Genomic DNA, 71,112 nt, shown 5'->3' on the forward strand with positions numbered 1-71,112 from the left:
GAAACTACTACTATTTATTGTGAATTAGTCACCCCTTTCTAAATATGACAGAATAACTGGGAGGAGGCTGGAGTCTCTTTCTGCTCTATTTTCAGCCAGTGCTGAAAGAAAACATGCCAGAAATCTCTGCAAAGTCTGTTCTGAGGAGATTTCCCACCATTTTCATGAATCAGGTATGTTTGGATTAACTGTGAATAAGCCCTTGGGCAGAACTAGTGTATCATGGGTTCATTGATCACAAAAACTTCTGTGCATGATGTCTGACCCAACATTCAGTAAAGGTGATGAGAAACCTATGGGGGCAGCTTATCCTGTAGCTGAGGAGCCTATTAGCAGTTCTCTCTACAGCAGCTGGAATCAGCTCTTCCCAGACAATGGCAGCAGGACTGCAGTGAATCTTGCTTATGTTCGTGGGCCCAACTTACAGGGTTTTGAATCAAGACTGGGGGCATTGTACATTGCTGATTTAAAAACAAAACAAAAACTGGTATAGCAAACGTATTGAGGGACATGATTTAGTGAGAAGTATTGGTGATCGGTGGATGATTGGACTTGGTGATCCTGTGAGTCTTCCAATGTTACTGATTCTATGATTCTATAAATGAGACTTGGTAAAAATAGGCTAATCTCTTCCTCCTGCTGCTCAGATGCCTTTTTTCCCAGCAGCAGTTAACAAGGATGAATGCCTACTTCTTCCAGGATTGTTTGACTGTGGGGACAGTTTCAGGGCTGTCCCTAGATGCTGCCTACACAGTGATATTTTCAAAGTTATGCCCCTCTATCTGTTGATCCCTCTCTGAACAGTTTCTAGTGGTGCTTATTGAGAACTCAGAAGTGTCTATAATCAACTCTGCAATTATATTAAATGAGAGAATAATTTTTAAAGGCTTCCCCTCCTGAAGTGTGCTGTGCACTTCAGAGCTGACGGCAATGGTGCAAGGACCCAAAACAGAGACATTTGAGAGATCTTTTAGTCCTTGAGCCTGAGCTGGGACATACATTGACTTTGGTTTGGGATCTGATGCCCTCTGATTTAACCACACCTTTCTCACTTCGCATCCAAGCCAAGAGCAGACCGTGTTTCCTTTCCAATCCAGAGGAAGTTGGAGGCCTTAAGAAAAACACAACAAAACTCAATAATTTCTATCAGAAATTTTGCCTCAAAATGACCTCCTCTGTAATGTCAGAATGACTCATGGGATTTCTGTTGAGGACAATGGTAGAACTCCTGTGAGGCTGTTGCTGCCTTGCTTTCAAATGCCCCTCTTTGCATGGGATCCTCCTGTGCATCCCAGTCCCAGCAGAAAGTTGTTGCAGCCACTGCTCCAAGGCATGGATAAAACTTTCCATACCTCTTTGAATTTTAGGGACATTAAAAAAGTGAAATATCTTTAAGAGCAACAGAAACAGCTGTGGAAACAACTCAGTATGAGGTAGATAAGGAAGAGTGTGAGTTAATGAAGTGTGAGTACATGCTTATGATCACAACCACACCATGTATGATTTGTGTCAGAAAGGGGAAGAATATGTGTTTACAGATTTCCCACTGTACTGCAGCCTGATAACCTCATAGTCCTTCTGAGGAAGGAAAGAGTTAATGCATTCTCCAGCATTTTTATCGTTCCCGTAGAATAATCACCGTTTTAAAGATGCCTGCCTTGAAATTACAACATAATCCTCTGCCTGACTTAACTCTAAAAATCTGGTGGCTGGTAGATAAAAATCATTGAGAACGATCATTTCATTTGAGGCTTCAGTAACTTTGGCAGAGCTGTTAGGTCAACAGCTCAGCTGCTCTGAAAATGGCGAACAAAAATTTCTGTGTCGAGTAGCTCAGTCCTTGGCCTTGTAACCTCCACCAGCGCTGCTGGCTGGGGCTCTTGGAGAACCATGATTTCTGGAAGTGGAAATCCTCTATTGAGGGGACGTTGGGGAGACCAAGGCTGCTTGCGAGGTTGTGTAAAATGGCAGTTTGTGTGTTGAGGAGTAAAAGCACTGGATAATCATTCGGGAGTTCTGGTCCCAGGCCTTGTCTCTGTGGCTTGTTTTCTGCATGACCTTGTAGTGGTTGTGTTCTTTCCTTGTCCTTACCTCGACTTAATCCCTGAATCAGTTTTGTGATAGCTGAGGGACAGCAGGATTGCTCAGACCTTCCATCTGCTCCCTCAGGCAGACTGCACAGCCCCACACCTAGCAGGATTTCTGCCTGAAACAACCAAGAACCAAGAAAGCAGGACACTATGACCTGTCTCTGCATGAACTGTCGGTGCACAGCAGGGCAGCTCTAGCACCAAACTGTGCTCATGGAGATAAAGGCTGATGGGAATTGCAGGAGACACCCTCAAGGTATGAGTTTTTCTTTACAGTTTTCTTTTAGAGGGTGTATGATCTTAGCCACCCTTATCCTGTTGGCTAAGACACTTAGGCTGATAGCCTTCAGGTTGGAGGCTGATGGAGGAAGACAGCTTAGAATGAGTCTCTCTTTGAAGGAATCTGTGCTGATTAGGGTCACTGCTGTTACCTTAGGGGCAGTTAATTGAGTGGGTATCAATAGACAGCAGGCTGTTTATCTCCATAATTTTCCTTTCCTGTTTGCTATTGAATAAAACAACTGAGAGGGAAGTTGTATTAACTTTACTTTTATCTTTGATTCTCTAAATGCAGTAAAAGCCAGTGTTTGAGAAGTCGCTGAATACAGGATAGAATTGGTCCTGTAATAATAATAATAACTTGTTTTCTGTCTTTGAAAATAAATCTAGTCTTTAGTTGAAAGCTTTAACTGTTGCTGGCAGTCATTCAGCTAGCACAATTTGGGCTCTGAGTACTTGATTAGAATAACTTTTAGGAAAATTGCCTTCCTGAGTCTAGTAAGGATCCATTAACCTGATGAAACAGGGTTTGCTTGTCTGTGAGGTTAAGACTCAAAACACAGCCTGGGCTACATTAGATGAGACCTCTCTTAGAGTGGCATAAAGACAGAAAGTAATAAAAGCACCATCTGTCATGACTAGTCAATCAGATCTAGTATAAGAGCAGAATTATTCCTCTGGCTTCACCGTTATTAGATCATCTGTTTGTTAACAATGGGAAGTGTCAGTAATGCTGAAAATTGCTTTTATTGCCTCAAATTACTTCTAGATGTCTTTATCTTGGAGAGAATGAATATTAATCTGAGTTTATGCGACAAAGAAATATTTCTAGTTTCTATGCCAAGGCATTCTGTGTTGAGGCATTTTGTGATTGATTGTTGGAGGTAAAACTGCATGAGAGATGGAGAAAAAGTGCCGTGTGCACTTTGCTTCTGAGAACGACCATTTTTATAAACAAAGCTCCTCTTGTGGGTTGCTGAGCACTCTGAGGTTCTTTGAAGTCAATTGACTACAAACCTCCTGAGTGGCCCTCTGCATCTCATAGGACTGGCACTGCCAGATCTTCTCTTGTATCCTAGACATAGCCAAAGACCACATAAAAGGTGACTGCTTTTTTCATCATGGCTTTATTAAAGCTAATAAATGTTGGCACTAATGGATTTCTGTCACTGAATACCAGTGTGGTCTCCTCTGTTTACTGAAGACTGTGCAAAAGCTCTTGGATAGATCTAAAACTGAATACTGAACAGCTATGAGCACAGGTGTGAGAGGTGGTGGAAACCCATGTTGTCAGGTGGGGCTGTCAGGTGTGGGCATTTTGCTCCACTCTGATGCAGGTGCGAATGGCTGCTGATGAGTTATAAATGTAAAGAAGGACCCAATCAGTATCTAACAAGTACACCACAGGAAGATAAAGGAAATCTGTGGGGGGTTTGTATCCTTACAGTGCATGAGGAACTGCTGAGAAACAGGTTGGGAAAGCAGAGGGGTCTGGAGGTGACCATGGTAGCCTGATGAGTGAAAGTGTCCTTAAATAGATTCATCAGACCTCCTGCTGCTGAAGCAGGACTCGTGCTGAGCCTGCAGTTGCATAGCTCCAGTGGCTTGCAGCATCTAGGTTGTGGGTGCAGCAGAAATACCATGCACCATTGCCCGCTGGTGAGATGTGTATGTGGCTGCTTCCCTGCAGCTCCAGCTCTGCAGTTCCCTGTGCCCATGAGAAAAGCGTGCCTTTGTTCAGGAGTGCTGTTTGTGTAAGAAAGAGGAACTTATGAACTCCTCCTTTTACGTGAGTATAACCTTTCTCCCCTGCAATCAGAGGGGTTTTGCCCCAAGTGCCAGTGGAGAGCAGACTTTCCTGGGCACAGCATAGTCCAGGACAAAATAAGTTGTGCTACAGACTGTATGTTTAGACCAATTTTATTATTTTTTTTTTTTTTAAAGGTAGGAAAAGTCTCTAATTTTATGCCTTTCCCTCTGGGATTTGATACAGGGAAAACCCACGCAGCTACTCTTCCTGCTGGAGCTGCTGGCTCTCCCCATCCGACAAAGTGATCCCTGCGGGGGGAGGCAGAAAAGAACGGGTGTCACCACAAGCTCATTATGAAAGTGTAGGGGACCAGAGTTAATAGATCTTGGATGAGCCCCTGATCTGCCTGGCCCTGGGTGTGGCAACAGTGGGAGCTGGTCCAGGAGGGTCTGATTAAAATCTTGCAGTAATGACAGTCCCAGGAATGCAGAAGGTTGTAACGTGTCTATCTGTGCTCCCCTCTGGGAGGGGCCACTGATGTAGAGCTGGGATCTCTCTGGATTAGGATTTCTATCAGGACAGAGATATTTTAGGGATTTACATGTTCCCTGACCTGGCAGCTTGCCCTAATGAAACACTGATTATGCAACAGCAATCTAACTTAAGCACTAGTAAAAAAAAAAAAATCTGCTGTGCTGAGAAATGGTTAGAGTAACCTCTCTGTGATGGCGAAGATTTGAAATTGTGCAGTGCATTATGTTCTCCTGACACAAAGAAGCTTGCAAGGAATGGAAATAATCAGGCTGTTTATTGTTGGTGCGTGAAAAACAAAGCTGGAAAAACTATCATTAGTGCCTGCCCTGAGATTCTCCTAGTTGTATGGCCAGATTAATGATTGAAAGTGTTCCCTCCATACGTATGGGAGATTAGTTCTGCTTGTTTCTCATTTTATGGCCAGTGGAGTTAAGGCTAGCTCAAGGTGGCTGATGCATAGCAGAATCAGAACTGAATCCCAGCGTCCTGCTGCCTCCATCCAGGAGCTGTGAACCCTCCTTTGCTGTCCAGCAGACCCCCAGAGCTGGGCATCTCTGAGCTGGCTGTGAGGGATGGAGGAGTTGCAGGATTCCTGCATTTCTTGCTGCTGGCTGCTTCTTGCTGAAGGAGAAACAAGGGTAAAAGCAGCTGTTTGCACGGAATGGGATAGAAGATGGTATGAGACCACCAGGTCAGTGTGAAAAGGACCATTCCCAAGGCACTATCTGTCCCAGAGGCTGGAACAGACTACAGATGGCTGAGATGCTGCATGCAATTGTTTTTTCAGTCTTTGCTGTGATAATACTAAAGGCAGGGCAGCTTGATGGATAGACTGCTGAGCTGACATGCGTGAATTTTCAGCAGAGTCTACCTTCATCAGGACGTTTTTTTCCCTCTTTTGCTCATCTCTGAAGAGGAAATAGTGACATCTGCTCAGTGAAATGCCTTGAGACCTATGGCACTAAGAACCTGCCACCACTACCACCTGGGAGAAAATGTTCACCAAACAGCCACCAAGTGCTTTAACAAAGTTCTGCCACACCACATCCATCTTTCTTCCCGCTGCAGTGACCTCCCACCTTCTCACTCCATGAAGGAGATGGATGATCCAGCCTCAGGCAAGTGGACTGGGTAAACCTATGGATTCTTCTAGTGCCAGGTTTTAATCAAAGAGCTGGAGTTATGCCAGAGCTAGTCAGCTGTGCTGGTGGGTGTGTGAGAGCCTAGCATTAGGGGCATTATTAAGGGCATTAAGAAAGCCATTCAGAATTTAGCATTCTCACAAGTCAAACAGCACTGAGTAGGATGTTAGAAGGTGAGCTCATGTTCCCTTTAATGCCTATCTTGGTGCTCCTTTTCTTGATTTCTTTTTTCCTAGACTATACATACCTATGTGAACAATAAAACTAGGTATTGTTTTAATAAGGGACTGCCTCTAAGACACGAACTGCATTCTTAAAATGCTTTAAATAGCTAAAGAGGGAGATGAAGGCCAAGCAGGAAGGACAGAGAATACAAATGTCCCAGGGATTGGACGTGTGCCTGTGGGTCCACGTTGCCTGGGGCACCTCAGTGTCCATTTCCTCTGCCTTGAACCTATAGAAATCAATGCTGCTGGCCAGCTGGGAGTCAGGGCATGGTGCCTTACCTCACAGTGTCAAATACAACTTGGAACTGCAAGGGGGAAATGGTTGGAAAGGAATTCAAGAGGTCACTTAGGCTCTCCCTGTACTGACAGCTTGAATACTTAAATTATTCCTGGTTTTCTATGTAAAGTATATCCTTCCTTGGCACTTAGTATTAATCGGTGCTCTGTTCCAAAAGACCACAAGTCTTGTTCTGGAGCCAGCTTCCAATTTTTGCAGCAATTTTGTGATGTTTCCATCCTGAGAGCCTAGAAATGAATTTACATTTATGGTTGTACTTTGCCCTGGGTTTTCTTCATTTCTGTGTTTTGCTTGAATATTCCCTGTAAGTGAAGAGAAATATTCTAATTTTTATGTGCTATAACGGTCTCTTTAAAAGTCCTTTTAAAGGGAAAACCCTTTCCTGATGTGTTTTCCCTCCCACCAATCTTGTAACAGAAGCCACAAGCATTTCCAAGTAAAGCTTTTTATTATTCTCTTTCTATCTTTTCATCTCTATTTCATTATGTGGCCTATAGTGCTCATTCCTCCTTTCTGCTTGCTTTTCTCAATGCTTGCCCAGAGTCTAATGCTGCTGTCTTTGCCATGCTGTACTTTGTACATCTACTCATAATTTGACTAATGCTCCCTAGATTTTGGCCACACATCTCACACTCTGGATTTAAATCCTTCTTACCATCTACATTTACTTTTACATATCTTGTGTGAAAAACCTGCTCTTTGGTAGCTATAAAGTTTTGCTTCAGTCTTCCTTTCACTTACAACTTAACATCATTTTTTTTCATGAGCTGACTGTGCTGTCTTCATTTTGGAATTTGGTATGAGGTCAGCTTAGGCCACTCACTGCTGTACATACTAGCAGCTACTGCTGCACGTGTAATGTTCAGTTATGTCTCAGTGTTTCATTGTGCATCTTTCTAGTCCTCTTGCCCAGTTCCCCTGGTCGGCCTTAGTTCAGCTGATAGCAGAGTTTGTTAGGAACTGTATATCTGTTTGTAGCCTTCACTGTATTTTGTATATTGAACAGATGGTGAGGGATGAGGGGCCATGGGTGGACGAGGATTTCAGTTCAGTGAAATGAGGAAGAAGACTGCAGTGGCTTCGGGACCATGCCGTGTGGCTATGGAAACTCTTCTTTATTGTTGAACTTAGAGCAGTGGCTCACAGTGACATTTACCTGTAGAATATATCCAGGGCTTTTCCTGATAGGAAAGTGCTTTAGAGCCTCTCTGAAAGGACATTGCAGCAGTTCAGGGGATGTTATAGGGGGAACGCAGAAAGGGGTAAACAACAGACACAAGCCAGAAAAAAAACTGCGTCCTCCAGTCATCTCATGGCTCTAAGGTGAAGAAGAAGATGGGAAAGCAGCACATCCACGTTATGTCTGCATTCTCATACGGCACGTGAGGAACCAGTAATTGAAGCCAGTATCTCATGTCTTCTCACAGTCTTAACTGCTAACAGATGTGCAGAGTTCAGGCCAGCTCTGTAGCTGGTGTACAGACTCGCAAGCCTGTCTGGTTTTATTGCCAGCTATAGGTCCTGTCTCATCACAGGCCCAGTCCCTGTTCTTGTCTATTAGAAGTTCTTTTATTGAAATATACGTAGCTGCAGCACAACGTGATTTCCTGTGGATATCCACAAAGGATGCCATGCAGCCTCAGTTAGAGGCTGTGCTCAAGTACAAAGGTGGATTCCTTGTGACGTTTTGGAGATGAGCAGAAATGACTTCTCTTTGGCTTCAGGATTGAAAATAATTGAAAGTTTAACTATGTTATTGGTAACCAAAGGACTGCTGCTGTGAAGTGAAACATTAACAGGGTGAGAGAGAACCAGGACTACTCAACAAGGTTCACCTTCAAGCACAGCATAGCTGTGTTCATCTGATGCACCCAAAGCAGAAGAAATGGCAGAGGACAATGAGCTGCAAACTGTGAAGGAAGCCCAAGCTGGTGAGAGAATTTCTTAAAATTCCTTTTGCTAAACTGAAGGCAAAAAGGCAGCGGGAGGGATGAGAAGTTTCCCTGACATGTGCAGGCTGACTAGTGACCTGATAAAAGGCACTTAAAGACAGGCTGGGTACCTGATATTGTTAGTGTTGTTGGTTGACATACCTTTACAGGTTTGAGTCTGTAAGGGCTAGTGAGTAGAACAGAGAGGCAGGACTAAAGACCTCTGGCATCTTTTCTTGGTTGATCAACTGATACGTTTGTATTTTTTTTTTTTAATACTTTAGGATGAGTCTGGGGGGACTGGGAGCCACTCTTGGTCTATCTAAATAAGTTAATCTTTTCTATAATGGAAGAATTGGAGAAAGGAAGCCAGAAGTGGTCTGGAGAGGTTATCTTGTCCATTTGAAGATAGACAAGGGCCTGAAGTGTTCCTGGCATGCTTATAACTTTTTTTTTTAGGAAAAGAAAGAGGAGAGAAACAAAGATATGGTGAAAATACTATAAAGTATAACCAGGGTAGGATGTGAATAGGGTTAATAAATAAGACTTGTTAGAAAGAGACCAGTGTGGCTAAGCTGAAAATCAAGAAGGAATTGAACACGAAGATGAATGCAGATATAAATGAATGGATCATTTGAGTATAAACAGATCAATGTGTACAGCACTGCAGCATAAAGCAGTGAGAATCTAAAAAACTGTAAATGCAAAAGAAAAATGCAGATTATCCTCCTGTGGATTTAGGGATCTGAAAAATTTAAATGATGAACTGAAAGTTGTAAAATAATGTATTTATGGAAACTTACGACATCTGGTAGCTGAGTATTACATTTAAGCATGGATCATCTTACAGGTTGTCCACTTGCAAGAATGACAACAGAGAAAAAAGGAAATCTTACAGAAAGCAGTCCTTGCTTTTATGCTTACCAGCTGAAATTGTATAAAACAGGTTTTTCATGGAAATTCAGAAGAGCAATCTTCAGAGTCCTTCAGATCTATCTGCCTGCTCTGGGACAGGACCCAACATATTGAGCGAGTCCCTAATATGTTCTTAAATATCAGACATCAAGGATTGCCTGAACTCTGCAGCCTCAGCTGCACCACCTTTCTGCCTTGCAGAAGGGTAACTTGGCCAAAAGAGGCCCCAAATCTTCTTTATTGAAGTCAGTTATTTTTCCCATGTTATTGATGATGAAAGTGGAGAATAGTTGATGTCTGTGCCTTTTTTCCTGGGGGTAGCATTTGGCAGTCTTTCCTGAATTTCGTCGTATTAATTCCAGAGCCACAAGATAGCTTCTCCCACATGGAAACTTTGAATTCATGCCCTATTCTCCATTCCAGTTTTGGGCATAAGTGCAAGCAGCCTGCTGGCTGTGCTGATGTTCTCTTTGCTCATGGAGAAGTTGGGAACCCACTTCTACCTTCCCAGTTTGTTGGGGAAGTATTGTGAGCTACCCTGAGAGGAATTTCCCCGTTGTCCACTGGATGGATATTTTATATGAAGCCTCACCTGCCTTTTTAAAGACAATGGCGAAGCTTGTCCTACTTCTGTTCCTTACAGGGAAGTTGGTTCAAAAACCACATCCACTTCTTGAAAGTGAATTCAATCAGTCTGTAATGATTTGAGCACAACTGAAGCATCCAAATATTGTATATTATGGCTTTTTTTCTTTTAGTGAAGACATACAAAAAGAACACAACTTCTGTCTTCTCTCGATCAGCCTTTGTTTGCTCGTTTTCTAGTTTCAATAAGACTTTCATTTTCCTTCCTCTTTCTCCAATATTTACAGCATTTCTAACACCTTTTCTTATTGCCTTTTGTGTCCCCTGCTAGCTATAATTCATTTTGTGCCTTAGCTTTTCAGCCTCTATTGCTCCATACTCGATCTGTTTGTTTGTACTCATCTTCAGAAGTGTCACCTTATTTCCATTTGTGGTACAATTCCTTCCCAATTCTCATCCCAGCCACACAGGTCTCCTATCAAGTTTTATTCAACTTGTATCTGAGTTGCTTGCAGATATATTCTCCTTAGCTCGTTCTCACTGTTTTCTGTGACTTGCCATTTATTACCAGGCATTTTTATTCTTTTTTCTCCCTTTCTGAGAAAACCTTCCAAAACATAATGGCCTAAACATCTCTGCGCTGTATTTGACAAGCAGCATGTTAATTCCACTGACTGATACGTTTTTTCATGCTAGTATTAGAAAAATCATTTAGCCAGTGTAAAGCACAGGGCTATGTACACGCAAGGGAAGCATAACTGCAGGATGCTAAAGGTAATATTAAGGCATCACATTGCATCAGCATGGGAGCCCTGCACAAGGGATGCTGAAACCTTTCCTGTCTTGCTTTTGTGTAATCCTGATAAACTTTGCTGTGTTTGCCCTGCTCACACAGCAGCTCCTACTGGGGCTTGGCTGGAGTTGCTTTGGCAAGTAAGAGAGACCAACATTTGGCCTGGAAATACTTCTGCTGCCTTCAACATGGGAACAGATTGACAGGACTCAAGTATATGCTGGCTTGGTGTGCAGGAGGCAGGACCAACTTGCACGTGGTCTGTTCTTTGTGTTACTCTTAGCCTTGAATATACTTTAAAGTCAGTCTTGTCTGTGAAATGGGCTTAACAAAGATGTTCTCCATGTCTTGTTAGTAAGAACTGAAGACAAATTAAGGATCTTGGTGTGAGCAGATGCCTCTTTCCTGGTTTGTCAACTGCATATCTGGCTCCATTATAACAAGCACTAGCAGCAACTTGGTGCTGGAGCTAGGGATGAGTTTATGGAGACAAATGGAAGGGAAAGAAAAACCCTGCACTACACCCAAAATACCACAGAGCTGCAGCCACTCAGGATGGTTAATGGGAAGGCTGTGAATTTTACTCTAATTGCAACCATCACCAGGGAATACTGATAAGGAGCTCTCTGGATTCCCATGGGAAGGGCAGATAAGGAGGGACATCAGGGTGCCTGCTGGGAACCAGGGGCTCCGTACCTAACATAGAAAGCATTTGCATCATAGGGATCCCAGAGGTGGCCTTTTGGACATAAGGAGACATTACAGGGGATTTGAAGCTGCTTCTGGGTGCTGTTTGTGCCCTCAGGATTAAACTGCCCCGTAGGGAAAGTCAAGGATGTTCCAGGGAATTGGTGTGGAAATGTACTCTGGTCTTGGGACAGCAAAGAAATAACTTAATACCATGACACCCAGTGTCCAAGGGATTTGTGTGATGAGTGTTTCAGTAGTTATGACTTGGGATAACACATGTTTTTTCAGTCGAGTGGGACCCCTGCAGAATAAACCTGACACTAGCACAGTGGAGGAGAGATTGATGCTATGATGTTTTGGTCCTAAATCAGCAGGCTCTAGAGGTCTCTGGGACCCTGGATTTTTATTCAGCTCACATCTGTGCAGCATACAGGGCTGTGCTAGGCTGATACATGTACGATAGCTGGGAGCATGCCAAGCAAACAGGAGGTCCGTGCCACAAAGTGCTCACAGCCCCAACCTGCAGAAGGCTTAGGCTGCGCTCCCCAGCTCTTACTGAGTTCTGCTGTTGTCTTTCTTCATGGCACCTCCCTCCCCTTTCTGCTCTGGCTGCAGAAATGTGCTCAATTAGGGTTAACTCAAACTGAATCAAACTTCATGCCTGAGGTTGGAAATCTTCCCAGTCAACTCACCACGGCCACAGAGCATGGTGGGAGACGAGGCGAGAGGGGAGATGAACACTTTTCAGAGAAACGAATCCAAGGAAAGTTTGTTCACTTTTATTTCTGCAGGAGATGATCCCCCCAAAGATTTCACTGTTCAGAAAAAATCTCCGGTGAGTGTTACAGCTGATTTTGTTTTCTTTGCTTTCTGCTCAGCTTGCTCTAAACATTGCAAGATCTCTCTGTTCTTTCCTCTTTTGTGCTATGGCTAGAGACAAATACCCTTTCTTGCAGAGGGTTGAAATAAGTGTTAACAACTCCATGCAAAAATCCCTCCACTAACCTGATTAAGAAAGGGCAGCTTAAAGTGAAAAAATGAACTGTTTGCATCCTTGGGGAAAAATAAAAGAGTAAGGGTTTTCATTGCTGCCTTTTTCTTGAATGCTCCTTTCCTTCTGAGAAAGGACTTCCTTCTGTGAAGTGCAAGGGGCTGTCATGCATGGGTAGGAGGGAGCTGGGTTGTGCATTTGCTTCCTTTGATGAGACCATTGAGACAGGTCTCCAGGTGCTGCTAAGCAGGAGGGATGGGGACTTTGGACAGGCCACTGACATGTGTGCCAGAGCCTCAGCTTTACATCAGTGGCTGTGAGTTAAGCCAGATTCAATGTTTTCTTACCTTACAGCTCTCATGTTTGTGTAGATTTTCAGACTAGTTTCAGCTGAGGGCTTGACACTAAGATACTGTACACTACATTGGCTTTGGTGAGAAAGAGGCTTGTTTTGCACCTGCTTTGATTCGCAGGACAATACAGTAATAACTGCTCTTGCAGCCAGTAATGTCATTAGCAAGCCAGATATTAAGCTAACTGTTTTAAATACTGTGCAGGCTTTAACTATTGGATATTCAGAGCTCCTCTGAAATACTAATCTTAGTCCTATTTTGCAACTAATCAGCAAGAGGGAGAAATGCAAGTAAACATCTCTGCCACTGGCACTTTAAATGACCTCTTTTTTTTCTTTCTTTTCTTCTTGAAGACAGGCTATCAACTTCCACAGTATTTCTAAGAGCTCCATAATCCTGCACATCCCAGGCTTACAGTGGTTAGCTAAGCACAGCAGCGTAGCTGTGTGCTCGTGAATCCAGGCTTAGCCTCTTTGCTTTAGCTGGGGCTTTCTGCTGAGCAAGGTCCTCCTCTGCAAAAGTGAGCATACTGCAGCTGGCTCTTCCCATGGATGAAGGCTGCCCACTTTTGGATGTCCAGGCAGGGCCCATGCAGGTCAGTGATAAAGCAGAGAGAGCACCTGAGTGTTTCTGTGTGCGCTGATGCCGTCTCACAGCGTACAGGCCAGATGAAAGAGTCCCTGCTTGTAAGTCCCTTGCTCAGCTTTTGTAAGCAGTTACTTAAGGTGCTGGCTCAGGCACTGGGGCAGGTTTAGCTGTCAAGTCCCTCCTCCTGCTCTCCTTTTCCTGCTTGTAGGCACTCATCTGTTGGAGGTGCCCATCCCAGAGCAGGAATAGCTGAGATGGGCCACTGCCAGAGTTTCTGTCACTCCAGGTCACAGCGTGGCATGTAGTACCTCCCACTGATGCAGATAGATCCTGCAGGGATTGTGCACTGAGCAGTGAGTTCAGGCATCAGTGGTCTCAACACTGGCTGCCTTGGCTTTGTGGAGTCCCATTCTGTATCTGCATCAAATGCTATTAAATATCAGAGTATTGATAGTGAGGTCTGGGAAAGAGCAGAAGAAAAATATCCCTGTTATGTCATTTTATTTCCAAGTTCAAAAAATGTCACAAAGGAGCCAGAGGAAGCATTATTTCCTCCTTATGTCTTTTCCTCTATGTTATTAAGAGCATGTTAGAGGAGAGTATTGTGCATTTGTGCATTTGCAGCTTATATATACTTCCATTTTTCAGGCTAGTCTGAAAGCAGGAGCTCTCAGTGCAGTTTCCAAGGGAGCCCACTCTGTCTTGGTAGCCATCTGCTGAGCCCAACAGCTTCAGCACAAACTATAAATGTAGTGGATAATTACATATTTATCCAAGTAAACCCAAGGGTCCAAGGCTTTCTTAATAACAAGGCATTCCATAAATAGTAAGAGGAAAATATTTCAAAAATCACAAAAATATCACAGATGCTGGGTTAGGTAGTGGAAATGGATTTAGTCATGGTGTTGTTGTTATTGTTTTTGTTTTTATTTTATTTAGCAAACTGTTCCTTCCTTCTCTTCTGTGGTCCTTGTACAATCTTGAGCGAGGCAGCATGATTAGCTAGTCGTCTAACCTAGGAGGCATTGCTCTGGGAATCCGAATAAGCCTCAAGTCTCGTGGTGGAATAAACCTCAATAAACACATCTATCTTCTTATCTGTATTTGCATTTGAGACTCTGAGAAGTAATAGAGGAATTCATTATTTCTGACACGAGGTACAGAAATGCATACGAAGAGTTCATCTCACTCCACTGGTCCATGCCATGGCTGTTTAAAACCTCGGACGTGAATGCAGATGACAGTCTTACGCCCCCGCCCCTCACCCCATGCACGCCCAGCCCGTCTCTCCCACTAATTGGCAGAGCCGTGAAATCTTGCTGTCCCTGGTGGGAGGCAGTGGAGATAAGCAGCTTCCAGCAGCTCCCAGCTGTTTAGCTGGGACTGCTGTGGGCAGCAGAGGGACTGTGGCCCGCACAAGGTCATGCTAAGACCTGGCTGTTCGGATTCCTTGCACTTCACTTGGAAACTGCAGATTTTAGCTGGAGTGAAGTTGATGTCAATAAAAAAAAGTAGCCAGGCTCAGATAGGTTTGAGAAGCGCATAGCTCTTTTGTTTGATTTTTGTTTAATAAATTGAATTATCCATAGCTCTGCCAGCATTCTTGGAATATGAAATAGCTGCTGTGGCTGATGCTCTGCTGCAGTGAATGCAGTGGTGCGGATGGTGTAACTAAGGTGCAGGGATTGAGAGCAGTTGACACTGAGGAAGGAGCAACTTTCTAGCTGCTAGGGAAGGCAGCAGTTTCAGGGCAGAGCAGTAGCTCTGTGTGAAGTACAGATAAAAATGCATCTGAAGGTGTTTTTTGCATCTCAGTGGGATGTTATGTTGCAGCAGAGAGGCAGTGGGATCTTTCTGAAGGGGTTTCTAGACCTGTGGGCAGGGCAGATGTTGGCTGCTGGCAGTGCTGGAGTCCCTGTACTGTTCCTTACTGGGTCCATGCCTGCCAGGTGGATTCATAGGGAACCCTAACCAAAATAAGATGGATGTGGGGTCTGCTCACTTCCTTGAGTTCAATCTGCAGGCTAGCCAGGCAGTAATGAGCACCTGGGTTTCAGACTGGATTCCTCTCTGCTGTCCAGGTGCTGTGTGGATGTGTTGCAGGGGTGAAAGCTATCACTAAGCTGGTATGTTCTGCTTTGTTTCCTTTAGAAACTCTGTGGTTCCAACTACCCCCTGAGCATCGCCTTCATTGTGGTGAACGAGTTCTGCGAGCGCTTCTCCTATTATGGCATGAGAGGTATGCGGCCCATGGAAAGAGAATTCCCCATCCCTGTGTTTCTGTATATGATGACCTGGTGTTCCAGAGTTCTGCTGTATGCAGTCTCAATTGTCTTTCAAAGTAAATTGGTATTTTGGGATATTAGGCATGAACAACACGCCCTGATGTTGAAGCTAGACCTGTTTTAAACAGAAATTGGGACAAGAGACCTCCAACATCACTTCCAATCTAAATTTTTGTATCATTCTGTCTCAAACCTTGTTTTCCAGTGTGTGGTGTCTTTCAGTTGTGTGCATTCTCTGTGTCTGAGAATTGAATCATACAGGCACCTAATCTGCAAATAGAAATTATGCATAAACAGAACTACAGGCTCAGGTGTGATAAGCTAGAAAATATATTTTCCAGCTAAACATAAATGTTTATGAACAAGGGAAGCCTGATACTCACATACCTCATTTGAGCTTTTCCTGTGTCAGGGATTATGAGGAATAGATCTGTAAGCACAGATCTTTCCACAGCAGTGCTCATAGTTGGTACGCAAATCTCTGTTTTCCTTGTCACTGTGATGTAGCTTCCTGCTTACTCACAGAGATGCACATCAATTATCTGATGTGTTTTGCTTGCTTTCTTTTAGCTGTCCTGACACTGTATTTCATAAGCTTCTTCCACTGGGATGAGAATTTGTCCACTGCTGTGTACCATGCCTTTTCTGCTCTCTGTTATTTCACACCTGTCATTGGAGCTATCATGGCAGACTCGTGGTTGGGGAAATACAAGTAAGTAGACATTTCTCTAATTCAGCCAGGATCTGTCCACATTGCACAGCCTGCACAAGGTTCAGTGTTGCCTGTGCTACTGATTTTGAGCTAGTTCAAAAGAAACAGCAGCAAAGAAACACTTGTGAAGGTCAGCTTCTCTCTGTTAATGGATGAACAACTAATGTGTTTGCTCATGCTGTTGTGTGCTCCTCTTTCACCCAATGACCAATAGGCAATGCAATGCAAATCAATAAATTAAATCACAGAGCACAATGCTCCTCTACCCTCCTTCCCCATACATCTTGAGGAAACTAAGACATAGGGTGGTTAACCCTTAGCTTGCCAAGTTCAGTCACTGAGATGGATTCAAAGATGGTAAGGAAGCAGTATCATCCTCTGAATCTAGTAGTTTCAGATGAAATGTCACTAACTGTACCTTCATATGCTTTCTCAGCATATGGAATGCATGAACACACCTATTTTTATCCCAGAGTAACCTGGGTTCAGTCAGATCATCTCCCTTAGTATAAAACCATCTAAACTCTCCCTGAGAAAATTAGGGAGTCATCCCTTAGGCTGATAATTTGCAGGGCAGGGCCACCATCTGTCCCAGAGTGCTGGTGAGCAGCTGTACACAGGACATTCTTTCCTTGGCACTGTCTGCACACTGCCTGAGGAGTCTTGCTGTTAGTGATGAAGTGCAGCTGAACCCTTCCCTATAGGTCTAAACACATCTGGCAGTGTGAGTCTCTACATGGAAAAAAACTGCTGCAACATGCCTTTGTAGCAGAAAGCTCTTAAAGAGATATCAGTATTCCTTTTTTTCTTTCTGCTTTAACTTAGTCATTTTCTTGTCCTATTGAATGAAAAAACCTACACACACAAATTTGGTTTGTTTTCTAACTTCGTTATTTGAAGTTGCCTGGGAATGCTCAATGCTATTTGAGATATCTATCTTGCAGTGCAATGTTGTGAAAAAATAAACCATTATGCAAACTTTTGTGCATTAGGCAAGAGATTTTTCCTGGAATAATCCCCTAGTCTTTATAAATGGTGGCTTTTACTGCAATAGCTAAACCAATATTAAGGACTGGATAACAGATTAGAAGAGCTCACAGGGCTTCTTCTTTCCTAACAAGTCCTTCCATTTTTACTGTGAGTGTTTTGTCTGCATATAAATACATAAATGTATGTTAATCTTTAAGACGATGAAGCGATGTAATGCACTCAAAAGCCTGACCCTCCTGGTCAGATTTCCTGCTCACACTCACCAAGATGTGGGAAGCAGATAGATGAGCTCAGTCCTCCAGAGGTGCTTGAGATTCAATTCAGTCTTGTAACAGGAAAACCACACTCCTAATTTGGATGTAATAATCAGGTGGGTTGAAAGCGAGCAGCAGTCCCTACAGATTCCTTCCAGCACAGTTAAGTGCATGCTACAAACTGCCAGTTATTAGTAGTCTGGAAACTGAATTGGAGCTGAAGAGTACTCATCTATTTGTGGAACATTTAGCTTATTCTGCTCAGCAATCTCCCCAAAGAAAGTAGTGTCTATGCTTCCCTAATCTCAATCCATTTGCCTATCTCCTTTTTCCAGTGTGCTAAATGTTGACGTAAAAGTTATAGCTGTCTGCAGTACTGGGGATATGGACTAAACTATTCCTTGTGCACCTGCCAAATAGACCTTTCATATCAGGAAGCACAGACACACTCTGTTTTCAGATTGTACATCACCCAGCACCTTCAGTCACTGCTGTTTGCTTTGCTCATAGGACAATCATCTACCTCTCCATTGTGTATGTGGTCGGCCATCTGATAAAGTCAGTCGGTGCCATTCCATCCCTAGGCAACCAGGCAGTTCATGTGTAAGTAGCTGCTGAAGCTGAATGTTTTTGTAGGTTGCAATGGTAGGTGGCTTACCCAGGATTGTCACTTGTTTCACCCCCATCAGGCCAGCAGTTTGGAGGGGAAGTCTAGAGTGTGAATTCACCAGGAAAAGCTCGGAACTGTCACCAGGAGGCCTTTGACACAGAGACCATGATTCTCTGCTACATTATGCTACTGGAGTTTGGTCTCTTCTGTCCAATTGCTCACATCGGCTCATTTTTCCCTCATTTTCTCATTGCTGTAGCTATGCAGCTCAGCAAGGTCCCCTCATGTACTTGGGAACACTAAATTTTCTGATGTGTGACAGAGGAATGATGTGTTACTTGCAGGGTAATGCCCTTCTTGCCCTCTAGATTTCGAACTGATAGGAATATCAGAGTAGTTTTCCAGCTAGCATCTCTGAAGCCACCATGCTGTTTTTACTGAGGTGATCCTGGCACTAAAAATACATGCATGCAGGTAGGAGTACATCTGGTTTATACAGCAGCTTTCTTTTGCCCTAGATTTGACCTGTCCTGACACTCCCGTTCCACCCAGAAATAATCAATAATCTTTTGGACTAACTGTGGGATTTTGAGGAGTGCTGGGAGGTGGAAAGCACTCGAGAGCCTAATTCAAACAGAATTTCTTCACTTACCTAGACTGGAAGTCTTATATGCAAAGGATTTTTTTTGTTTTAATTTTCCTTTTCTCAATTGATTTCTGCAGCCTTTTGTTCTCAGATGAATGAAAAATAGTCCCTTGGATCTTTGATGTCTGGTAATTTAGTGGGCCTCCAAACAGCAAGAAACTGACAAACACTGTTTGTTTAATTGGCTTATGCTGAATGCAGAAATGAGGATAAATAAATAAGTAAATATTTGCAGTTAGCTGGCTCATCATCACTGCCAATGTACAAGAGACAGTGATAATAGAGGAATTATGGTTGGGTGACAATAAAATGTTCCCCTAAGCAGTGGAAGGGTTCTGCAATGGTGTTATTTTTTTCTTGCATGAAGGGTCCTGTCTATGGTTGGTCTGTTTTTGATCGCCCTTGGAACGGGAGGTATCAAGCCCTGTGTCTCTGCATTTGGTGGGGACCAGTTTGAAGAGGAACACGTAAGATTTCTTTTCTTTTCTGAACTCTTCAGTGTTTGGGTATTTTATGAGGGTGTTCATGTTTTTAGATTTTGTTGTAGTAGAGCCTGTTTGCTAGGAAATTATATAGGAATGATTTGCTAGGAAAAGATGTGAGATGGTTTGTGTGAGACCTGAAAGAATCAAGATGCTTCAGGAAAGGGAAATAACAACAGAACACTATTGATATCAGCTTATGATTGCATCAAATAATCCAAATATTAATTGGGCACTGGAGGAGTTGGAAGATCCTGTATGGTATTGCATAGAAAAACTGCCATTTCTGAATCAGCTTAAGAAGTGTGATTATAGCACACTGCAACACAGTACAGCAAACAAAAAGGAGAACTGTATTGCAAGCCTCTCTGCTTAGGGACTTCCCCTTCCCCCCCCCCCAAAAAAAAAAAACGATTGTTGTTGAGAAAGAACTGTAGAAAATTCTTGCCTTTTGAAGGTAGTTCTAGTACCCAGTGTGGTCAGAATGTTTTCTAGATATGCCAGAATAGAAAGTTCTGAAGAGTTGGGAAAATGTTTCTTTTTAGTATTGCATCCTGTGAATCGTAATCCAGTTTCTTCATGTCCTTGTTCTCCATCACAAGGACTTAGCACTGGCCTTCATGTTGTGTAATGAATCAATCTCAAATTCCCGTTATGTAAACCAGTGGCTAAACCAGGAATAAGGTAGCACCTGAAGAAGTGAAATAGGTCAAAATGTACTACTTTCAGCTATTACTGTGCATATCATAAGTCATAGAAGGCTACTGCTACAAGGAAGAAAATAAGTGGATTTGTGATGAGCAGGCTAAATCCACTGAGAATTATTTAGTATTGTATGTTAGAAAAAAATATCCAGAAATATACCTATTGAAAAAGATTGGGACCTTTAAAAGATGGAAATCCCCATCAATAGGAGTGTTGAATAAGGACATTCCAGTAGTGGCTCATCAGAATAGTCACTGATGGAGTTGGTTCAGGGATGGCCACTTGGCCTTGATGAAGCAAGCTCTGTAAAGCAGTTTGGTGTTTGCCTTTTGCAATGTCCCACCATGTAGTTAGCATTTAATGGGTAAATAAAACCGACTAAAATACTTATTTTAAAACATAGAGAAGGCTTGGTCTTTCTTCACATCAGCTATATGATACTAAAGTGGTGAATCTTACAAGCAGATCCTTCTTGAGGTGTGTGCATCCTGTGCTGTGCTGCCAGTCAGACCTGGTGCTTTAGAGGATGCTGCAGAAGGGGAAGCAGCAATCAGGAGGCGGTCACCACAACTCTGGCTGGCAGTGCAGCACACTGCTCTGGGGATGCACTGTGTGTGTACCAGCATGCGGGCATCTCAGGTTGCAGTGCGAATAGTTCCCCCACAAGGACTGTAACAGGTGCTACCGCAGCGTTTTCAGAAGTGCTACTTCTATGAATATTAATGATTAATAATATTTATCCAGCATCTTTCAATTATCATCCTGTAATTAGGTGGTAATATGTACCACTTATCTTCAGAGTGTTTTATAGACTTCAGCTAATGAATCTCAGCATCCCAGTCAGGCACATATTATTATTATCCCAAGCTTACCATTACGACTCAGTTACAGAGAAAAACCCAAACTGCTCATTGTTGGTGTGGGCCTGTGCCTATTCTCCAGCAGTCAGACTACACCTCTCCAACAAATTTATCAAATGCTAAGGCTCAGACATTCCCTTGTGTTGCCTTCAAGGGAAACTAATTTAGAAAAAGAAACTGTAAAAAGCCTTCTGATAAGGACAATATGTTCTGTTCTATTCATTCTTTTCAGAATAGAAAGTTTGTATTTTACCATTTTGAAATGACTTTTCCCTTCAGAAGAAGAAAAAGGAAGGTTTTACGAATGTGATAGGAAATGTAAGTCTTCAAAACCAGAACGAGAAGTTTTGATTTTGTAAGGGTTGAAAGATTTAGAGCCAACCAGAACTTTTTTTTCTCTCTGGAGTGTTGTTTGGGAAGGCTCCCTGTGTTTTTCGTCTTCCACTCCAGCTAGAGTGAAGTAAGTTTTAAAAATTCCAAATTAGATGAAGAACTTGATTTCTCCCTCAATTTTCAAGACACCAATAAACTTCAGCTGAACCCTTAAGTACACGGGTTTAGTTGTTCCATCTGGAAATGAGGGATGTGGTAGTCTGCATATAAAGTAAATAAGTAGATTGCTCCTGTGGTTTCCATGAGGAGATAAAGCTAACTTTTGAGGCATAGGCATGCTGTTGGCCTGGTTTTCTTAGGAGTACTTTGTAAATTCTAGGCTCTGCCACTTTCAGAACAGTAGTACTACAAACAGTGATGGAGACTTATTCATCAGGGGTTCAGATAGAGAAAGTAGATTTATCTGCAAGTTTCCAAGTACCCTTGTCTATGGGATTAGCAGTCCAGACTAAAAATGCCTGAATAAAACGATGCCTACAATATGTTACATGAATGCACAGGCTGCTGTGCATATTAATTAAGGACCAAAGCTTCTTTCAAACAGTGTGGTGTGGTTTTTAAGGTACTAAATAGCTTTCTCTTTGTTTCTTTGTTTTGCTGTTGCCAAGGAAATCAGGATTATCATGTACAGTACCTTTTCTCTAATTAGTTAATCCAAATCATGTTATTAATGCACGTCTGCTCCAAAGATTAAGAAAGGAAGAGGGAAGTTTTTTTTTTTTTTCCTAATCGGTGTAAATTGCAAGCTGTTGGCCATTATTTTTGTACTCACTTCTGCAACTCTGACCATCTTTTTCCATCACTTGAATCTATAAATGTGTATGATAAGGAAGTTTTAGTGCACCTTGAGATCTCAGTCTCGGTTCCTTAAAAGTTGTCTTTTACTCATCTGCAGTTCTTTACTTTTTAATCCTGTTTTTCAACCTTGTGAATATTGTTGTCTCAGGGAGCAGAAGGGAACAAGACCACACCTATGGGGGGCTTCCTCACAGACGAGTTAAAGCTTCATATTCAAAATGCTCAGGTCACAGAGATGTGGCTCAAGGTGCCCTAAGGAGTTTGCTGCCATGCACTGAGCCGTGTCTGGTTTGTCCACTGCCATTGCAGAACCTGGTGACAGCCGGGAGTGAAGCCCTAGATACTGATGAAATACATTGGCTGCCTAGGCTTGGGCTGTCTTTAAATGCCAGCTTCACCAACTGAGATGTCCCACAGCTGGTGGTACAGATGAACATGGTGTAGGCCAGGTAGCCTTCTTTCTCTGCTCTGCCAGCCCAGGCACAGGGAGGAAGTTTAGCACTGTTAGTGCATGTGTCTCTGAATATCTCCAGTGCACGCAAGGAGGGACTGCGTTTGACTGAATGCCTTCACGTATTACTTTGGTGACCAAGTTTTTGGCACCAAAACCTGTGTCAAATTCTTGATTCCTTCCAAACTGGAAATTATGCAGGAGGAAGGAAGGTCAGCAAGAATCCTTTAACTGTGTGAACTCTAATGTGTTGCACCATCTGTTGAATTCTGAGCTCTTGAATATGCTCCCATAGATTTAATTTCCCCTAATTTCCCCTATTAGTCTGATGTTGACAAGCCTAAGCTTGATAATCTCCTTTCTTATGGATTCTTTTCATTTGCTGCTCTCATCTTTGCTCGTATAAACTAAAAAATATGCAGGTTTCTTTTTCTTTGTTTTTTTTTTTTTTTTTTTTTTTTTTTTTTTTTTTAATTTTAATGGGAGGAGAGAAGGGGAGAAAGGAGCTCGGGCATGGGAACACATGATGATCTTGTTGAGCTGTGCCAAGCTGTATGGAATTAGGTGACAAAGGACCTGAATAAGTAGATGCTTTCCCCCTTCCAATCTCGCACACTCTCAAAGCAGTGGCTTTTCCTCTGAAATGCCAAAAAGCCCCACAGTGCATCTCAAGGAAGATGATTTGTGTGAGCCTTTACCATCACCTGAAGGCAAGTTTGTTTGCCTAACATTTTATGCACTTTGTGTCAACATTTACCCAGTCTTCCTAACAAGAGAATTGATAGCACTGAATTTGCAAGCCTGATGCTGTGTGTTAGCTGTGACACTGATACTGTCTTCTCTTGTTTTAGACCTCAGAGAGAAGCAAATTTTTTTCCGTCTTCTATTTATCCATTAATGCTGGAAGTTTGATCTCTACGTTTGTAACGCCTGTATTAAGAGGTCAGTGTTGATTTAGAGTAAAACAATAAATTAGCTGCCCTCTGGCTACTCCGCTGTGCATTGTTAGGCTCTTATGACAACTGAATGGCAGAAATTATATTATCTCTGGATTGGTCAGTGTATTGCATTTATGCCTTGTTAATCCTGCCATCACAGCGTAACAGATTTATGGTGCTAGCAGCAGGCAAGTCACAAAAAACATATTTCCCAGTTGTATTTCAACGCCAGCCCAAACTGCAGAGTTAAAATATGGGAGGTGGAAAGATCTGAATTGTCATCTAATTCTTTTTGTATCCAGTGAAGTATTGATCCCTGCCTTGCTTGCAGGTAACCTGTGGATGGGAATTGATCTCTGTTGTCCTGGACAGGCATCAGGACTGAGTGGTTTAGCAGACATGGATTTGGAGTCCTACACTGCCCTGCCACTGCTGACTGTGGGAGGACTCAGTCCTGGCACCCAAGCATGTCTGCATGGGTCTGCTTGGAAGATTGCAGCTCTGAGCAATTACCCTTGAAAACAAAGCACAGGCCTCTGCCCCACTTAGGACCTACTTTACATTCTGTCCTTGCTGCACTTCTTTCGTTGTATCGTAGCGCCTGGAAACCAAGGGACTGGCATGCTATAAATACAGGCACAAATGCAGAGGGAGGGCAGCAGACCACAGGCAAAGGGACTGGGGGCAGGACTAGGTAATGTTCACACTGGTAATTTTTCATTCTGTCCTGCGGCCTTCAGGAAGCTTTCTTTATTTGCAGTATTCGTTTCACCAGGCCGTTCATTTCACAAACCTGTGGGCAGTTGTGCTTGTCTTATATCTCACCAAAGTGTTGAGGCGAACACTCTCCTTACCCAGGTCAACTTTATGTTGGGAGGGGGTTTTGCTCAGTGCCATCACTGCACAGATGAAAATCTGATTTCCTTGGAACGTAAAAACCTGTGCCAAGGCAACATAACAGTGAACTAGTTGCAACATGGAAATGAGGTGGAGAGGATGGGGAAAGAGTAAAATTTCTGCTAAGTGTGAAAGGTTTCCTTGGAAAAAACAAGAAATATAATCCAAAGACATTTGGCAGAAACATGGAATAGATGTTTTTAGGTGGAGTCCAGCTCACTTTGTATGTTAACAGTTCAGTGTGTCCATAATATCTTGCTGCCAGCTTTGTTGGATTTCAGCTAATTTACGAAAATAGGCAAATAAATGTTATGCACCACACACAGTTATGCAATTGATCATGATTGCCAGAGACAGCAAATGGGGACAACAGAAGGCTTCATGAGCTGGTTTCCTGTTAATTCTGATGTTTATTTTAGCCAAACTTATTTGTTGTTGTTTTCTATGCAAGAGTGCAGTAATTTGTGGCCACTGGCATGCAGATGCAGACTTCACTGCTAGTTTGCAACTGGCCTTCTGAACTCCTGTGCTGTGAGCTAAACTGAAAGGCACGGAGTTTCAGTGAATCATACCTTGGATCAGTGAAAGCCATGCTCTAACAAACCTGGATTCCTGGTGGGCAAGACCTGGCTACCTCTGGTGAAATTGGGAAGTTGGAGAGAAAAGGTATTGGAAATGCAACTAGTGTGTTAAGTCTAATCCTGTACACCCACTTATTTAGGAGTAGGGGTATTTGCTACCACCTTGTCCACTATAGTTGTACACTGTAAATCACAATGAAATATAATATAACTCATGCAGCTGGCACAGATACTGTGGAAACACAGTACTGATGTGTTTAGACCTATATGAACATATAATGATTTGAGGTTGTTTTAAATGTTTTGGTTTTTTTTTTTCTTTCCAAATTACAGTTCTTATCACTGCTTTCTACCTATTTGTCTCCCTTCTACTATTCTCATCAATATCCCATTATCAGCTTCTATTGCTGGCAGACACTTGTGCAGCTTCCAAATTGTCCTCGTCAAGTGAGTACAACTGTTTCAATTCATAGTGTCAAGCAGCAACAGCAAAGAAGATTTAGAGCCAAACCAAGTGACTGATCTAAGAGAAGCAAATCGAAAACCCAGGTAACATAAGGCTGATAATAATGAGATGCTTTTCTTTCTGAATTCTTTTTAGGGGATGTGAAATGTTTCGGAGAGGATTGTTATGCACTGGCTTTTGGTGTTCCAGCAGCACTGATGGTGCTGGCGCTTGGTGAGTGAAAACCACCATGATTCTAGCAGTAGTTATAATTTTTAAGTCTGCGTGTGGATGAGAAAATGCATGAGTTCACCAGCACTGGATGGATACTGTGATGGAAAGCTCAAGAGTTCAAACTCATCCAACTGTTCCACGGTTCAGATCAGCAAGAAAAAACACTTGGTTCACTTAGAGATGAGGCAGACTGTGGTCATCCTGCAATCTTAAATCATAATACTGGTGAGAAGACGGTTGTTCTGTATAACAAATGAAGGCATTAAAGTAATTCTGATGTGCTACAGCCCTGTCTGTGAGCAGGTTAGGCTCTGAGCTGCCATCTGAGCACTACTTAAAGTAGTACTCAAAGTACTCCAACTTACAGAAGAGAAGCTTAGTATGCCACTTCTAACCTTTCCACAGGTTTTTTGTAGCTTGATGCCATCCACTTTTGCTTCAGAATGCTTGCCACACAGAAATCTCAGAGAGGGAAGCTGAATGAGATGCCACTTTATTCATATCTCACTTTGCTTGGCTGAAGTGATTCCCACAATTACAGTGGCAGCCTATTATTATGTTGCAATAATAAGCCCTCATTGCCCTAGAATCAGGAGTGAGCTGCAATCATCCTGCTTCCTAAAGCCTGCGTCTTAGGCCTGTTAATGCACTGTCAAGATGACTTCTTCAACCCCTATCAAATACCCAGCAATTTCTGCATTCTTACAGTTACTCATCACTAGCCAATATAAAGGACATCCCATTAGCTTTAGTTTTCACTGCTGCAGGGGAGCAGTCCCCTTATTATACTGCATTTGAGAGCTTTTAACACAGCATGGATTGACTTCTCATTCAACATGTTAGCTTAATTGAGAGACCATGCAATTGTATGAATTGCATCTGTGATTTGGAAAGTTCATCCCCCTGAGAATGTTTAAGTTGTTTTTCCCTGTCAAACTTCCATCCCAGAGAAGGATCAGAGCGTTGGGAAAACGTTATCAGGTCACAGCCTATGTTACAGCAATTATTTTTCAAAAAAAGTGCATGGTCACAGGCCCGAGTAGCTTCTTTTTTCCCACGTGGTCCATTGTTAGCGGTTTAGTGAGGCATAAGCTCCTCTGTGCAGCACCGTGTGATGAATGTTTCCAACAAGATAGTAGTAGTTGCCCAGGGAAAAATGGACATGTAAATATTACAGTTCCAGTGAGGCCATCAGTTGTAATGTGTTTTTAGCTAGTGTCCTGCTGCCAGATTCCACAGCCTGCCCAGCAAATCAGTTCTGTGTACTTTTGTAAAATATTGGAGTTTTCTTGGATGTGATGGATAAGCAGCATGCAGAACTGGAGAACATACCCTTCCAGCCCTGACCAATCCCCTTCCCATGATGCTGGAAAGCAAAGACAAGTTTAGAGGCAGAATGGGCATCTTACATGACAAGATTTTCTGAGCTGCCTTAGTGTCTGAAATACAGGAGAGGACTGACATCATTTATTTTAATGCAGGAACCTCAGTTCCCAGAGGGGTCAATGGAATTGCCAGGAGGCGTTTTCAGCAAACTTAATGAATCACCTTTAGGAAGGCACCAATAACTCCACATAGAGATGCTAAAAATGAAATAGCGCTGTTACCCGTTCTATGACTTTGGACAAGTCTCTTTGGTTGGGATTCACCTAAACTGATTTCAGATACTTCTCTGGCAGTTCTGAAGGTCAAAACTGGATGTTCATAGTCCTAACAAAAGAAATGGTGAACATCCAGGTGAGAAAAATACCTACTTTTTTCCACTGGTTGCTTTGTTATATGGATTTCATGCTTAGCTTTTATTGTACTTCTCCTTGCTAACACTTTTGGAATTGCAATGTCAAAAGGCTCTCAAGGAACAGGACAAATGATCTACAATTGGATAGCTCCAACTCTGACAATATTTTGAAGCCTTGCTAATCTATTTTGTGTTTTGAGGGAGAAAGCAATACCTTAAATTGCACATCCCTTCATGGAAATCATGAGTGAAGGTAATTTCTCTTAACGTTATTTAAATGTGCATGAGGTGCAAGTACACAAAGCTCATGTTGGATTTGGATTCATCCTCACATGGTTGCAATGATTTGGGGCTAGTTTCACTCACAGGTATCATCATCATCAACATCGGCAATTAAAAGTGGATTGTTTTTTAAGTCACTTTGTAGGAATCACCTTGACTCTTGTAGATGTTGCATCTTTTTCAGTTTGAAGTCATTAACAGGGCCCTATACGTTTGTTTGGTTTGATGAAAGTTCTGCCATATAAGCCTCAAAGGGAGAGAATTTCTGCTGAATATGAGGGTGAGGGATCCTCCCCAGAAAACAGAGCAGGATTAAGCTTCAGTCACGTAAATTCTCATCTGGATTATAATCTTTTTCAGTTGTGTTCATAGCTGGAAGCGGACTGTACAGAAAAACACCACCACAAGGAAACGTCTTACTTGAAGTGTGCAAATGCATTGGAGTAAGTGTGTGCCATTCTCTCTTCTTCATGCGTAATTCTGAGGCTGCAGGTCAGAAGAGTGCAAAAGGAATGAGGAAGTGACATCTAGAATCCTTCTGGATGCTGCTCCTGGCTAGATATCTTGCTGTTGACCTGTAAGGAATAAGGGACACATTTATGTCTCAGTTTATTCTTCAGCATTTCAATTGTTTTTCCATAGCTCCACATCTTCAGCTAACGTCAGTAGAAACACTGGGTAAGGTGTGCTGGTAAGGACTGAAAGAAAAATTTAGAAACATAATTTCTTTCAGCTGAACAATTTTACCTGAAGTTTATCAGTTCAGCAGACTGTAATATTTCATGTTCATGTTATGCACATTAAGTTACTCTACAGTTTCAGTATAGCCTATCAGCTATTCTTCATAGTGTGTGAGCTGGCTATAGTGTATGAGAAATCCTGTCTTGTTTTTGGATGGATATTGATGTGTCTTGTTCAGGACCTGTTGCAAACAGCAGATGTTTTCTTTTTCTCTAGGTTAATGCTAGTGACAGATTTACCTTGGGGAAACAGACCAGATCTTAAGGACAGGATTTCTAAGGGAGGTTTTTGCCAGTCTGTTCAGTGGCTAGAGCAAGAAGCATGAACAAACAAGTTAAGAATTTGGTCTCACTAATTTCTCCTGCAGTGAGAAAACAACTTAAAAGCTGCTCTAGGACTGAATGAGACATGGGCTGCACCAGAAATATGCAAAGAAAGACCTACAGAACAAGAAAGGAATGAGAGTTCTGATTTTGATATTGCTGTGGATAAGGAGGTGTTTTCTCCCCAGCACTGTGCTCAGTCCAACAAGTGCCCTTCAGAAAAGAACAGAAGAAGAAAAAATGATGTTCAAAGCTTTATTACATATCAGGTTTTAAATCAAGAGAAAAACAGTCATTGGAGGCTAATACTGGGTTTGCTTGTGGAGGACAAGCTCTGGAGGTAGTTCATTCACATATCACACCTTTCATCAATCAGTGTCACAGAAACTTTCTTGCAAAGAATTGGTTCTAAAGCATCTGGTTGTGCATGTGCAAATTTTGGAAGTGTCCATCAGAACCCCATGATATGTACCTTCGGAGTGGAAAGGGCAGTTTTGAACTGGGAATGTGACAAGGGCAGACAAGTAAGACCTCTGAAATGGAAAATTTAAATTAGGGGGTAGGCATGAGGGAATTATTCACCTGTTTTTCTCCTTAGTTTGCTATTAAAAACAGGCTGAAAAATCGCTCCCGTCAGATTCCAAGGAGAGATCACTGGCTTGACTGGGCATCAGAACAGTACTCGGTAAGTGATGTTTTACAAGAGAGGATTGGAAGGGAAAAGGGAGTCAGGCAGGCTTAGGACTGGCCTGGCCACCCAGCTCATCATATGCATCTCCTCACTTGCCCTGTCCCTTCCCATGTCTGTACTCTCCTGACCCTTAATGGACAGTCGAAGTGCTGCAATGAAATGCAGAAATGCAATTGTGGGCATGAATAAATGCAGTGAATAGTTGTCGTGTAGAAAAACATAGGAGATCTCTTGCTTTGTAGTTTGTAGCTTGAAGCCCCTGTCGGTTTGTCACTCACATCTTAATTTTCTGTGTGTTTCCTTTATAGAAACAGCTGATTGGGGAGGTTAAAATGGTGACACGCGTTCTCTTTCTCTTCTTACCATTGCCGATGTTCTGGGCCCTGTTTGATCAGCAGGTACAGTACAGCACGTTGCAGGCCTGAATTTGCACCCCTGTGCTACCAGAATGATACCAAAGCATTCTGGAGACACCGTGCACTGCCTTCCTACCAGGTGTCTAGAGGCTGGTTGTGCTACAGCGGCGCAAAACTGTTTTTTGCAAGACCTCCAGCACTGTGGTCTTCTCTGTCCCCATGCTCTCTGTTCCATGGAACATCATGCAAACTACATTGCTGTCTGCTTTCTCCTTAGGGATCCAGGTGGACTTTGCAAGCTACAAAGATGAACGCTGACTTTGTAAGTATTTAATGTTACTGGGGATAAGACTAGCAGTGCTCTTGCTTTTTAATCAAAGTCTCTCGCTAGTAAGGGCTTCTGCTTAATGAGTCTGGATGAGTTGCAATTTCAGTGATTAGAAGAGAGAGGCCCTATGTGGCCGTGTGCAGTTCATCACGGCACATCTTGGCAAGGAGCAAGGGCTGGGGAGCCACTGGCAGCCTGCAAAGTCAGGAGTGCTGACGTACTGGCAACAGGTTGCTCTGTGGCCCCCACTCAAGACAGGGAAGTCAGATAAAGTTCACACAGCCCTTGTGACGTATTAATGAGAGATGTTGTAATTGTATACTTCTGCCCTGGCTTACTTAGTGATGCATTGATGAAGCCTCTAAGAATCAGCAGGAATCCTGTGCTTAGGGTCAAAATGTGGTGAGGATGAATTAGTAGCCATCAAGTACTTCAAAAGTGTGAGTGGCAAATGGAGCAGAGGGCAGTGACAGATGACTGTAGATCAGCTGTCTAGCTAACGATGTCACCACACAGAGAGTTTCCAGAAGTGTATTTAATAGCCCATCTAGATCTTACCTGCAGATGCTCATATCAGAATTTAAGATTGTAAATGCCCGTTTTACAGTTTAAAATCAATGTAAGGCCCCAGATTTGAGTTCTTCCTCTTAAAAAATTTTGCTCTCAGCATGTGATACTCATTAGGCTTAATTAATTCAAATGAGGCATGAAAAAGGCTACACCACTTGTAATATTTTATCCACTCCAGAAGGACAAACAATGAAAGTTCATGAAGTCTTTATGACGTGTATCTAGAAACTGTTTTCTGCTGTTGTGCTCACGTACACTTAGTGATCCATCAGCAGAACATCTACGAATCACCAGGAGTCATTTTTTAAACTCTCCCTGGTGGAAAAGATAACCAGTACATATTTGTTTTACCTGCTGGTAAAACATGGATTTTTGGCTTCTTTCAGTCTTGTTCAGCCTTAGTGAGTTACCCCAGATTATGAAGGTGAGAATTAACTGCAACACTGGGTTGATTTCTTCATTAGGGTTGTTGGAGATTGTACTTGCAAAATTCCGTGTTTCTGCTCTCTCAAGCCAAAGTGCTCAGCTAGGGAGACTGAATTAACAGGGAACGGTTTAGTGCAACATGAATGCTTGCAGACTTGTTTTCTAGTGGCATATTTGTACGCAAAGTAGCGAGAGAAGAAGGTATTTGCTTGATGCTTTTAATTGCAAAGGTCCTTTGCTTTGTCCACTTCTTCTCACTCTCCTAGGAGGCAGTTGCCAGCAGAAACAGTAGGCAATCTATATTCAGCTCAGGACAAACCTGGCAGACAGGAGGCAAATCCCTACGGTGCTTTCTCGGAACGATATTATTTTCTTCCTAATGTTTTCCCCCTTTCTCTTCATCTTAATTTCAAATGAAAAGCTGTGTGGAGTTCAGGCAAACGCCAGCCTCTGCCTGGAGACAGCTCATCTGTCACTTTTGGAGACTGAGATCCCTCTATCTATCCTTGATGGCCTTGCCCAGTTGCAGGGGCTAGACACAGTGGTGCAAAGATACCACAGCTGTTACAGCCTTAAGTTCTCTTGGCTTAAACCAAGAACAGTTGAACAACTGACCAAAGCCCATTTGGTGCCTTTGGCAAATGGAGGGAATAGATGGGGGTTTGTACAGCCTATTGGCTCAAAGGTAATCTTCTGTTATCCTTTTGAGGTGTTTGGAACAAATACCATCACAGCTCAGGGGTCTTGAAGTGTGAGGACATTCACTTACAGGATTTGGGCTTTTCCTTTAGAGAAGCAGAGGGAGTAAGCTCAAAATCCAGGTCCCAGCTTAGAACTAACATTCCCATTCCTCACCGCTCACCTAGTCTTGGGCTCAGCCAGTCTGAAAGACGCGACTCAGTACCTGTCCTGGCCATGTCCCAAATGCCATATATCAAGGCCTGAGTGTAGCTTCCTTCTGCAAAATGATCCTCATCAAATTCTCTCTCTTTAGATAACAAGTGTCAAAAGCACAATGTCAGCTGCTAAAGCCAATATAAAGCATTTGAGGAAACCACCTTTGCAGATGAAAACTATACTGTGAGCTGGTTGCTTGTTTGCCATCAGCCATATATGCTATGCACTCTTATATGATCATGTTTATGAGTCCCTTGCCATATCTTTTTGTTTCAGGGAATATATGTCCTTCAGCCTGACCAAATGCAGGTAAAAATACTACAGGGTAGGAAATTACCCTGCAGAAATATATTTTCTTGTTCTCTGTTCTCTCTCATTCTTTTTTTTTCTTTCTTTTTTTTTTTTTCCTCATGGGACCAGTGGTCTTTCTCTGCTCATTTTGAAGGTAATAGCAGTGGTCCTGCTGGCTAGTGTGGTGTGGACTCTGACTTATTGCACACTAGCTGTTTAGCAAGCTTAACCTTGATTTTCAAAGGACCCCAAGGATGTCGTAACACAGGCATAATGCAGAGGTGTGGGAGAATATGACACCTTAATATTTCTTGAACTAGTGCTGCCATATGGGGGATACAGATTGTGTCTTTTTTTAACACATCTCTGCACTGGGATCAGCCTTATACCTGAAATACGTTTCCTTTCTTCCTTCCTGCAGGGCAAATGAAAATATGAAGGCTCTGAGATGATGCTGTGTTGTCACAGTTGATTACAGTTCTTATGCTGAACAGCTCTGAAGAAATTCAAAGCTGTTCCTTTCCCTAAAATCTTCCTTCAAAGCTGAAACTGAGCATCTCTCTCTGCTTGTTTTCTCATTGCTCTGTTTTCTTGCTGTGCCACTTCTGACTGACAGACAAGTTCTGCCCTCCCAGGAGAAAAGCAGTTCCTGGGGGGGTTCTCATGCTGTATGGAAGTATGAAAAAGTGGCAGACTCACAAAATAGTGCCAGTTCCTCTGAGATTTTGCTCAAGTCCCAAGCTGTTTCCATTATTGTTGATCTGTTGTAAGGTCCCACCCAGCATAGCCCTTAAAGTTGCCTGCCTCTGTTTCAGTCAGTTTTGTACTCTCTGAAAACACAATGCTTCAATTCTCTCTTCAGGGAAATTGCACCAATGATGCTTGCTTACCTCTTGGAAAAGAGGGTATGAACAAAACATATTTGTGCCTGTGAAACCTAAACAGTAGAAACCATCAAAAAGCAAACTATGATTGTAGTTTAAAAGGAGGTTTTTAAGTGTTCATGTCCTTTCTGTAATGGAATTATTTCTGGAGGACATTGCTTTATGAGTTTAATTACTAAAAGTTGCTTTCTAGTCACTAAACTCCCATTGTTTTGTATTGCAGTTCTTAAATCCACTTCTTATTCTTGTCTTCATCCCGATTTTTGACCTTGGACTCTATCCTCTGATAAACATGTGCAAATTTAATTTCACGTAAGTACTTGGGGACAACATGGATACCTCATTTCTTACTGTTTTGCAGCAAGTGTGCAGAAGAATAGCTTTTAAGGAGAAGGAACACAAATTTCTATACTTGTACTTTACAGCATTTGCCTCTACTTCAGCCTCTCTGGCAGTGTCACCATTTTCCATAGGCCAAGGAAATTCCAGCTGGGAAAATTCACTGATGTTGGTTTCTGCTCTGTCATCAGGTTTTCCCTGAAAGCCAGTATGAATGGTCCCTCTTTAAATTTGATCAATATGTCCTTCTCCTTATCTCCTGTATTGCTGCAAAGTAATTCCCTACCTGCAGCAACCGAATTCACTGCCCTGCCTGAGCTACATGTGGTCTTGTGAAGGCAGATTCCCACCAAGATAGGGGCCAGTGGAGAAGGGAGTTTTCACAATAGCGATAGTGTTCTATCCCAAGTCTGCTCTAAGAAGTGCAGTGTTATAGGAGAAGACCTCTAGATCAAAACAGTTGTATCTGGGGACCAGTGTATGCTTTTGGGGAGGAGATTTGACTTTTGAGTCTCTGTAGTCTGTCTGTGTGAGTTGATATGCTTTAACAGTAGGAATATGTTATGTGCGCTGTTGGAGTGCCTCAGCCAGTGCAGCTGACTGAAATGAACCAAGTTTGCATGCTCCTACACCAAAGAGTGTAATGGGGAGATGAGTGGGAGACTGGCTTCACAAGCCCCTACTTGGCAGAAAGCTTCCTGTCTGATGACAGGTTCACAGAGTATCTCATCCAGCAGCACAGACCCATGCACTGAACAGAATGGAATGTCATGCTGTTTCTGCCCCCTGGATGCTAGATACTGACAGGCTCCTCTCCAGTTCAGCCATGGATGTGGCAGTGGATATACTGTAGCCTGCAAGATTTTAGCCTGTGTGGCTGCAGAAGCTGGTGCAAACACAATCCCAATGCACAATTCAATGTCAAAATCACATTATTTATCACAAGACGCAAACAATAGTAATTTTCTTATAACAGACCATATAACTGAGAGACAGAATTTAGGTTCATAATCTGGATTTCTCAGACCCCTGTCCGTCTGGACTATGATTCAGACAATTACAAAGACTGGAAACCACTGAATCTAGATCTGTATTTGTTTAAAATCTCAACAGTTCAGCACTCAGTTTGGACCAGCCTTTCTGGACCTATCCTATGCCTTTTTATATCAGATTGTCTCATATAGTTCTGACTGAGTTGTTCTGTTTTGCACCAGTTTCAAAGCGTATTCCTTATTCTCTAGGAATGTAAATGTATTGGCAGGAGAAATAACCCAGAGTGATGACACAGATGGTCAGAAATGCTGATGACATAAACTGTACATTTATTCTTCTCTTTATTCCTGCCGCTAAGTAGCATACTACTTATCTTTTGCTTTTCCCAGGAGAGACTTGAAGATCTATCATTTCTAGTGCTCTTTCCCACATCACAGGTTAACATAATGCCATGAGCTATTCCCACTAGATGAGCTAGGAATAAGACAATATGAAACTTGCAAGCATAGAACTTTTTTCATGGCATACCAGTTTTAATTGGCCTCAGTGCTAGCCTCATGCAGAAAAATGGAATAGTTTTAAGTTAAATGATTGGCAATTTAAACAGCACATCATTCCCAGTGCCACCTGTTGGACAGTTCAGTATGTGGTTTTGGCACGTCTTAGTCTCTGAGGAATGGTATTCTATATTTTAAATTACTTTCTTTTCTCAATGGTACCTCTTTCATCTGCTCCATAGACCTATTAGGAAAATGGCAACAGGTATGATCCTTGCAGGGATGGCATTCGGACTAGCAGCCATTGTAGAAGTCAAAATAAATGTAAGTATAGCACAAGCGATTCCTCAGAAATATTTGGCTTTCCCTGATATGTTTTTATTAATGTCTGTTGAATAATCTTTTTACTAATTTTGTTCCTTTATAGTCATCTTCAAGGAGTTCTTTATAATTAAGCATGCCGATCCAGTTGCTAAATTCTTACTTTCTGTCTACCTGTCTCTTTCTGTGACTCTCTCTCTTTTTTGGTCTTTGTAGTTTTGCTATGCCTGTCATCTGTATTGATCTGTCTTCTAGGTTTTTATCATCAGTGATTGGCAGACACCTGGTTAATGCGAATGATTAATTCCCAAAATATAGTCTGTTCTCTTCTATTTCTTGCTGTAGATTTTCTGTATTTTACTGTTTATTTATTTATTTCATTCCTTTCCTACTTCAGGCTGGGGATCTGTTCTTTACGCAACAGATTCATTTTCTATTGATGGAAGTGAATGCAGCCACTTCTACAATCACAGACATCAGAGATGGCCATGCATCCCCAGACAGGATGCCAGCAAATCTCTTGTAAATTCAGTGTTAGCCCCCGTAGATTTTTACCATTTGTTTCTGGCACGTGCCCAGCTTTGTGCAAACTTTGGCCGACCTTTGGCTTAAGGAAGATACTGTAGGATTAATTTTTAAAGCTTCCATGTATACTTAAAGTGTTCTGTTACAGAGTGGCTAGCACACAGCCCTGGATTAACACATGCAAGTTCTTCAGGTGAATCCATTGACAGATCTCCTACTGAAAAGAGACTGTGTGTTCAGCTCCGCTTTCTGATCTTTTTTCATGAGTGAAAAATTGCTCTTGTTGTCAGCCACAGCAGCGCTCTCTGGGCACTGAAAGCCTGCTCTGGCTGTGGGTAGCTGTTAAGGGTAGGGACACAGTGAGTTAGAGGCTCTTCCTGTCTCTGCATGGGAATTTTACCCTGAAAGATATTAAAAGCTCTAGCAAAGAGCAGCGCATGGCAGCCCACCTTGGGCAGTGCAAATGAAAAGTTGCAGTAATGAGATTTGCTGGGTACTCATATAGGGCCTGTTGGTCCAGAGCAGCTATGGGTTCATGGAAGACAGTGATACCTTGTCTTTTCTGACAGCGTCTCTCCTCCAAGCTAGGTTCAAACTACCCTGTCTGCCATTCCCAAATTGCAGGATAAAATGGAAAAAAATAATAGTTCTGAAGTATTCTTGGCAACTACTTATTAAAAGAATGTGAGGAAAAAAAGGTAATTAATAGCTTTAGATTGCAGATAGCAGAATGATGTTGATTGAAGTTCTTTTTCTAGGAAATGATTCCTGACAGAATGAGCTTCCTCTGTACTGCAGGCATTGTTTTCCCTTTCTTAGAAAACAGGAAGTGAGATCTGTGCTTGGGAAGCAGGGTGTCAAGTGATGCAAAAGCACCAATTACAGTCATGGAGCTGGACTGAGATTTTCAAAACTTAGCTTCTGGCTGAGCAGTCTGGAAAAATAATTATTCTGGTCACAGAATTCTTTCCTTTCTGATATGGCACTTGTGAGCTGCATAGTGAAAGCAGGGATGTTGTTCTACCTGCTCGGCAGCTATGCAGCCTGTACATTCAGTGATACATGGGGCAGTCTTTGGGAAGGTTGGTAGGTTGGCTATTGAACTATGAGGAGATTCCCCCCTCCCCCTCCCCCCAAATAAGATTTATGTTCAGTTTTCGCTGAGCGCAACTTCTGATGAGGAAGGGATGGAAAAGAGTCATTACAGAGAGGAAGACTATTATGACTAAAAATGAAGTTATTAAAGTGCTAATAAAGCATATGGATGGCACTTAAAGCCTTTTATTTTAATTAGGAAACCGATATGCCTCAACTTGTCCCAAAAGAAAGTTTAATTCAGGTCCTGAATTTGGCAAAGAACCCAGTTCAAGTGACAATCCAAGACCAAAACCTATTTCAGCAGCCAGTGGAGGCTTTCCAGGTAAGTACACATGTGGGGATGGAAGGCTTGACCTGCATCCCATTGAAAAAGGGTGGGCATTTTTCTGGCACTTTCCAATAAAGACCACAAATGCCATGACTTGTTCTCCAGCCTCTTAGAAGTGCATGGGAATGGCTTTAGAGATGGAGCATGCCATCTCCAACCAGATAGAAGTGGAAGATTTGGGGAAGCACTTCCTTGACAAAGGGAGGAATGTCTGATGATATTGTCCTAGAATTAGGGATAAAGAATAAATGTCCCAGTATGAGGCATTCAGCTGGCATCTCTCAGTGCTAAAATACTAACTAAGCATTGCTGTTGGGCTCTGAATGGCATATGAAAAGTATTTACCTGCAAAGGAGAAGAAAAATGGGAAGATACAAAGCTGGTTATGGGCACTGCAATTTGTTTCCCAGTTCAGCTTCCAGATTACTTCAGGTCAGCCTATTTGGGAGCCAGAATGGCAGTCCATTGGCCACCAGCTGCCTGCCACATTGTAGATGGAGTCCCATTGCGGCAGACTGGGGCCAGGGAAAGGGTAGCTACATGTGCAGAAGGTTCTCTGGTGTTTGGGTTACATCTTGCAGGAGAAACTGCTCCAAGCTCTGACTTGACCAGCCTGAAGCCTATAGGTTGATGTAGGTCTTTTGATGCAGAAGGAAAGCGTTTTACCAGCTTTGATGTTAACCACTTTTTACAGAATTCCATGAAGGAGTGGTAGGGTTGCACTTGGTGGGAAGAGCAAGATCCTTTATCATGTAGAAAAAAAGCAAATAACTAAGTTTGTTTTATTCACAGAACCCAGATGAGTACTCACATTTAATACTGAATGGAGAGCAACAGAGCCTTCACTTCATCCTGCAACATCAAGGATCGTCTCTTGCTTTTAACTACACCGTGAAGGAAAAATCAGTGTACAGTTTAATTGTTTTTGAGGCGGAAGGAAGCCTATCAAGTCATTTAGTGAGTGTGGGAGTGAAGTGTAAATACAGTATTAATTTAATGGCTGTGATGATACAATGGGTAATGGGGTAATAGGCTTATTAATTCATTTGCACAGTTGTGATGTTTGTCTGATTGCTCTCAGATGCTCCAAGCCTGACTTCTTAGCTAGCAGAACTGGGTCTGTACACATTTCTGCTGGTTGATTAATAGAGGCATTATGGCATCTGAGAGATGCTGGGAACACTTTAATCCAGTGAATGCTGTAGTGGGACAGCAGCAGCGTGCCTACTGGGCAGCAGAGCTTGCAAAAGCTGAGGAATAAAGAGCCCGAGATTTTCCCCAAAAGATGGTTCTATAAAGCAAAGATGTTAAAGAGGCTCTAGGGCTGGGCATGGAGTAAAAGCATCAGAGGAATGATTCGTGGTGCAGTTATTATAAGTGTTTAGTGAAAATGCACAGAAGACCCATTTGTTTTGCTGAACAGAATAAATGATTAAGTTCATTTCCAGCTCTGCAGCAGAGCTGTCTGTGTTTGGACTTTTGTGTATTGCTGCAATAATTATAGAGACATACATGGGGTATTTAGGGCTAGATTCTGATATCTTTTGTGTGCAGCTGTATCCCAAGAAGCACTCTTAAAATGAATGGTGTCATTCTGCATTGTGGTAGTTGTGTATGTATGTGTGAATGGCATTAGAATTTGTCCTTATGCTAAAGTGCTTATTTTCTTTGCGATTTCTCATCCTTCTACCTTGCAGCGTTGTCACTGCATAAGCATTCAATATTATATAGTAGAAATTATGTAACTGGTTTTAAAAATGAGGAGTTTTAAGAATTTATTTTTTTCTTGAGGCAGGTTTTTTTTTTCTTCTTTTTTTAATGTTTTGGAACTTGGGGCTCATTTTCACTCAATGTTCCTAAGTTTCCCTGAAACCCTGATGATGGTGTGCTGTTTCCCTTAGAAATTGATATTCATACAGTGATCTCCATGGAAAGAAAGCCTGAGACAGACTGAAGCAAAGTAATCTCTGAGCTTCTATAGCTCTCTGTGCTGCCCCAGCTATCTAACCTGTGTTTGAATTAATGCCTACCCTCGGCATGGGCAGATTTCTGCTCTGTGTTGTTGGCTGATGCTGTTGAGCTGTCATTGTCAGCTGACGATAGGGGAGGTGTGGAAGGCAGTTTAGTAAATGACACTTTGCAGCACTGCAAGATGAGGACAGCAGTGGCGTCACTGTTGTGTTGTAAAGCTTATCCTGGAGTAGTCCCAGCTTCCCTCAACCCCAAGGTGGGTTTGGCCTTTTGCTCATGTTTTCCTGGAAGAAGCCAGTCTGAAATTGGTTTCTTCTCCTTTGTGGGTGGTTGAGTGGGCAGGAAATGAATTTGAGAGCTCTAGGGATCTTTGCTGAACGCGAGTAATAATTTGTCAGTTTGCCTGCAGCGAGCTAGTGTGTTAATCCCCATGTGCCTCCCGCTGAAAGAAACAGTGTTGTTGTTTATTATTTATTGCTCTGAAATTTGTTATTCACTGTGGCTATTTGTTACTTAGGGCATATATTATTTGTGGAGCAGCATATTGCACTGAAGTGCAATGGCCTTTTTTATAGGGATGCTGTAGTTCTAGATCCTTAGTCTTAGAAGAGCAGGGTTTTACATCACAAAGAAAGCACAGAGAAAGGGCTGTGTGGATACAATCATGGATTTCAACCAGATACAAAACTGACTGTACTCTTTTTGTGTGAAATACAATCTTCAGGGCAGGGGCTGTGTATGTATTGTCTTTATTCTCAGCATTGTGCACCGAGTGAACCCTTCTCAAGCAGGTATATCTTAACTATCCAATTGATGCTCCAGCTGTGATCTTAAGGAGATCTGTCAGTCCCCAGTGTACCCAACCACGCTGCAATTTCAAGGATGAGCCTGCAGAGACTGTGACCATAAAACACTCAGTGCATCCTGGTGTCTCCTGCTCTCTGCCTGCCCTGTGTGATATTTTTCTCTCTAAGGGTCAGGAAAATTATAAGCTGTAGATGATGATCAGAATTGCAACCTAACATTCCCTGTTGGCTTTAGGCTCTCAGGAGATGATGAATAAGCCAAGAATCCAGCTCTGGAAGTTAGGCTATTTGCTGGTTTTTATAGGAGCATGGTGCTCATGTTTAATTGTAACTAATCATTGAAAGAGGCTAATGTGGATAGTGCTCTCTTGCTAGCTCCAGATCAAGACAAATCATTTTATTAGAGAGTGTTACAAGCCTTAGTAGAAGCCTTAGTTGAAATTCTGTAGCCTGTTTTAGAAAAAATGTATGATCTCATGTAAAATCTTTGGAATTTTGCCATTGGTTTCATTGTACTGGGACTTCACTTCTGTAGCCTGATGCAAAGCTTTAGAGAGATACCAGTCAGTCCCACTGGCTTTGCAACACATCATTCCACAGACACTAGTATTACATATTGTTTATGAGGCAGTATTAATTCATATATGTGATTTTCTTCTTTTTTTTTCCTCCCACTTTAGATTACAGACCTGGAAACAAAGCCAGAAAATGGTTTGGCAGCAGTTAGGTAAGAATGGTTCTTCTTCTTTTTCTTTTTTTTTTTAGGAGTCAAAGGTGGTGGGCTGAGAGAAACTGCTTTTGTCTAATTCAAACTGTAAGTAATGTAGCCCAGATGTTCTTGGATTAGAATCTAGCCCGTGCTCATCCTGCAAGAAAAGATTCAGGTGTCAGCTGCAGACACTCACCTCGCACTCCTGCTGTGCAGAACTGAACTGTATTGCCATCTACTGCCGAGGACTGTCTGGGCTGAGATGGCAGCATAAAAGATCTCCTTTGGAAGGATGATCTCACCATGGCCTGGCATTTTGGGAAGGAAAGGGAAGATGCAATCTGGAAAGGAGCTGTTGTCATTTGTCCTCTGCAACCCTTGATGACTCGCTTATCTTGTCCAACCTCCTGTACAAATGCAAACTAATCAGATAAAATGAGAGCAATATCTTCATAGCCCTGTGCCTGTGAAGTTTTCTGCTGACTGAACACCACCTAGGAGACTTGATTAATACCTCCTGTCAGAAACTCTTTCATTTTTCTGTTAGCATTTTTTGACCTTTCCTTTAAAAAATTTCTGAGGTTTAACTAGGAGAATGTTTTTGTTTTTTTTCCTCTAAAGTTACTTTTGTTAAGCACATAACTATCTTTAGGGCTCCCTTCTATGTTAACAACTGAAAACCAAAATTCTTAAAATCATAGATCATATGTTTGGTCTCACTAACAGCCCCAAACCTCTGCTTTCCCATGAAAGTTTGTTTATGATGAAAATATCTCTCTAGAAAACTCTTTCTTGCAATTAGAAACTCCTTGGAAAGTATGGCAGCACAGTGCACATGCTCATCAGGACACACACCTTTATAGTTTCCTGGGGGTGGGGTTCTGTCCTCTTGAACAGGTATAAAAGAATCTATGAATGTGTCTGAGAAGAGATCGTTGGTAAGTTCATTCTCACATACACTCAAATAAGAGGTCTCTTTGCACAGGAGAGACGATAAGAGAGTAAAATTACACAGCAGTAGGAAAACTAGTCTTATATTGAAAACCTAGGCATTGAGTCAGGCTGATACTTTGGTAGCTTGCAGGAGAAACTGTCATAACCTTATGGAGTGACAGAATGCTTTGGGAGAGAGTGCACTTCTTTTAAGTGATTCATATTATACTTTTCCTGCTCTGTCTGACAGCCTAATAATATGTTTTCTTTGCAGATTCATTAACGGTTTGAGCCAAGATGTCAACCTCACCATTGACAGCAAACAGTTCATATCTGTTCAGAGAAACTATGGTGTTTCTGGGTACTCGCTGGTAGAGAGGGACACGTAAGTTTCCCTTGCTGTGCTGAAGGTCCTCGCTGAAGCCCTTCCTTGAGCACTATGGGGCTTCTTTTTTTTTTTTTCATGCAAATAGCAGAAACTTAATTGCTATGCTCTTGGCATTTGTGTGGCAGATGTTTGTTTAAAAAAAAAAAAAAAGCAGAATAATCAGCTCCGTGCAGAGCAGTTACTCCAGGCCACTTGTGTGTGTACAGAAGAACCATGCATTTATTTTGCAAAGCGTCCAAGCCAAAGGATAGTGGATCAGTTTCTCTGTGTGTAATGTGTTGCTGAATAGATTCAAGTTCTTAACTGTGTCTGGAATAGCTCCCTTCCTGTAGCAGTTGTTGCTTTGGTAAGATAACATAATCAGGGAAACATTATTGCTTGGAAGCATTATTCCTATGACGTGAGTGTAATGACATTCTAATTCAGGTAATGATTTGAGTTTTCTTAGAGCTAGGTAAATAGAATATCAGGAACCCAAAATCTTTTTGAAGAAGTCCATGTACAGAAGTTAACTTTCTCTGAGCAGTTACACTGTGTGTGGGGCTGGAGGAAAGAATTATGAGAAGTTATTGAGAGGCCATCTGTGCATCTATCAGCAGAATAAAGTCGAAGATGGAAAAGCCTCTCTGCCATGTGGCACCTGCTCTATTTTGATATTCTCTCAGGCCCAAGCTCTTAGTGTTAGGATGCTCTCAGAGAAGGAACAATTCATATTTCACGTGACAAAGTGTTGGTATGTGAGCTGATGACATCATGTGGGCTGGGAACATCTAGTAACATCCCTTGGTCTTGTAGGCTGGGCCGATAGACAGCGGCTCCATATGGCCTTGGTTTGGCAGCACTAGACTTGGCTCATGTAAGACGTTTCTGGCCTCTGCAATGTTTCAAAAGCCTCATGGCTTTTCTCTGCAGAAGCTCCATCCAAGGTACTTATTGCTGCAGTTTAGATGGATGCATCAACCTCTGTGGCAATGCTGCTGATCCTCTGTGCCATCTTGGACATCCAAAATCATAAGAACAAATAAGAAGGCTAATTTGCTCTATTGAAAGGAAACACTATGGCCTGTGGGAGTGTACCTCTGATATCCTGAAGGCTCCCTGAGCTTGGCTAACTTGCCTGGCCCGCAGTTCCTAGAAGGAGTGAATAAAATTTTGGAAGAAAAATAAAGCTGGGGAAAAAAAGAAAAAAAAAGAGAGAGAGAAATTAGTTCTCTTTTTGCTGGAAATTTTTGGGATTGCTTGGAAGAATCAGCATTTCAAAACATTAGCAATAGCCTGGGTCATTGGGTGAACTCTAGTCAGTGCCTAAGTGTTTCTGGAAGGAAGAGATGGCAAGAAGTCTAGCAATCCTCTGACATAAACCTGACTGCAGCTTTACATTATACATCCTCTCTTGTCCATTGTAGGGGCATTTTTTGATAGCTCTACTCTGTGCTCTTTGTCTGAGACTAACCAGAAAATGCTGTACTTCATCCTTGTATCTAGATATGATAATGGAAAATGCATAACTGAAACTGGGGAATTCACCCTGGACCTAGGGCTGCTTGACTTTGGTGCATCGTACACTGTTGTGATAACTAATGTAAGTGATTCTGTGTTGGTAACGAGCTCGTTCTGCTCTAGTCTCTGGCAGTGTTTTTCCTCGTACATTGGTGACTCTCTTGCTTTCTCTACTTTGTGAGACTGAGGCAATAACCATTTGAAGGCCATCCAGTAAAAGATTCTGGCAACTATAAAAGCAAAGGGGGTGGGTGGTCATTCCACCTTACATTGTGATCTTGTCAAGTCTTACCAGTTAAACAAGAAGCAATGTCTTTTGCCTGATGGAAATCCTCCTTAGAGAATCAAGTGACCAGCAGTTTATGCTGGTTTCACACCATCCTTGTTCGGTTAACATTGACCCAGCACGTTGCCAAGAGCTAATGCTGCCTGTGACCTCTATAAGTACAGTACCTGGTAAAATCTCACACCTGAGAAACTCTGCAAAAACAGTCTGCTACACCCTCATGTTTTACTTACTGACCTGAAGGTTGATCTTTCAAGGCATGTGGATTTTGCACAGGAAGAAGAGGAGCAAAGTCTTGAGAAGTGGATGAGGTTATGCATCTCCTTTTCCTCCTCTCACTCTCTGTACAGCTCATTTGGAGACTAGTGTAAAGTCAAGGCATGCTTTTCCAAACAACCCAGAGGTGTGAACCAAAGAGGGTGGAATCCTTTGCTTGCCTGCCAGCTTCTTAGAGGCACTTCTCTGACTCTGGTCCAGCTGGCAGGAGCCACGGAGATCAGTGTAACCATCTTAGTGCCCATTTTAACCTTTCCACTGCACAGGCACGCTTACAAACCAGGTCTGACAGGACACGCTGCTGAGCTGCCCTTTGGGGCTTTGACTACTGTGTTGTGATGAGCAGAGCAAAGTGCTGTCAGCTATTCCCTGGCAGGAACATCTCCCTGTTGGGCAACTAATGGGAGCTGTTCATGTCTGTGGAATCCAAATACGTAGAGGGGAAAAGCATAGCAGCAAAACACTTGTTTTTTTTTTTTTACATTTTTTCCTCCTGTAGCTGGAATGGGATGTACTGTCCTGAAGAGAACAGGCAGATGCTGCCATCTTTGAGTGTGGAGATTTGTGTACACAAAATGCATGCACACTTGAAACGATGTTGGCCAGTCCCTACTTCCATGGCTGCTCATCTCTTTCCCTGAATGAGAAGCTGAGTAGAGCAGTTGCAAAGAGAATAAGAGACTAAGAATATTATCACCAAGCCTCGAGTAACACAGCCGAGTCAGGGCCAGTAGAGGTAGATGCATTCCAAATGGGTGTGGGCAAGGACACCATTTTATGGTCCCATCTCAAAGCCCCTGCTGCCTCTGTGGATGCTTAGGGGTGGCTCTGTGCCTCAGACCCTATGGCCCTTTGCAGTCCTTTAATCTTTCTGACCCTCTGTTTTTCCATCTCTTGCCCTTGCTTTCATCCTTCTGCAGAGAGTTAGTTTGCTCCAGGCCAAGATAATTTTTAATTATTGCAGTGATTTGGACCATGCCCTCCTACTCAGTTGAGAGTGCTGTATAGAAGAACCAAGAAAGCAATATATTAGGCTGCTAATATAGCTGAACTGTAATACTTAAATCATGGAAATACTGCCTTCCCAGCCTTCTTCAGTGTGCAGTTGTAGTGTAGTACTTGTGACATTTCCTTTGGGCAAAAGAGCAGTGCGCAGCTCTCCTCTCACCCCTTTTAGCCTCCTAAATTACACTCTCTTGATTTGCCTCCCTGCATGGTGATTAAGTACATCTCATAAACATCCCTTGTATTTTCCCATGTACTCTCCTTAAACACTAGGTTTCCTGCCTGAAGGCATTTTAGCCTAATGATTGCCTGGCTGCTACTCAAATCTCTCTCTGCTTCTCTGCACATCAGAGGCTGTATTAATTACACCTAGAAAAGCAAACAAAAGGAATTAGGAATACAGACACTGTAACTGTCTCAATATGCCTGATGTGGAGAAGTTTTTGCTACTCTTAGAATTCCTGAACTGGTTATGTTTGGGTGTTGATGCTATAGCTAGGGAGTTATACAGCACTGATGAAATGCAAATAGTGGTCATGTGGAGGGAGTGAGCATTTATCCTCTTGCCCATTCTGGCTCTGGTGTCAGCAGCAGGTGACAGGCTCTGTAAAAGTACCACACAGACTTTTCCTAACCCCAAGGAAGAAGGCAGCTTGCCATTTTGCAATAAATCTTGAAGATCATGTGGCACAAGAGATAGCTGGGATATTTCCATGTTGTGCAGTAGGAGTCAGCCTACTTCCAGCAGGCTTGGATGTGGCAGAGATCAGACCCACTGTTTCACTTCCAGGTCAGAGCTTTGCTTCTGTCTTTGCTTTAAGCTTCATTTTAATTCTCTGTTGTAGTCCGTTCTAGGAAGGATCTGATCTTTCAGCAGCTAATCAATGTTCCTTTATTTTCCTGCTAGGTGTCTGGAGGTGCAGTTCAGACATGGAAGTCAGAAGACATCAAAGCCAACAATGTCCATATGGCTTGGCAATTACCACAGTACTTATTAATATCTGCTGGAGAAGTGATGTTCTCCATTACGGGTCTGGCCTTCTCCTATTCTCAGGTACTCCACTTAAAGATAAGGGGCTTACAATTAGACTTCAGGATTTATTCCCACATCTGCCAAGGTTGCATGAGGCTTGGAACCTGCTTTAAAATGAGAGACTGAAGGGGTCTAAGCGTTTATGAGAATTTGATTGTGGTACATTAGGTTGTCTGGGGAGAAGTTTTGTGAGTGGAGAGGACTGAGATATTGCAAGATCAAAAAGCTGAAGCTACTCAAATTTATCTTTGGAGTAAACTGCAGATATTTATTAATGTGAGGCATTAATCCACGGGACAATCTGTTGTGAGATATGGATGATTTGAGATTGGCAGGAAGCTTAACATCAAGATCCAGTATTTTCCAAAGATGTGCAGACGCATGGCACCAGGCTTCAAGCTTCAGAGCTTTTTACATGGGTCTCTAGTCTTCCTGATCTTACAGTCTTAGATGATCTGGGTTGGGAGTGATCAGAATCCACATCTGCAACAGCAACCATTACTTCCTTCTTCATGTGTACTCTAGAATGACTTGTTTTGAAACCTCCTTGTATGCAGCTGTAGGACTTAATTGCAAAGAAGACACACAAAAAATTCCACCATTTTCTCCTAGGCTAGGTAGAGGGATGTGGGCACAGCATGACAGCCACTGACCAGACTCTTCTTCCCTTTTCAGTCTCCAGCCAGCATGAAGTCAGTGCTGCAAGCAGGCTGGCTGCTCACAGTGGCTGTTGGGAATACCCTCGTGCTTGTTGTTGCCCAGGCTGCACCTATGGCGCAGGTATGGTTCTGCTTGTAAAACAGAGCTAATGCTTTAGAACAGGCCCTGGATGGTATTTCTGGATGACTGTACCCTGGAGGCAGAGTTTTTCTATCCAGCCCCAGGCTCCAACATGCCCCAGCTGTCTCCCAGCCAGGGCTCTGCGTAGCCCTCAGCATTGCCCTCTGGAGCAGTGGTCTTTCCTGTGCCTTTCAATGGCAGTAAGTAATACTGTGTCCTGTGCTGTGCTAATAGTGCTGGAACTCAGCTCTAGGCTAGCAGACTTTATTTGGACCTGGAGCCTGGACACAATGGCAGCCATGTGTTGCTGCTGCATACCAAAAGCAGCTTGCCTGATTCTGTCAGGGACAGCTGCCTATTGCATCCCTGTGATACTGGGCTCTGCATGGGGAGGTTGTGGTGCAGAGGTTGTTTCTTCCAAGCTGCCAAGTTTCTGGGATGATGACGTGAAGATGTGAACTGGGGCTTGTTTCTGGCTCACAGCAAACTGCCTGTCTCAAAGGCATCTTGTGAGCAAAAAGCCCAGGCAGGTATGTGCTAGTCAGGGCAGATTTGTAAGAAGAGGTTTAGTGAAACTAGCCCACGGAAACTGACTTGTTTTGAGGTATATCACACACATTCATATTTACATAACTACATTACATATACATGATTTACCAGAAAACAGGATGAGAAAGTTTCTATCTTGTGAGAAACCTTAGGTGCTCGAAACTTTCATCCAGCACTTTGAAAAGCACTTGGACATGCAGAGAAATCCTTTGGGCTGGGAGACTGGTGTTCCCTGACTTGCTGTTTTATTTCTTTTTCTCTTTCCTAGTGGGCTGAATTTGTCTTGTTCACTGTTCTACTCTTTGCTGTGTGCATTATTTTCTCCATCATGGGATATTTCTATGTCAGTGTGGATCCAGAGGACCTAGAAGAAAAGGAAGAGAAGAGAGAGACCACAAATAGAGGAAACATGATTAGTCTCGTTACTCAGAAAACAAAGCTCTAACACATTATGGGTTGGGGATCTTTCTTTCTTTCTTTCTTTCTTTCTTTCTTTCTTTCTTTGTTTCCCTTCTTTCTTTGTTTCCCTTCTTTCTTTGTTTCCCTTCTTTCTTTGTTTCCCTTCTTTCTTTGTTTCCCTTCTTTCTTTGTTTTCCTCTTTTCCTTTCTCTCTCTCCTTCTCACTCTTTCTTGCTCTTTCTCTCTATTTCTCTTCCTCTCTTTTATTAATTTTTTTTTTTTAATTTTTTAACTCAGTAGATGGTAGGGTGAAAGAAGAATGGAGACAATGTTATTTTATAGTACTGTGGTCTTTATTACTCAGAATGTAGCTGCCATCTAAATGGGACAAAGTAGCCCTCTAAAAAACAGTAGGGGATCCTGAAATCTGAGCAAAATTCCCTGGAAAAAGTCCTATAGTATTGAATGCCCATATAAGTGAAGACAATGGAATTTAGAACCTGCCCTTCTTTCTTAGCAAGGAATGCTTTCCTATGATTTTCTTTTAAGTATATTTTTAGAGGAAGGGTGGAGGGCATGCCAGCAAAAGGTAGAGATGCTTGAGAAAAGGATGAAAAATCCTGTGTGGAATCAGCGAAGAATAGATGCTACAGACGGAAGATTTTTTTGTTGTTTTTGTTATTTTTTACTGCAATCATCAAAGACTGGAAGAGTTACAATCCCCCAAAATTTCATCATGTAACTCTCTTTATGAGTATTTCACCCCATTACTACAAATTATGTTTGGTCCTGATTTATGACTTTCACCTCCAGGCCAAGAAGTAATAACAGGGAATTAAATGCTGCAGGCTAAACTATTCCCAAAGCACTACTGAACAAGATATGCATTCTACCATCTCTCTGATATATGGTACTTCTTAGAAGTCTGCAGCAACTGATAGTATTCTTTGATTAGACATGATTAGTGAATTGGTTTACATTTTTGTACTTTAGGAATCCAAGCTGTTATTTGTAATCTTTCTATATATAAGTCTATATTGGACATTTCCTTTAACAGTTCCTGCCGCTGCAAGTTAGGGTATGGCTGTTTTCTCATCTCATGCTTCAGTTATTCTCCACTGGGAGACACACTGCAGCAGTTTCTATAAAATTCCAGGCATCCTACAGTGACTTAAACAAGGAAGCACTTTACCATCTTCTTTCAATCTACAAAAGGATACTGTGGCATATGAGATTTTTCTTTTCCTACCTGATTTTTGTCTCTCTACCCATGTGGGTATGTAGGTATTTTAGTGGAATTGTGAGAATTATCCGATTTTTCTTGCTTGTATGAAGCTGTGAATTTTCTTGTTCTGCATTCGAACTGCTTCAGCCATTGCCAATCTAGTAAAACTCCTTGGACAGTCCCTGCCTTCCTCTGTCACTCCAAGGCTGCAGCTGTGACAAGTGTGGCCTAATTTACAAAAAGGCTGTCAATAGGGTCTTCAGGTTCCCAGAGTATAGATTTTTAATGATGCTTTCCTTTCCAACTTGGCATTGAACATATCATGAAATACTTGCTTGATTTCCACCCTGAACAGGATTGTGCTAAGGACTGTGCTTAGCTTGACATCACTGGTGCTTTAATTTTTCACATGTGTATTCTTGAATACGACTGAGACAGCATCACTTTTTGGTTTGTAACTGGAATATGCAGTCTTGGATTGTTTCCTTTCCTTCCTGTCCTAAATGGCCGTGAGGGTGCACCACTAGTTCTGCATAAGCTCCTGCCTGCTGTGAAATAGCATCTGGGTCTTGTGCCAGAGGGGGACCGTAGTCTCAGACAAATGACAACAGGCTGCGGGTGTGCACACAGAAGTGCTTAATGTGCTTCAGTTGATGCAGAGCCATTTATTAAGCTGTGGTAGCTGGAACCGAATGACTGAGCCCTGCGACTAAGTGGGGAATGAAGGGCATTGAAAGCCATCTATTAGGTCATCCAACCTGCTCCTCGGAAGCCAAGTCAGGATTATTCCCTCCACTCCTTTCTAGTATTGTTCTCTTGCCATGAATCTGTGTGTGTTCTTTCTCCTCCAGGCATTGTTGTTTTCCTAATCCTGTTTTATGATACGCTGCGAATCAGCTCAGAGGCTGCTGAATCACTCTGCTGTGATGCTGTTTGACTGACTTCCAATTTGAAGCACTAATAGAAAGCATTTTGTCCCCTCTTCCCCCCACCAACAGAAGAAAAAAAAATGCAAACGGAAGGAATGGACAGGCTCCAGTAGTACTGAACAGACCCAATTTAGAATTATTGGAGCATTTAATTTTTTATAAGCCTTGAATTTGGAAGTGCGTTGAGGTTCGAGGGCATCTGCGGTGAAAAGACAGCAGAAATTATTGGAGCACTGTCCTTGGGAAGCACTTGGTGCATCACAGCTTGAGGTGGCGTGAGGGAAAGCAAGGTACTCGAAGATGTGATCTTTAAGACTGTGTGTACTCAAAAACCTCTTGATTTTTATGTTTTATTTCCTTACTGGCGGCATTACCAGAAGCTGTCACACATTCTGAGCTTAATTTAAAGGAAGCATTCCAAACTCATAAAAGATACATTTAGGATGTCATCTGTATCTGCTTTTTAGTCTCCTGATGCCAAATTGTCCCTTCCCAAACATCTTGAAGTTCCAAACCATCACCATAATGCTGTGGGGAGAAAAATTGCAGTTTGCGGTTGAGAAGGTTAAGAACATGAAGTCTGTGCTATAAATAAAGTGCTAACGAGGCTGGGGGCTGCTGCAGCCCCTTGGGAGAATTGCTCCAAGGAGTGAAAGGCTCTGCTTGTGTTTCTCTTCCATCTGATGGAGTTCCTTCTTCCCACCTGCTGGGAGTCAGCTCCTCCTCTGCTCTGCCTGCTTCTCGTTGGTATTTGGATTCCTCATTGCTTCAGCTACGGTCATAAAGCTTTGCTAACCTGACCTGTTTATTGAAATGCACTGCAGTTTGGAAAGATTTCCCCTGAGCGTGCTGACAACCAGCAAGGAGCAGGCTAGGGGCTGTAATGAAGAGCTACAGGGTTGCAAAATGGCACCTTCAGTATAGCACTTCTATTTTAGAGCTACAGCTCCATCCTAGCAGCCCTTTCGTCACCTTCAAATGGACTCAGAGCAGGATCAAAGCTCTAGGTCCTGATTCTGTAAAGTACTGAGGCCTCAGGGGTTTTCTTTCATACAGACCACCCAAAGACAGGGCCATGCACAGCTCTTAAGTCCCAGTTTTAGGAAAGTATTCCTTATTCCTTTTGATCATTTGATTTGGTATCAGAAGGGGAAGCCAAAATAGTGACAGCATATGCAGAACTGTGCACATCCCTATGGGGAAACAGCAGCCTGCTGTCTGTCCAGCTTTGCCTGTTGCTTTCAGCAAGTGATGGAGTTTGTTCTGGGCCAGATTAGGGAAAGCTCACACCAGCTGTTTTGGAGGCTGCCTTACAGAAATGATCATGTCTAACTAACGGACAGCAGTGGGCTGATGAAGATCTGTAGCACATCACTGTGCAAGCCTTCATGGAGATTGCAGGGATTTGCCCCACTGTGGATGCACACATATTTGCTTTGTGGAAGGATGCATTCTGATCAAGTCCTTTAGTGTAGCAAACTTCCCTTCAGTTGTACTGGCTGTTGTCCAACACATTTTTCCTCTTAGCAGGTTGAAAGTGTGGCCAGTAGTATTTCCTTCCAGCTTTGCATGAGATAAGCATAAAAATGAGATTTCTAACTCTGCAAAAAACACTTCTTGGCTACGAGTCCCTTAAATTTACCTCTTTTTTCCGAGGCATTAGAATGCTATTAGGAAGCAAGCTGTGCTATGCAGCTCAAGGGATTTGCATCTTTCTGCTTCCCTCTTCCTTTCCCCATAGAGTCCGATGATTCCAGAAACTATGTTTTGTTTGTGATTTACTTATTTATTTATTTATTTTAAAGAATCGTCACTTACACAAGGAGAATCTTCACTTTCATTAGGTTGAGCCCACTCATTTCTTTAGATTCTCATGCTAGAGTCATCCATGAAAGATGTGGTTTTCCTGAGCAGTAACCTACATGCAAGCTTTATTGTGAAAGTGAAATGTGAGTGAGTGAAACGAAGGGTGCAGTGATGGGAAGAAGAGGAGGCTGTGCTCCTGGTGATGCTCCACCTCCCATGGGCTTCCTTTGGGACAGAAGAACCAGCTGAGGTGATTCACAGAGAGTGGCAATTAATGGGTAGTTTTAGCCAGGGCTACATGCAGAAGAACAACCTCTTCTTTGTTCTGAATTTCTTTTCCCAGCCTAGGAAATGTTTTCTAGCAACAGCACAGCTGAAACTTGTGAAGTCAGCTTCATGGCAAATACCACAGCTGCTGAATTTTGGATGATACCAACCTCTGCATCTTGTTAGCACATTTGTTATTGTGATATGAACAGAGTTTAAGGAACATTTCTAGTTTCAGCTGGTTTTAGCCTAGTCTGTCATGTCAATACATGTGATAAACCTGTCATGTAGGAGGAGGTGGTGCGAGGCCTTTGAGTTTCCTGACCAATTTTGGGAAAAGAAAAAAAAAAAAAAAAAAAGCAAAATCCGCAGTGAAGCTGCCAAAGTATGGACTGCAGCACTGCTTCCCTTGGGGCTGCCCGTGGGTTCCATAAGGCCCTCACTCACCTTTCCAGGAAGACAAAAATTGGGGGCACTCAAATGTTTTGCCTTGAGTTGGCTTTGTGCCACATTGAAGAAATGGCATGAAGAAAATCACTGCTTTGCTCTAAACTCCTCCTTTTTTGCCATCTTGAGTGGTTAGTAATGAAGTGAACAAGTCTCCTAGTGAGCTCTGGGTCAAGCTGCTGCTGCATCTCCTCAAGGCCTTTCCATGCTGTGTTTTACCAGATCAATGTCAATCAGTGTCTGTATACCAGAACCCAGCAGTATAGCAACTGGCAGCCAAGGCGATGAAATGACAAGCAAGTGAACATCACTTGTTAGATTAATTTATCTCATTGCGTGAGTGGTTTGGACTGTACAGTCTGTATAGCTGGGCTGCTCTTTCAGTCTCCCACTTACGCTGGAGGCTCTGGAGCCCTGGCCTCACCAGTTCATCTGTGCATCCTTCTCTTGTGAGGAAGAGGGAGAAAACCAATCTGGGATGGGCATTTCTTCCTGCCCGCTTGTCTTGACGGTGGTTTCTTTTGCTACACCACACTGGGCATCAGGCAGCCTGAACAATGCTTACGTTTTGCCCTTTCCTGTCTGTAGCCTTTCTTTTGGAACTAAAGTCACAGCTTTTCTTTTTTTTTTTCCCCAAAGGCTGTTTTGAGCACTGCACTCTCTTGCATGAAATAAATAAATGGCCCTGCCTGTTTGCTGGCAGATGGTCCATCCATCTTCTACCATAACTTTAGAGCTGTGAAGAATCCCCCTGAGCTCATGGTGCCAGCAGAGTCCTCTAAATCCCTGCTGAAGGAACTCTCTGGCTCTTCCTTGCACACCTTTTGTATGTGCTGGTTGAAACCAAAGGACTTGTGCTTTGTTCCTCACAATGCTCCTCAAGCTACTGTAATGTAAGCTCTGAGTTCCCTCTTCTGTTTGAGCTGAAAACTATTAAAAGCCATTGAGTGCTTCAGAACTAGTCTGGTTTTGTACAGTTAAAGTTCTTTCTTTTTTTTTTTTTTTTTTTTTGGTAATATCTTACTGTGTTCACATTCACTGCTTGCAGCTATGATGTGAAACACTGCTCCAGTCTTCTGTCACCCTCCCTTCTTTGGAGAAGGCCTTATCTTTGGTCAGTTTAGTCCTGGTGCCATTAATTTACTAGCATCCCCTGAAACCCTTTTGTGAAGCACTGGGACAGTTTGCCCAGAGTGGTGGTGCATGCCCATCCCCAGAGACACTCAAGGTCAGGCTGGACCAGGCTCTGAGCAACCTGATTGAGCTGTAGGTGTCTGTGTTCTTTCCAGGGAGGTTGGCCTTTAAGGGTTCCTTCCAACAGATATGATTCTAAGCCAGGAATCCCAGATGATTTCTTTGGATTTTTGCTTCTATCTGCTCAGCATCTCTTGCTGGTGTCACTAACACAGCTCCCAGTGCCCATCCATGGGCTTACTAGACTGGGAGGAGTAGAGAAGTCTTCCCAGCGCATATAGAACAAATCTCTCACTTCTGAAAGTTTGGAGTGCACAGCAGGCCTTTCTTTCTTTAATCCTGTCTTCTGCTGGCTCTGTGTTTCCTTGCTGGCAGTCACCCTTTCATCTCCTAGATGGGTCTCCTTGTAGCGATAGTTCACTCCAAGGGAACTGCTACCTCCAAAAAGGGGTTTGGTCAGCCTCATGGTGTTACTCATGGTGATGCCCATTATAGGGTTCATCTTGCCTGTTCAGTCTCCGCTCATAGAATCATTTGAGTTGGAAGGGATTTTTAAAGACTATCTACTCCAACTGCCCTGCAATGAGCAAACAGGGACATCTATAGCTAGATCAGGTTGCTCAGAGCTCCAGTATTGTCCCAGGTTTCTGCTGTGGTTTTTCCTCCTTTCTCTCTCACAGTTTTGCCTTCCTCATCACAGCTTCCCATTAGCAGTGCAATGCCTGGAGGCTGAGTGCACTTCACACCATGGATCTGCAGGCAAAGTAAACTCAGAAAATCAGTAGGGTAGACTTTGATGGCTCCTGTCTTCATCAAAGACTGAGATCTAATGAGGTCCCTTTGATAAACTGAGCTGATGGGCCAATTTGGCTTGCACGTGCAATATTTTGGGCCTCATGGGGCTTATCATTAAAAGACATAAGAGAATGCAATTACTTAGAGAGCTGGGGGAAGATTGCTCTAAGTCGCTAGTCTCTGCTTTGTCAGAACAAAGAGGAACTTAATGGCAGGGTGGCAGGAGGCAGCAGGCAGCCTCTCCTTGCAGTGGGAGGCAGATTGTGTCCCGCAGGTTTGAACACATGCAATAGCAGAGGGCAGGGTGCCGCTGCAGCCCCTCGATCCCTGAGCTGTTTGCTCCAGAAGCAAAACCTTGTTCCCTTTTCACCCAGGTGGCTGCTTTATCTCTTTCTACAGTTTCTTGTGTTTCTAATTCCACCCGTAAACGATGGTTGTCTTTGATTGGAGCAAGACAGATTTCAGCTGGGTTCCTTTGCCAGAGCTTAATCAAACCCTGACCTGTGTAGGGAGCTCAGCACAATCTGGCTGCTCCCTGCTTCAAACCCTCAGGCCGGGGGGCTGGATCCCGACCCAGCAGGAAGGGCTCTGTTAGCTTGGCTCTGAATCAAACCCTGAAGATGAGAAATGCCTGGCTGGACACAAATGCAATTCTCCCTGTTTTCTTTTTTCTTTCAGGTTACTGAGTCAGAGCTGGATGGCATATATAATTGTAGCAGATCTATTCTTCAGTCTTTCCCTCTCTTTTTTTTTTAAAGGAACATTCATGCTGCATTTTAATCACAACATTTAGAATACATCCAAATAGCTCGAGCTCAAATAGATCTTGTTTTTCAGCCAGAAAGCTTGTTTTTCATCTATTATTATAATAAATGTGCTATTGATAACAGTTAGATGGAATTCAGCACAGCTTTGTGCTGTGCATCAGCTCTGGAGGACCAATATTCTCTTATTATCCATTATTGATATGACATGTTGCAAATATTTAACAAACAAGTGATTGGGTTTTTCCTCATGCCCCTCTTAGTTTGCAGTCTCATTCTTTTTGACAGCTGAAGTCAGGATTAACAATTATCTTGTTTAAGACAATTGATGGCTGGCAGGTTTATTCTCTGAACTACAAGTGCAGTCAGAGAACCAGCACTGGGACTTTCAATTAAATCTCATCCTTGAAGCAAATTTTTTTTAGCTTTATTCTATCCAATTCTCCTAAGCAGAAATCGGATTTGCCTGGTAAAGTGCTTAGACCTGTTTTTCATTTCTTCATTTATGTAGTCATTTTAAATATAGAAGCTTAACACGATGTGCTGGCAAAAGGAGCTGGTTTTCCCTCTCAGCCCAGAGCTTGCTGGGTCTGTTCAGCCTATAAGTGCTTTAGTAGATAGGTCCTCTGAGCGCAAGCTCGGAGCAAGGAGGCCACCTCGAGACTTTGCAGAAAGGAGAGATCCAGAAGGATGTGCTGGGTTTGGTCCTAACATCTGGAGGATGTTACACCCCGTGGGAAAGCCTGGTGTGAACGCTGAGGCTCACGTGAGTTTTGGGTAACCGGTGGGGAAGCTCTCACCGAGACAGGGCCATCTTCTAGGGGAAAACAGCAGCGGAACAGAGACTCACAGGAAGCACGTGCTGGGCACTGGGCCACATGTTGGGCACCGGGCCAGCTCTGCCCTGCGATTTCTGACCGTGAGCTGTGCATGCACAATGCAGGAATTCACTGGAACGTGAGCCAGGCTTCAGAGATGAGAAGTGAGTTTGTTCTCCAGTAAAATCGCCTTTTGTTAGCAGAAAATCTGTGCATCGGGTTCCCCAGGGGAATGGTGGTTGAAAAGCACAGATGATTAAACGATAACACGTTTGAGGGTTTTTCATTTTTTTGTGTGTTTGTTTTTTCTTTTTTTTTTTTTTTAAAATGTTCCTTTTGGGTTTGGAAGCTGGATGCCGCACATAGGTTTCTCCACACCCGACCTGGAAATAATGTACTTGTTTTAATGCAAAAAAAACCTGAGACTCTCAAAAGAAGAGCCCCCAGGAATTGTGAAATACCAAATGTCACACCAACAAAAATGACTGAAGTTGGCAGTTCCCAGCACAGCGTATCACGTTGGTCTTAAGCAAGAGAAAGCCAAATCAAGCAAGACTTGATGGAACAGAATACAAGCAGGCAAGCATCTCATCTTGGCATGGAATAGCATGTTCATAGAGAAAGCTATTTTTTGTAGCTTTTATTTGGTAAGCAGTAAAACCACTGGCTCAGACCTATCACAGCCCGCGAGTGCCCGCTGCTCGATGCCCATCCCTTTCTGTAGTGTAAGCACTCTGCTCCCTCCCTTTGGAAGCAGTGGTGGGCCTGGCAGTGAGTTTCAGCATGTCTGCATGCAAGTCTTCGGTCCTGCAATAATCCCCATTGCAGGGATAGTTTCACCTGGTATTTAAGCCTTCATCTCACTTCATTTTAAGGCTTGCTTAACAATTTTCTTGTTGATCAACTCAGCATCAATCACTGTAATGTGCCAGAAATGCTGTTCCCATTAACAGCTGCATTTTTTCGGAAGCTGGGTAGCCCACGGTGCTGCTCCAGGTTCAACACAAGGATGGGTGTTTTGTCTGTGAAATTCAGGGCATCTGCATCCCACAGCACTCTGCAGATGTATGGAGCAGCCCTGAGAAGTTGCCCTGCATCCAGGTCCCTGGGCATTTCCCAGTTTGGGGGCACAACCATTGATGCAGTGACACCTGCAGCTCTCTGCTGCTACTGGGACTAAGATTTGAGAGCAAACAGCCTTGAGTTCATGTTCACAAGCCACAGCTACCAGCTGGACACCAAGGATAAAGTGATACCAGCTACTATCCTTGCTTGCACTGACTGCCATATATTGCACATCAAGCCAGCCAAAAGGAACCAAGCCATTAAGCTGTTTTCTCACAAACATTAATTATGAAGATACCATCGCTCATGTTTGCCAACTACGAACTGCCCTGTGATAATTGATTTATTTTCTTTAGCAAGTTGTAATGAGTGCTGAAGTTGCAAACTGTGCTGGCAGGCAATTCCTGCAAGGACCTGATCCCTTTGAGCTGGTGAAGCCTTTGTCACCACAGGGTCAGGCCTGGAAAGGTGCAGACCAATATTCCCCATCCTCTTGGCCAGAGTACCTACCATCTGGGATCCACCCATGCCAAAGGTGTCCTTCTGATATAAGTTTGGCTGAAGATGAGGCAATTATGTGATGCTTTGAATGTCGACATATGGAAAAGCTTTCAGGCCAAGAGGGTGTTGCTCAAAGCCTATCTCAGACATCCTGAACACCCCAAAATTTTGCTGGGGTCCATCAGTTCTGAGTATCCTGAGTCCCCTCTTTGCCATCTCCAATGTGTTTATGGGCAATGAGAGGGGCTGTTGTCCTCCTTCTGAGGGCAAAGGCAGCAGTGATGGTGAAGCCCCCAGCCCATGCTTTTTCTGTTCTCCTCCAGCCCATGCTGCTGGCCCTGGGCTCTCCTAACACATCTCTGCTCTTTCCTGCTGCTGAGAAGGACAGCAACATAGGGCAGGAGAGGAAAAACCCCTCCAACGTTACTTTCTGCCTATGCTGGCCACGGTCTGTAGTCCACGGTACCGATGTGACTTGCTAATAGAGCATCTGGGACAGTCTTGTACTAACAACTAATAACACACAGTTTTCCCCCATAACTGCTTTTCGGATAAGTGCCTCCCGGCTGATCTCTCTCCCAGATGTGTATGTGTCCATACATGCGGTTGGATCACTGATGGATGCTCTGCAGCCATCTGGATGTCAGGGAGAAATGACAAATTTCCCCCTTGCTGCCAGCCACACCTTCCATGAGATATTGATGAATGGCATTTTTATTGGCTGCCGGGCTAATTAAATAAAAGTTGCATCAGCTTCTAGCTGACAGGCTCTAATTGCTCCTGAACAGATTTTGAGAGGACCAAATGAATAGGAAAATAAAAGGAAATAGCATGGATTGGATCCAAGAAGGTATCTGACAGCATTGTGCTTCTGTAGAGCTGCAGGTGCTTAGCACTGCAAGAGGAATGTCTGGGTACCAGCAGCCCTGCTGTGTTTAGGGGGTTTAGAAGGGTGCTCAAGTTACAGGGCTGGATGCCCAGGTTTTGGGTGGGTCCAGGACCTGGTGCACCACAGATCCCAGCACAGACAAACGTACCAAGATGAATGGCGAGGCTCTGTCACTTCAGTGGTGTCTGCTCCCCAGGGGACCCTGAGGCTATATCTGGGCACAGCCATTCCAAAAGGCTTGTGCCATGTTTAATTTATGGGCTGATTAATGAGTTCTTAGCATACAATGCATTTAATTCCATTTTGGCCTGATTTACGGTAGGACGTGAACCGCATGTGAAGTTTTTAATTCAGTAGGTGGTGACTCTGATTCAGTATATGGAGTGTGACGGAAGAGGTGATGAATTTGGTTCCAAAGGCAATGCATCAAGCTCAGTGTGAAGTGCCCCAAAACTACCACATGTCGCATCAGCTTCAAAGTGCTCGATAGTAAGTGGGGCCCTCTCTCCTGAGCCCCCAGTGCCACTACCTTCCTTGCTGGTGGTCTTCTCTTCAGCCTTCCAGGTTGTGAAGAAAACCAAAGAAACAGCCCATGAGGTGCTGGTCAGATATTTGTCTTCAACTCAATACATGGCCAGACCCACAACTAATGTGTAAGAATGGCTGAAACTCTGCCAGCAAAATGCTCAAAGAAGAAACAGAAAACTTCTATTGGAGGGAAATGAAACTCCAGGGCACAAAACTTATGGCTGGAAAACTTTGTCTTCAGACTTGATAGAGGCCTGCAGCCATCAGGGTGGATAAAGAGGAGGTTTTTCATCAACTGTGTCAGTCGGATCTGTGTCTGCATACAGGTTTTTTTGGAGAGCAGATAAAATACAACAGATCCTAACCTGCTGATCAGCCAAACCCTGCTGCCATTTACAGGCAGGGGCTCCTACCATGCCATGTATCCAGGGAAGAGTGCCAAGCACCAGGGACACAAACAGGGGCTCAAGTACCTCTAACGTACCCCTGCTCTACTTTCAGAGAGCTGTTTGTGAACTTGGTCTTTGCCCAAAACCTCTCCAGGAAACACATCATGCTGCTCCTGCCACGGGCACCCAGGCAACTTCAACCCTGATCTCCAAAAGGGTAAAATAAACACCTCAGGCATGCTTTAAATGGCTGAAACAACACCCTTCCAAGAGCAAAAACACTCACAATTCTGAACTCCCATATTGGCATCACCTCGCAAACAACTTTGCTAATGAAATATTGGGTTTGAGGAGCCCCTGTGCCCTGTCCGCCATCCCACAGCATCCAAGGGAGGATGCTTATGCCTTGCTGTGCCCCAGGCATGGCAACAGGCATCAGGGGACCGTCCCAGTGCTGTCTCTGTGCAGCCAGCCTCATGGATGCATCTGGGATGCCAGTCTCTGCTCCTGTGTTGTGGCCATAGGGTAATGGGCTGGGCTTTGTGGCACCGCTCAATGTGCTGCAGCACAGCACAGACACCCTGCAGGGCTTTATGCTGCCAGAAAATGCCTTGGTTGGGGAGAAGAGCATGTAATTTCTTTTCTTTGTTTATTTGTTTTGCATGGGAGGCAAGGCTGATGGCTCATAATGAACAAGCATTTTAGCTGAGTGCAGTCGGGCCCATAAATCAGTTGCTCCCTCTGGAGCACAAGCCATCAGCAGGAACCAGCAGATGTCTGAGCTCCAAAATCACCAACACCAGCATCTCCTCCAGAATAGGAGCAAACTGCTGGCACTGATATCCCCCTGGTGTCCCTCTCCAGTACTGTGCACTGCAAAGAGCCAGGCCTCTTGGTGGCTGATTTCCTCCTGTTTCCATTGCCAAGGCCTTCAGCAGTTATCTTGGTCCTCCTTCAAATCCAGTGTCTATCATCAGCTTTGTCTGCCATCTGTGAGACTGCTGCATCCTGGTGGGTTGGCTCTTATCTTCTCTGTTTATTCTTCACTATCTCCATCCATCCATCCATCCATCCATCCATCCATCCATCCATCCATCCATCCATCTTTCATTTAACACTACAAGACCATAGCACAGGAAATATCTCTTTTCTCCATTCTATTCCATTCCTTGAGCGTCTGGTTTTGACTGAACAAACTCAATTTTTCCCTGTGAATACAGCTTTAAGATGTGACCTGAAGCCTCCAAGTGAGGACTGTCCTCTGCATGCAGAGCAAAATAGCTGGACGTGATCCTTTCCTGATGACTGGTGCCTTTTCTGCACAGGGAGAACAAGCTGTATCTGTAGAAACTCCCTGCTCATAGCAGCAGGTGCATGAGTTAGCCAATAATCCACAATGATGAGCTTTCTATGGACTACAGAACCCAGGAGACTTGAGGTGAATACCTGAGTACATTTCTCCATTGGTGTATAGCTCAGATCCAGGCTAATGGCAATGCCTCCTCTTTAAAAGGGTTTAAGTTATAAAATGTGGGCAGTTCCTCGCTTGTTTTGGATCCACCTGGAAATCAGCAGCTCCCTGATTCCCATCACCAGCATCTGCCTGGGTGCAGTTGTGCTGTACAGCTTCAGGTTACAGAGCTGAAACTTCCAGACATATGGTGCTCGATTCCCAACTGGTAATTGCATCAACTTAAGATCAATGGAGCGGAATAATATCTGCCCACTAATAACAGTTTAATAAAATTAATAGTGCTGGCTATGCCATGAATTACTTTAAAACAGAGATTGGAGGATAGTAACATAAACAAGCATTGATTTTCCTCAGGGAAATGGAGTGCTGCGTCTCCTTAGAGTGGATTTTTGGAGGGCTGTGCTGCTGGTGTGGCAGTGCCTTTGCTCTTTGTGGGGTCACTGAATGTCCACCACTTTATTTGTGCTGTTCCCATTGAACATCATGGTTGTGTGTTTGCAGCATCCCACTGCCACAGGCTTTCTCACAGCCCCGGGGAGCAAAGCTCCCTGACATGCGCAGTCTTGATGAGCAGAGGCTGGATGGCCGAGCTGAGGTTGCTGACGTGTCCTTCTGCAGCATGCAGGGAATCACTTCTCTCCCTCCTGAACACCACGTTTTAAAAACAGCCTGTTTTATTTTACTTTTTAATGTGGTGTAATTTTGAGCTGCTGCATTCAAGCAGATGGACGTTTGGTGTCCAGATAGACAACACAACATAAAGTAACAATCATCTGGTACCTCTCCATCTGGATCTGCCATACAAATCATTATAGCGAAACTCCTTCAGAGAGGAGACTGATTGGCACCAACATGCAATAAGTGACAGAAGAAGACGCCCGACTCTGCACAATACATCCATACCAATCCCCTGCTGGAAATCAGGGAGGTTAAAAATAAAAACCCTTTGAGTTTTGACTGTTTACACAGCTGTAGCATAAATATTTAGATTTGCGATAGAAACGCTTGCTCAGCCAAAACCCTTCCCTGAGCTCTGCAGTCAGCAGAGAGGGTTTATAGAGGCCTGGCATTTCCTTGGAAAACTGAAACTGATGATAATGAAAGCCGAGAGCGATGTCCATCTGTGGTGCTGCAGCACTGGGGACACAGGTGGCACTCACCCAGGGACACCATGCATGGGTACAGACACAGGGCCCCGGGCAGCAGCCCCGGATGCATCCTGCTTCCTCCTGGCACCACCTCGTGGGCTGGGTCGCGTCGGCTCCTTCCATCTCTTCACCCACTGAAAGCCATGGAGAGGATTTCCCATCCGGCAAACTGTCTCTTTAGGGAAAGCCATAAGGTACAGCCGTTATTAAAGTGGGGTTTTTTCCTAATGCACCTACTGTGTCTTCATTATGTCAGAGCACCTCTATGAAGAGATTTGTAGAGGAATCCATCCATTTATTCCCACACCTAATTCCTCAATAGCCCATTTGCTTCAAAGACTTTTATCGACTTTTATTACTGCATGAATCCTCAGATATTTATTTTTTAGGCCCTGGGGGACCCACTGTAGAAGAAATGCACTTTATGAAGTTTTATGGCAAAGGTTTTGCTGTGGATAAAAGCTTCCCATTATTTCTGAACTTCTGTTCTCCACAAAGCAGGTTTCATAGGGTCTTCTCCGAGACTGCCACAGAGCTCCTTGGACTAAAAATTCAGCTCTTAGGAATAAGTAAGGAAAGGAAAAGGACTTCCCCCTGGTAGCTGGTGTTTTGGGTCCTTTAGTTCCAAATGTTCAGTTTGGCAGAGCACTCTGGGAGCCCACCTGTCCTGGGATGAGCAGGAGCAGGCCACAGCATGGATAAAGCTTTTTCCCATCCTCATCATCACTTGCTGTCCATGATGTCCTCGGATGTGGGAGGGATGTTAAACTAGTCTGGCAGAGGAAGTGGCAAAACCAACACCGTGAGCACCTGAGACATCTCCAGCCATCCAGGTTAGCCTGGGAAATTGTGAGTGACAAGAACTGGCACAATTAGCCCCAGTAATCCCAGTTATCACCAGCATCCTACAACCCTGCTGCTCCATCCTCTCCTTCCCCCAGAACTTTTCTCTCTCATTAATCGAAACAAACTTTCTGTCACTGCTGATTGTATTACTCGGTATCGGCTGCCTGGAAGGATGAAAATAAAAGCTGGGAAGCATGTGCCTTCCATCCAAATAGAGAGGTGCCAGGGAGTGTAATATAATCAGGCTGTGATCAAATCAAGTGGAAGAGACTGCATCATGCCCACAAAATATCTGTCCCCATGATTGATTTGAAGTTTGGTCCCTGCTTGGCGATGTGATTGGAGGTCCCTGCAATGCGGGAGAGGCTGGGAGACCACAGCCGGACTTGGAGAGGTTCCCCCACTGCACCTCCCTATCAAAGTGCCCAAACTGCTTCTCCAGCAAAGGAAAAGGCTTTAGGGCAGCTGAGCCTCAAGGCCAGTCTGCATCCTGCACAGTGCTTTCCTCCATTGAGACAGCAGAAAGCAAAGGAGAGCAGATGAGTGAAAAAAGGAAAAGCTTGCTGTGAGCTTGGAAGGAAAATCCACACAGCATTTATATTAGAGGGAAGAAAATGAGAATTTACGGCTGCAGAAAGACTTGAGGCAGGGCCCCAGCACTGAGCACACCTCGAATCATGATGGATCTCCCAGCTGCTGCAGCTAATGTGTTATATATTGAAATCATTTGTGTTCATTTGCAGCAAATAATTACTTTAAAACGTTATCATTCATTCGGGTTATTTGACTTCTCTATTAATTGTTTGAGAAACCATTTAGAAGACTGCATTTTCATCAATGGAAATCATCAGCATTGCTCCTGCAATTGTTAGAACCCAATCCTGAGGGCTGAAGGGCCGCTCACACCTCCATCTTCCTGCTTCTCTCCCAGTTGATGGGAAATATGCCCATTTTCCATGTAAAGGTGAACCTGGTTGAAGCTGGGATAAGGCTTGGTGGGGTCAGAATTGGGGTGCTTGGCACAGGGCTGAGTGCTGTCCGCTGCCTCCCTGCACTGGGAAGGCTCTGATGGCCTTTTAGTCACAGGAGGATGATTCAAGGCACCGAAAGTTTCAAGCCAGGACTTTTAACTGAAAAGAGGCATTGATTTTCTGTAGCCGTGAGAATAAAAGACTTGCTGTGGCACAAGAAGAAAAAAGAAAGCTGTTCAAGGAGCCACCTCGGTGTGTGCTGTGCATGCTATTATTTGTGCTGTGCAGAGCAGAAATGGAGAGCACCGGCACCTTTTGGGGTGCAGCACCATGGCCCAGCAAATCACACCCTTGAGCAAAACCAGGGAGGAAGACAGAGGGATGAATGCCACAAGATGACGATGGGAAAGCTATGGGCATTTCCAATGAGACAAGAGATGCATTAGGAGTAATACAGAAGCATGTGGTCCACTTTCCCCCACGGCCACTCAGGGAGCCAGCAGCAGGTCCCAGCCCTCTCTGGAAGCACTCATCAATTCCCTGCTTCTTCCTTAATTGCATCAAAGCAGTGGCTGTTCAACCACTGCTGTACAATAGCACAGCTTAAGTCCACTATTGCAGCAGGAGCTCAGATGCTTTAATTAACGTGAGCGATCTCACATTTGTCCAAAGAACCTTTTTCTGTGTTACTGTATCAGGTAATTGCTAAACTACTGACTGGCTTGGAGAGGTCTGTACCTCCATTAGCACATCTTGCTTTTCTGACCCAACAGCTTACCCACATTTTTAAGCCCAGTATTTTCAAGTGGTTTAAGTTAAATATTTCAAGTGCTGGTGGTCCCAGCTTATGAAGTATGAGCTGGGTGAAACTCTCCTGTGCCCCAGGAGTCCCCAGGTGCTCCCAGAGAAATCAAGTCCCCATTGGCCATGACTTTTTTAAGCTTCTAAGAGACTCTACCGGTAGGAATGAATAAAACAACCCAGAAACCCCCCTCAGGACACCCCTTGACCGTAATCCTGCCTCAATACTCAGTCACAGCTGGGGCTGCAGGAGGCTCTATATGGGCCCTCCCCTTTGTCTCCAGCCAGCACCTGCAGCATCTCATTGTGCTGATGGCTCCCACCTGCTGCAGCACTGCAGGAGGAGCCTCTCAGGCCTTAGTGGCCTCACCTGGGCCTACACCCACCCACGGGCCTTATTTAAACTCAGCCCTGGAGAGCAGCTCTGTACTGGGGTGTGGGTGTTGTGCTTTGTTCCCCTTGGTGGTTGTGGGTGAGCTGCATGGTGCTATCTTCTTAGCCCTGCCTGCTCCCTGCAAAGACTTGTGCTTGGGACCTGCCAGAAGCCCTGCTGTGACTGCACCCATCTTGTCCTGCTGCTAAAGGTGAGTTGCTGTGCTTTGAGTATCATATGGAGGTAGTTGTTACGTGTGGTGTGAATCAGGAAAAGGGCTGCAAAAAGTACACAGGATGGATTGTTTTATCTTTGCTGTGCTCTTGTGCAACTTGTGTATGTGCCTGCACAAGGTCAGGGCTCACTGCTCTCTGCAGGAGAGGCTCTGGCCAGTGCCCAGAGCTTCCCAGCAGCTCCTACAGAAGGATGAGGACTAGTCCTGACCCTGTGGGTATGGGCAGCTCTGTGTGGTGGTGCTAACTGGATTAATTGTATCCCTGGTGCTGGGAATGCTGCGAGTTATGTTAACAGCAGCAGCTGTGGAAGTTACATTTTCATTAATTGGTCCTGATTGCTTTTTGGCAGATGCAAGATGTTTTTGACTTTGCTATGCAGGACAGGATTTATTGTTCAAAGCACACTCAGAAAATGCAAAAGTACTATTACTTTGCTTTTTGTGTTGACTTTCAATGAGGCAAAAGTGTGAAGGACCTGCTTGGTCATCTTTTCCTTTCTCTGCTGTGACAACGGGGATGGGTTTGATTTTAACAAACTATGGCCTGATGCTTCTTCTCAGAGTTTTTGTGAGGCTTCAGCTTCTAGTAAGTGCCATGGAAAACAAGGAATTAAACCCCATTTCAATGAGCAGTTGCTGCACAGCAGAAAGCCCTGTATTTGGCAATGACCCTAAGCTCTCTGGATGAAAAATCCAAAGCTCTAAGCAAATTCAGAATGGGATAGAGGTGATGCATTGTCTCCCTGAGGGAACCAGGCTAGAACTTGCTTGTTGTGCTGAGGTCTGTGTAAGTTATGGGGGATCATTTGTCTGGGGATAGCAATGAGTTGTGTTATGGTCCTGCTTGTTCTGCCTTCTGTTTATACAAGATCACTTTTCATTTTAATGGTGGTTTTCTAGCCTGCTTTGTTGGGGCTGCTGCTAATTGGAGTGGATGCATGTGCTGTGCCCCAACACTGGTTAAGTGGGAAAGGTGAGGTTTGCTGCCAGGTGTCTTGCATGGGCCAGAAGGAGGAGGCATGGCAGTGTCTGGGGAAGAAATGTAACCCTCTGGATGTTGCAGCAGTTCAGAGCTGGGAGCGATGAGGCAGAGATGGCTCTGTGTGAGTTGAACAGTCCCCAGGGAGAGGAAAACCCTTTTTGCAAGCCACCTTTGTGACCTTCATCACCATAGTTGTGGGCCTTCCTCCTCTGCTTGGAAATTAGGTTTAAAAGTCCTTGGCGCTTGTTTCAGACCTTTCTGAAGTGGTTTGCATGGGTCATTGCACGGGATTGAAGCTTGTTGCTGGGGCAATTTTAGCAGAGCTCTGGAAGGAGCAAAGTTCACACTCTACATGCGCAGCACTGGATTCCGCTGAGCAGGGAGTGAGCAGCTTGTTTTCTAGCATGTTACTGTGCTACAGAGCCCAGCGCAGCTGAAATGGATGTGAGAATAGAAAAGAATATGGAGTAACACAGCACTGGTTTCCTTTTCTTCCCAAGTTCAACTGAACTTGGTGGTAAAATCCTTTTGCAATGGTTTTTCCTCATCAACCAGTCAGGAGTGTGCATCCAAGGATGCTCCCATACCACACACCTGAGCATTCATGCTTGCGGCTGGCAAATACAGCAAGGAGCTTACTGGCAGGTGAAGGTACTGATTTGCAGCACTGCTTTTATTTTTAAAGGGCAGTTAGCAATGCAGAACAATTTCCTCTGCCCCATCAGGGTGCCAAGTTTGTTATCAGTGAAAATGTCAATTTATGGCTAATGCTGTATTGTAACATATGTCACAGCTCTGCAATTGAGCTGCTCTGTGGAGTGAAGGGAGCCATAGCAGAGTGCTAAAAAATGGGAATGTTGGGGGAGGGGTTTCCATTGGGCAGTGGGGCAGCCTGCACATGAAGGAGATGACCACGCAGGCCCAGTGCAGTGCTTGGCCAGGCCCCAGGGCTCCAGCATGGCTTTAGCCTCCATGTTCAGCTGTGTGGTGCCCATCTTGCACTGTTGGTCTGTAGCAGAGATAAGGAGTTTATCACTTCTGTAACCACTCCAATGATGAGTTTAGGCCACCACCTGCTCTATAGCTGTTGTTGCTATGCCCATTGCTGACAGAGAGGAGGGAATACTTTTCAGGGGAGGAAGCTTTCTTGGTGACTGCAGAGCAAAGCAGTTTCCTTGCAGCTGCTGGAGGGCTGAGTTTCCTGCTCTCTGTTGAGTTGAGCTGTCACTGAAGAGGTCAGAAATCATTTATTTTTAACACTATGAATATGTAGAAACTTGTCCAAGCTTCTCCACAGAGTGGCCATGAATTTAGAAATGGAGTCAGAAATCATGGCATTCAGTATCCTGTGACTCTGGTCAGAGCTATAAATTTATCTTATTGGCCTGTGGGCCATTTGCCATACATGACTTGCTAAATTTGTGGTCATTTCTCTTTCTACCTCTGTGTGCTGAGTATATGAGTGTGATTTTATATTATGCCTCTGAGACATAAAGTCCTTCTGGTGCTTTTGCCTCGCGTCATAAACAGCCTTGCTCTCTTCTCCTTGTCCCCTTTGCTAATGGTTTCTGGCCACAGTCTGGCTCTTAAATCATGGGCTGCACCTGGACAGGCATAAAATGCAACTCTCTCCAGACAGGGTATTTGTTCAGTGCGGTGAGCAATGTCTTTGAATGCATGCAATTCAGCCCCCCCAAGACAGGTCCTCCATATGGGTAATGGAGCCTCTGCCTGTGGGGTGAGTCCTGCAGAGACCTTTGAAATGTTGTGTGAGCCTTTACAAGGGTGTCATTCTGAATGCCAAGGGAGAAAATGGTCAGTGTAGATACTGGGATGTGTGTACTGGGATGTATGCACCTCTGCTGTAGGGAGTTAAGCTAAGGAAGCTTATATCTTAGGTATAGGAAAGGCGGTGCTGCTCTCCTCTTCCTTCATACTGCTTTTCCTCCCTCACGTATTTCCTTTTCACTGCCTATTTCACTGCAAGATTACTTTTGCTCAGTGAATTAAAACAATGTTTGTTGCCCTATTCCCCAGTGCAAATGGTCCCAGCAGCAGCAGTGATCTCTGGGCCCTGCTCCTGTGGTCAGTCAGAAAGAAACAAGTGCAATGATGGGTCTGAAGTGGGGTGTCATTGATGCAAGCCTTGAAGGAGACATGCCAACGTACCTAAATGGTGCTACCTTACTTGACAGCCTGCTCCCTATGAGCCTGGTGAGCCACTAAGGGCAGCAGATGTGACCGAGACATCTTCTAGCCCTTTTCAAATCTTTTTGCCCCAGCAATGCCAGTGTGCAAGCATGAACTGTATCAATAGAACTGTTTCTTAAATTCTGGTAGCGTTATGGTGATGCAATCCCATTGAGACTGTTTTTCATGTTAACAGAAGACATGAAAAGCATGTGTTTAAGATGCATGGATGCTTGGAGTTGTATAAAGTCCATGCAACAAGGTGGAATCATAACTGTGTGTACTCTTTCTGCAACAATGAGGAACTCTGATTACTCACACCTTTCTCTCCCTATCCCTTATGAATCAGTTAGTTGAGCTCAAGCTTCATTCTGATACTTAACCAAATACCTGTGTTTGTATCTTAAAAAGTATTTGAAATAAAACACTCTATTATTAAGGACCCGAAACAAGGCTGAAATTTGATTTCTTTATTTCAAAAATGAAGTGCTCTGGCATTAAACTCTTGCTCTCTCCAAGAGCAGCTGAGCCACTAACCTGATGACATGTGGATTAACCAGGCAGTCCAGCAAATCATTGGTGGATAGGGCTGCCTGCGAGGCATTGGGACTACTGTCTGAATCCATTTGATTTGCAGGTGTTCTGCAGTCATTACTCATTAACAATTGCTTCCTGGTGCAGTGTAATTTTCCAAAATGTCCTCCTTCATTTTCATGGAGAAGATCTCTATCGTCACTTGCAACTGCACCTGCACCCACAGAGCTTGTTTCTTGAGACTGCGGTAAAACTTGAATGAGATGAGGCCCAAAAGGTACTTTCTGCAACTTTTCTGCTTTAAATGTTGAAGAGCTGAACTCATGGTTTAGTAATTGGCAGTCCTCTGTCTCACAGCTAACTTGCCTTTTCCTCTTGCGTGAGGCTCTTGTCTCTTGCTGTGCTCCACTGCTGCTGGGATGTGCCTGCTCTGGCACGTTTGCCTTTTGACACTTGAAATATGCAGACACTGCTTGATTCAGGTACTGGAGATTGATTTCATGGGATGTTGCCTCAACCTAAGAAAACACCCAAAAATGCCCTCAGTTAAAAGTGGGAATGTTTCAGTTCAGTGTTGCATGATTACCTTCTGTGGATTGTTATCCCTACACAAGAGGAAGGAATTTAGAATTCTTTCAGGCAGCAGAAATGCAGAGTTAAGCAAAATGTCAGTAATTCTATGCTCTCACTGTTACAAGAGAGCAGGAGAGTGCTTACCTCAGTGGGATTTAGCCAGGGATCTCCATCACTGGAACTCTCTGCTGATTTTAGGGCACATACCAGTGTTCTAGTTACTGCTTCTTCTACACGGGCTTCATGATCTGCATCCTGCCTCGAGAGAACAAAGTGTTGCAGACAGGTCAGCACTTGGATCTCTACAGGGTATTGGAAGATGGTGGGGGAAAAACCAAATGGATGACCTTAGTCTGAAAGCCATGTTCATGTATGTAAGGTAGCTGAAAGGCTGCAGGTTTCTGAAACTCATATTCATGTGTACAGCACTTGTGTAGCAGCACAGGCTTTGGTGTGGCTACTTGTGCAGATAAAGATGGGGGGAGGGGATTTCAGTGTGTATACAATTCTTTTTCTGTATTAGTGTTCTATTAATTGAATCTGGTGCTTGAAATAACAATGGAATGTTAGCATTTAATTAATATATGCATTTATAGGTCTCCTTAGGACTAAAAGGACCATGAAAGTATATAGCAAATTTTATATATCTACACATTAAGTCTAATTTAAGAACTTAAAACAAAGGAAAAGGCAGCAACCATCTGCGTCTGAGATGAGCAAAAGCAAGGCTCAGACTTAACAAAATGCTGTATCATGTGATAGCAACAGAAGTTAATATACTGCTGCAGCTTCAAACATTAGCAGAAGGAAAAGCATATTCCCTATAACTGCTCAAATTAAAAATCAAGTTAGTAGCTAGCATTTTGTTTCAGACCTTCACTTCCTCCATCATCCCACTGGGCAGCTGGGTACCAGTTAGGATGGCAGAAATAAGATCTCTTTTGACTTTCATATTTAGCTGTGTTGTTGTTGTATGTGAAAGGAGGTAAGACTGAACAAGATTTAGTTCAGTGACTTCAGTGACAGATGTCTAGGCGTGGATACATAAATTTGGTTTTGTTGAGATGCTTAGGCATACAGGTTTTTGGAAGAAAGATGTAACCTAGTCAACAGACAACTCTGCACTGCCTAATTGTGGCTTCAGGGAACATGTCAAGCAATCCATGCATCTTGCTACTATGAGTGTTGAAGGCAGTAATTCATCTGGGGACCCCTGAGTAGAATTTGGGATAGCTGAGGATGCTTTATTTATTAATAGTCTTACATAACAAGTCCCCAAAACATTTTTTTTTTTAAATTTACATGCAGAAATTCATGGTGTTGCACTCCTGGGATTTATCCTGGTCTCATGGATAACAGGGCTGTACTGATTGCATTAGAGCATGTTAGGAAGAATGGAGTGCTTTGAGTAGCTTGCATCCAGCTGAAAACAAGTTAAAGTTCTCCTCTAAAGGCCTGCCAATATAATTAATGGTCTCGCTAGGACTGTAAATGTTGGCATGATACATATCTGTCAGTATAAAAGCAGCTGGTAAAAGCAGTTCTTGCTTGCTGCTGGGTTTGGTAATGAAAACATTCTCAATGTTGTCTCTCAGCATCCATGTTAGAATTGGCTATAGGTAGATTACCTGACACCTAATGGCACTACCATCATCTGC

The 71,112-nt window shown here is 43.5% G+C and overlaps 2 protein-coding genes across 3 annotated transcripts in view; one reads left to right on the forward strand and one right to left on the reverse strand.

Annotated features, from left to right (window-relative positions):
• Positions 1–11,740: 11,740 nt before the first annotated feature.
• Positions 11,741–47,850, forward strand: SLC15A2 (solute carrier family 15 member 2). Of its 2 annotated transcripts, XM_010713884.3 has the most exons (22): positions 11,745–12,069; positions 15,318–15,405; positions 16,022–16,163; positions 17,918–18,010; positions 19,031–19,130; positions 23,204–23,294; positions 25,370–25,447; positions 27,828–27,910; positions 29,130–29,216; positions 29,531–29,620; positions 29,856–29,900; positions 32,076–32,108; positions 33,198–33,286; positions 35,046–35,127; positions 36,944–37,069; positions 37,868–38,032; positions 40,533–40,579; positions 41,769–41,879; positions 43,368–43,464; positions 45,857–46,003; positions 46,658–46,762; positions 47,580–47,850. In XM_010713884.3, the coding sequence occupies exons 1-22, from the start codon at positions 11,941–11,943 to the stop codon at positions 47,754–47,756; spliced, it is 2,205 nt and encodes a 734-aa protein (XP_010712186.1). In that variant the 5' UTR covers positions 11,745–11,940; the 3' UTR covers positions 47,757–47,850. The 2 variants fall into 2 exon arrangements, 1 of the variants encoding a protein (XP_010712186.1); XR_002116798.2 differs by lacking the exons at positions 43,368–43,464; positions 47,580–47,850 and having other exon boundaries at positions 11,741–12,069; positions 46,658–46,742.
• Positions 47,851–68,796: 20,946 nt separating this feature from the next.
• Positions 68,797–71,112, reverse strand: part of HSPBAP1 (HSPB1 associated protein 1) — a 26,827-nt gene continuing 24,511 nt past the window's right edge. The window contains exons 8-9 of the mRNA XM_031554309.1: positions 69,599–69,709; positions 68,797–69,399 (exon numbers count right to left, since the gene is read on the reverse strand). Coding sequence (XP_031410169.1) covers positions 68,845–69,399; positions 69,599–69,709 — 666 coding nt within the window. The 3' untranslated portion in view covers positions 68,797–68,844. The remainder of the gene's footprint in view (positions 69,400–69,598; positions 69,710–71,112) is intronic.

Source organism: Meleagris gallopavo, chromosome 7 (assembly GCF_000146605.3).
Source record: "Meleagris gallopavo isolate NT-WF06-2002-E0010 breed Aviagen turkey brand Nicholas breeding stock chromosome 7, Turkey_5.1, whole genome shotgun sequence".
Lineage (NCBI taxonomy): Eukaryota > Metazoa > Chordata > Aves > Galliformes > Phasianidae > Meleagris > Meleagris gallopavo.

Excerpts from the sequence above, each read along its gene's own strand:
- SLC15A2 (XM_010713884.3), top strand. The coding sequence starts at position 11,941 with ATGGTGGGAGACGAGGCGAGAGGGGAGATGAACACTTTTCAGAGAAAC. Across the intron at positions 12,070-15,317 it reads CTGTTCAGAAAAAATCTCCG|AAACTCTGTGGTTCCAACTA; the intron begins GTGAGTGTTACA and ends TGTTTCCTTTAG. Across the intron at positions 18,011-19,030 it reads GGCAACCAGGCAGTTCATGT|GGTCCTGTCTATGGTTGGTC; the intron begins GTAAGTAGCTGC and ends TCTTGCATGAAG.